The sequence below is a fragment of the Candoia aspera genome, chromosome 5 (genome assembly GCF_035149785.1).
Source record: "Candoia aspera isolate rCanAsp1 chromosome 5, rCanAsp1.hap2, whole genome shotgun sequence".
Classification (NCBI taxonomy): Eukaryota; Metazoa; Chordata; class Lepidosauria; order Squamata; family Boidae; genus Candoia; species Candoia aspera.
In genome coordinates this window covers 96305222-96377310 of record NC_086157.1, presented here as the reverse complement: position 1 = coordinate 96377310, position 72089 = coordinate 96305222, and the positions used below count along the sequence as shown (strand labels likewise).

The following is a 72089-nucleotide window of genomic DNA, read 5'->3' as shown; positions in this document are numbered from 1 at the left end:
TAACCAGGCTTTGTTAACCTTCAGACTTCCTTCTTTCTTGTTGAAACTGTTGGAATGTTTGTGGATCTCAATGGCCTCTCTGTGCAGGCGTACATAATAGTTTGCTGTTGTTGGCGGCACTCATGTATCCTTGAATTGAATTTCATGATCATTATGGCGCAGCACATGTTCCGCTACTGATGATTTTTCAGGCTGTCCTAGTCTGCAGTGCTTCTCGTGTTCCTTCAGTCAAGTGTGGAAACTGTTTTATGGTACCAATGTATACCTGTCCAAAAAGTACCAATCAGGAACCAACACCATCAAAACAACTTGCCAGGATCTGGCACAAACAAAGAACCAGTCAGAGATCAGCCCTCATCAACCTGCACCAATTGTAAGTCAGGTCACCTGGCTATAAAGACACGAGCCCAGACAGTCCCTGCTCAATTGCCCACAGTCTGCATAGCAGACCACCTTGCCTCGGAAGATGCCAACCACAGTTGCCAGTGAAATGTCAGGAAATCTGTTGTCTAGACCATGGTCACTAAACCCTGAAACTCAACACTGTCCAAAGTCCACTCATATTTTTTTTAAAATTAAATTAGTGTTATTGAATTAAGAAGTCCTTCCTTTTTATCAGTCCTGAAACTCTTCATATTTAGTTTTAATTGATGACCCTGAGGTTGAACTTCATGAGAGAGGAATAAAAATGTAATTTCTAGCCACATTTCCATATCAGCACCTACATTATCCTTTTTTCAGGAGTGGTGACCAACGCTGTACTAAGTATTCCAAGTACTATAGTCCATTCATAGATTTATATGAAAGCATAACTATATTAGTGGTTTTACTTTCAGTACCCTTCCTAATGATTCCAAGTATGGAATTTGCCCTTTCATGCCCATTTGTGGTAGCTGAACACTGGACTGACATTTTCATTGAGCTTCCCACCATGACGTCAACCTTCCTTTCCTGATCAGTCATTGATAGCTTAGATTTGGGTATATGCAGAGTTTGGATTTTTTGCGGGGTGAGGGACACCCTGACTCCTCTTTCTTCATCTGTTCAGTACTCATTATGTCTGCATACTAGGACCTACTTTCCTAATGGTAAGTGACATGTAAGTGAATTAATGCTTTCCACAGCCTAAATTACATCTCCAGAGTCATAACATTATCTTTACATCAAATTATATTACTTACATTATATTTTAAAGTTTCAGAGTCCCTAAGAGATAAAATTAGTCTCACTAATCTTCATATGTTTTATTATACAGTTTATCTCTTTCCCTTTACTTGAGGCAACATAGAGTAAATGGGCTTTTAAAAATACAGTTTGGATTTTTCTGTCATGAACTTTTCATTCCTTCCATGATATTTGTATAGTAGCAGTACTCACTAACCACAGGTTGAAAAAGGATCCCCATTCAGTTTTGGTACCTTTCCATGAGTACTTTTCCATGAGTACTTTTCCCCACTTGTTAAACAATTATTGAACAACTTGACTTTTAAACAGTATGGGAGTGATATAGCTATTAAAATACAAATATTGGAAAGGCCATATATTTCTGCAAACCTTTGTATTTTTCTGTGAATCCCCTTGCAAATTATGCTATTATAAATCAGTACGAAGATGAAGAACTAACTTTTTTCTTTTTTACCCCCTCTATTAAAATTATAATGGTTACTTACTAAGCTATATACCATTGATTTAATAAGACTTTAGTACCTTCACTGTCAATAATAAATTCATTAGTGTTATTAATAAATACTGTGAAGAGCAGTATTTATTAATAACAATGAAATAAACAAAAGTCACAAATAAATACTGTGCCCTTAGTATTCTTATTTATTTTTTAAAAATAATGTATTTCACCTCATTACCTGCCTCCAAAGATGGTAAGATGGAATATGTCTATTTTTTACAGCAGTTAAGTTCGCATAGTACTTAAAGTTGTAATGTGGTTTGTTTTGATTTGGCTTAATATCATGTAAACCCAGCCACTGTAGCTTGTAAATATAGATTATGGCTTGGTGTGATCTGTGAACCTAGTCACTGAGTAACTGAATCCTCTTCTCCTTTAAACAACGGAAACATCCCACCAGGTTTTTTTTTTCTGGATAAAAATACTTTGTTGAGGGTTAAATGAAAACTAATGCTTCCAAATAATCCTTGAAATGAGCTTTTTTGCAGCACTCAAAACTTCGACATGTTGATTAAGCAGAGCTTGGAACACAAGAAGGAAATTTTGCTGTATCATGGGTGACTTGTGAGCTGAGCCTCAGAAGCCACTGAAGAAGCAATTGCAAAATTGGATCTCACTGTCTTACCCATCTGCCTACAGTCCAGTCCTGGTGCACTGTGACTTCCATCTTTCCCAAGATTGGAGGAATACTGTACCTTCATGAGCATCTGTTGACTCAGATGAAAGGACTGTCAGGAGTGGAGTTCTTTCATGAGAGCTTTAAGAAGCTTGTCTATTGTTGGCAGCAGTATATGACAACAGGTGGTGATTATGGTGATTATGAGAAGTAAAGACAGATAACAAAAGAGCTCATTCCAAGAATTATTCTGTTTTATTTATTAAAATATCCCATATTAAAATAATGGAGCTGGAGACATTATTTTTCATTCAACCCTCATACGTATCTACTTACTTAACTTCACATTTTAGAAATAGACTTTTTAAGAGTGCAGGAAATTTTTACCTTTGACTATCTAGCCCAGTATATCTACTGGTAATAAGCAAGGGAAAGATAAAAACATACTGCTGTGAATGTAGCTTTCACAACTTGCCAGCTCAGTCAGTCACATTCCCATGATGAAGAACAGCCCTTCATTCCAGATTGTCAATACACATCCCCACCAGGGAAGGATACATGCTGTACATCATGTACTGAGCCAGTATCTGCTGGATATAGAAAAAAGGGTTGGTTCTTTAAAACTGGGAACAGACATTGTTAGACCAAGGCTAAAGAAAGAGTAGGGATTAAGATTGGTTGCTTCAGCATCTGATTAAGTTTGGAATTTCCAGGAAGAATGAGGCAGAGGAACAAATGGTTCAGGTAGTACTATTTTTAATGTATTAAGAAATACACTATATTAAACAATCTAGTGAGGAATCTGCATTAGGTTTTTCATTTTTGTTTTTCTGTGGTGTGCTAAAATCTCACTGACTCATTATCTCTCTGTATAAATTATAGAACTGGGGGGTTTGAACCTCAGTTCATCTTTCAGGCTGGGCATGAATATATTATATTTATTTGTAATCTTTTTTTGTGGTCTGCAAGAATATTTTAGAACCTTTTTACATAAACTCTTTTGAGATCTTGCCAGAAAGCATTCATTTGTAGCAAACCAGCACCATCTTGTGGTCTGCCTAGAACCTTATATTTTCTGCTAACCGATCTGCTTAGCTCTGCAATTTAACTCTTTCTACAGTGAATGATTGTATCTTAAAAAGGATTGTTACATTTTTTTTCCTTTTATTTATTCAATAAAATCTTGTCAATAAATAAATAAAGTTTGATTTTGTTTATCTCCTGTGAGATTGGTCTATCCCCAAAAGAAGGGCTGAATCCTCCATTCTCATGCCTCTATGCTATGTGAGCAGGAAGTGGCACTACTGAAATTATTTCACTTTTTGCATTTTTACCTTTTAATCAGCAGTAAGGTAGCACAGGTTATGAGGGCCCTATTTCTCTCACACAGCAATGTCAGGGGGCGAGCTACCCCCCAGGAGAGAGGTGGTGGCATTCACAACCTTAGCGTAGGAGGTGGGGCTAGAGTGTGAATATCAGAAAGCTTCTGGGAGGGTAGGTTTTTGATTACCAGTCCTGTACCTGGCAGGCCTCAGATATATACCTTATTTTATATGTCAGAAATGATTACTGCATGTCCCCCCCATCCATTGTATAAGTACCCAAGATCCCTGCAGCTAAACAATACTTACTGAGAACGGTGCCTTCTCCCCAACTCCCCACATCCATTACAGCTGATCTGCTTTAGTTGTTATAGGCATGTATGTTCAGAACTAAAATGGCTATATAGGGATACAGTTCAATTGGAGACTGCAGGTCCCATTTGCAGTCCATCATGGCCAATTTACCAATCTGACAGATTTGTAAAAATGAGGAACAGAGTAACTAAACTTGAGAGATTTGCCCATCCCTAAATAGAAAATACAAGAACTTTGACTGAATGTGTTCTACTGCATATATTTCGGTGCCTTCACCACATGAGGAATATAATTATCACTAGTTAATGCAAGATATGTGCTACCAATTAATGTTTATGCCTGATCATAGAAGAGAAATGTGTAGGAGCTACTTCAGGCATTTTTGGCATGTTTAACAAATGCTTTCTTCCTTCTTATCTTTCTTAGAATATACACCACAGATATAAATTACTTGAAACCACATTGGTACTTACAGCAAGGTACTGAGCTCAGACTGATTGATAATGGGATTTTTACCCCTGTACTTAAGATATGACACTTGAAATCATACAGTATAATCACTTTATTCCAAAAGACCAAAGTAATTCTCATTCTTACCATGAGGATGAGCCAGTTCTATGGGTTATGCCAATTTCTACAAGTAATAAAACATCATGATTCATAGTGTAGCCAGGCAGAGAAGGGAGCTGCAGCTGTAAATCAAGGATAATGCTAACAATGACAAGTTTGACTAGCACTCTTGTATTTTAACAGTGAACTAATGTGTTCTCTGAATGAATCCTTATGCAATTAAAATCACAGCATCCAGAAAAAAAATGGAGGTTTGCAAAAGGGGGGATCTAAATGGGGTAGAATGCACACAGCGCAGGAAGACCAAGCATGCTTAGTGAACATGGAATGCTGTTGTTTGGGCCGAGTGGGCAATTAAGATTTTTGAAAAAAGCACATGGCTGGCCAGCTGGCCCAAACATTATTTTAAGATGATTGTGGCACATCCATGCAGTCTTCTTGGTGTAACACAAAAGCAGTTTGCCACTGCTTTCTTCTGGAAAGCTTTCTAATTTTACAGTCTAGCCTACAACCATGGTCTTGCCAAGTATCCCCCCCCACCCCCGCCAACTAAATGTTAACCAGGGTCAACCCAGGGTTTGCAAACCAGCAGCTTTGCGGATCATTTTTATCTTGAAGATTGCCCTTGGGTAAGATATTTTAAAAAATGTATGCTAGATATATTTATATAAAAATGGGCCGCTGTAATTCAGTGCTTTCTTTGGAAAAGTATCCAGCTTTCCACTCTTAAAAGACAGATAAACTGGGATGGTAGAGAGCATCTTGAGGTCTAAAAGTGATAGTGGGTAGCTACTTCACCATTTGCCTTATAATAAACAGATGTTTTATCACTGACCTGCCTCCCACCCCCACTCCCCAAAACTATTTTGTGAATGTGCAATCTGATCTGGCATTATTTTACAAAATGCTTAGTAAGAACTAACAGTAACCCTCTAAAGAAGTCCTTCTAACAACTGAATGTCTTTTTAAGGTATTATACAGAAGGGCTGTGCACACATTGCAAATTATTCTGAAGTGCTTTGGACCTTGGATGAGCAAAGCACCTCTTCACTATTCATTAAGCAGCCATGTCTTTTTCCAGGCTTCTATGCAGAAATGATGTTGCTGCTTTAAGAGTCACTTTAATGAGTCGCGTTTCTAAAGCAGCTGCATCTTTTTTTCAGGCTCCTGCAGAAGCCTGAAAAAACATGCATTCTTTCATCAATAGTGGAGGGGGCTGCAGTAGCATAAGGTCAGAATCACTTATTCCAAATCATTTGTAATACAGACACAGCCCTGTAACATATCTTTATTTTAAAACATAAATACGTGTAACTGTGAAATCTAGAAATACATATTTAAAAAGCAGGTTTTATTTATTTATTTATTTATTTATTTATCTATCTATCAAATTTTATCACCACCCATCTTCCTCCCAAGGATGCACCTCCAGATGTTTTCTCAAGTCAGCATGGAAAGGATTTCCCAGATAGCTGCTAAGACATTGTTTTTATCTGTTACAGCAAAGAAATCTAGTTTTCATGTTTTTATTTGATTCACTTTTTTTTCTATTTTCTACTTGCAAAATTATGTAGAGATGGTTTTATTGCAAGTAATAGGTAAAACACTTTGGATCAAATTGCAAAGTGAAATACAATCCTGTACAGGTTTACTTAGAAATATGTCCCACAGCATTCAATGAGCACTCCCTAGCATGAGAGAGTACAATTTTGTGGAAGGAAGTACACAATTGGAATTCTGAAGAAATGTTATGACTAGCATAAAAAACACCTTCTGTAGGTTGACCTGAATAGTGAGGAGTCTGGAGGGACAATTGATAGAGCTGGGCTAAGCATGGAGAAGATTAAGAAGAGACATGACAGCAATCTTCAAATATCTGACAGGCCTCTCATGCAGAAGATGTTTCCTGCTGCTTTAAGAGTAGGACTGAAATCAACTGGTAGCAACTGAGGACCAAAAATCAAGATGTCCTTAAATAATAGGAGAATCTAACTGAAGGCACTGCTTAACAGTGGAACAGATTGCCTATGGAAAATCTGTCTTCTGCCAACTTAAAGAGTTTAAAAGTCCATTAAAGGGGAACTCCCTTTAATGCACATTCCTTACTTAACACTGCTAATTCCTCTTTCCCAATCTGAGATTACTCTATGAGTGCAAAGGAAGAATTCCCATAATCCCTTCTTCCATCTCATGTACCTTGGCTTGCTCCGAGAGCATTAGTTACTGATACGTTGCTGTGCCTTAGGCCTTTGGAAACAAGAAATTTTTTAAAGTTTTATTTTAAGACCTCTCTACTAAATAGGGTGTGCTGGACTATCTGTGTACCAATTTGGATCTTTCTGTGTGTTCTGGAAGAATATGAAGAATTTTGATACCCCTGTCAGGGAATGAGGCCCAAGTGTCTTTATATAGAAAGATTATGTTTACACGATAGCTATTATTGTCAGGCCAACCCCAGCTATTTTGGCATTGCTGGTAAAATTAGTTTTGCTGTCTTTCCTCCCAGAGGCACAACAGTATAGCATATGTGTTCAAATTTTCTGCTGAAAAATCAACTACCTGGATATTATTATTTTTTATTACTGTGTAGTTGAGATTTGCGGGTTGGAAAAAATGTAGGGGACTACCAGCCAATGTTAACCACTGACTTTGACTGAATTTTACCCAGAAAGAATAAGTGAATTGTCTGGATCCACAGGGTTTTGTCTTGGATATGATACAGAGATTGCTTTAGTTCAGGGTTTCTCAACCTTAGCGACTTTAAGATGTGTGGACTTCAACTCCCAGAATTCCCCAGCCAGCTATGCCACTTGCTAAGGTTGAGAAATGGTGCTTTAGTTACTTTGCTGAATGATCTATCACAGAAACTAGATGGGGAGAGTGCAACCCTGTAGGGTGTTTTGTTTTGTTTTGTTTTGAGGGTTTAAGTCCATCAACCATGGAACTCTCCTGGGCTGTCTGTGTGGAGTGGCTGTTGGTCCTTGTTGCTGTGCACTCAGAAGGCAATGCTGGGGAATTACTGTTACCTAGGTTGTTGCTGTATGGTACCCAACAGGGTTCAGCCTAGTTCCCTATGTATTTAAACATCTCTAGACTATTGGGGGATGTCATTTGGAGCCAGGCTATCATCAGTATGCTGATGACACCCAGTTCTCCTGCTCCCTAACATCCAACCCAAAGAAAGCCTACTCTCAGAAATTGGCCAAATGGAAGAAAGCAAGCTGAAATTAAATTTAGACAAGATGGAGGAGCTGTTGGTAAAGAGAAAGCTGGACTTGAGGACTGTAGTGAAGTCTGTTTTGGATGGGGTTGTGCTCCCTCCAACCCAAAAGAACATGTTTGTAAGTGCTCCTTGACCCCTGCAGGCAGTGGCTATAGGATGTGTGGGTTTGAAGAACTACAACTAGTATATCTCTATCTTCCCTGAGCCACTCAGATGATTTGGTAATGATTGTGGATAATGAATTTTACATGGGGCTATCATTGAGAAATGTCCTGATATGTCAGCTGGTGCAAAATGTGGTAGCCAGATAATAATTGGTACAAGGAACAGGGGTCACATGAGCCTATACCAAAAGATTTGCACTGCCTGGCAATTGTCTACCAGGCATACTTTAATATCTTGGTGTTGATCTCTAAACTTTACATAACTTAGAGCCTGGCCATCAGAGGGATCCCCTACTATGCCATGAGCCTGCTTGGTTACATAGATCATCAGGAGAGAGTGGGATTTACCATCTCCTGACAGCTTCTAATTAGAGTAGGAAATCCAAGGAAAAGGTGAAGTCCTGGTAAAAAAAAGCAGAGGTTCTTTGATTCAAATGGATTCTATCTACAGAAAAAGGTAGCATGTTTTAGTCACAAATTACATTGATTTTAATTTCTTTCTGTGTGATGACATTGTTTTCATTTTTCTGTACATGGTATTAAGTTTATTTATTATAAGCTTTTTTTAATTCATACCCCAGACTGTATACAGGATATTTTGTTTCTTTCAGATCTTTGCTGATGTATAATAATATTTGGAACCTTTTCTTGGGCTTCTTCTGGAAATTCTGAGATATTATTAGTAGAACAGCACTATCCTGTAGTCTGTCCAGAGCATTATACGTTCTATTGTTTTTTCTATTTTAATCGAACTGTTGTTTTCCCATAATCTGGGCAGCTTTGTAATTAATCAGCTACAGAGCTGATTTATGCATTTTAATATGAAAGATTGGGAGGGGATGTAATCTATATTTTATTTTTTAATAGAGCTTTAATATATTTATCTCTTGTGAGAGTGGTCTTTCTGTCAAAGAAGGGCTGAATCCTCTAGCCACATGCTTCTGTGCTAAAAGGCTAGGAAGAGGCATGATAGAAATTGTTTCAATTTTTCAATTTTTACCTTTTTAATCACCAGAAAGCTAATACAAGTTTTAAAAATCTGTAGAGAATAACGAAAATGACCTTGACAAAGATATGCATGTTCTGTTGCAGGGTGACGAGGAGTAAAACATATTTTAAATCCATAATAGGCAGGTAATATTTGGAAGAGGCTCAGATGGACACCTCCCTAATTCACTGAACTAAAAGTAGTAGGAAGAAACACAGTCAGACTTGCAAGATTCTGTTATTATAGCCAATCTCAATAAAAGTATGATTTCTTGACTTATAGTGGAGCTGATGTCAACCTTTCATGGATCTAGTATGAAGGAAACTGAACTAATGGCCATGAGAGCCTTGTCCACTTTCTCAAGCCCAACAGGATTTAACTCCCCACAGACAACAGAGCCAGCCCCAGCCCCTATAGCCTCTAAGGCTGGAGTCCAACTTAGAATGGATCCAGTCAACTTTATCCATCAGATGCTTGGTATATTCCTTACAATGACCTTTTAGATGAACCCCAGGGCTACTCCCTTCCTGGAGGGCTCTGGTCACCCAAAACAAGGCTGCTGGATGGCTGTCCATGGATGTAATAAAGGTGGACAAATACTGACATTTTGCCCCCTTTACCACCACGATGTAAGCTCTAATAGCAGTTCTAACTTGTGTTTGATTAGGTTTGCTCCTTCTCATCTGCCAGGGGTGCTCAATGCAACTCCATTCCTACTTCATCTCTCTTAGCTCAACCCTAAGCTCCCTCTGAAACCCAACTGGATGCATTAGTTGCCTGGGGTGGAACAATCTAATAATTTTCTGCGTTCTGATGACACACTGAATCAAAAGCTGACTGCATGAGTTTGATTCATATAACATATTAACTAAAATGTGGTTGTCCAGTTGGTGGTTCAGTATGTTGTAGAGGTGAATAAGCATAATCAATGAACACAGATGGAAGTTGTTCTCCTGAACAAGGAGCTTTGGATGTTCACCCTCTTGAAAGAATGAGGATGGTAATCTAATGAGTGTTAGGAGCATCTCATACCTTAGTGACTTTTGCAGGCCAAAAGTCACTAAGGTATGAGATGGATGTTTCAGATAAGGCACCTTTCTCCATAAGTCAAGGGCAGGATGAAATTAGCCACAAATCAGGAAATCTTCATGCTTGAATGTGAACAAGGGATTGAGTCAGTGTTCAATGTATTGTACAAATTCACAAGTAAAAATGTAAAGATTCTAGATTTTATTTATTTATTAAATTTGTATGCTGCCCAACACCCAACGATTCTGATTATTGCAGCCATGAAGTTTTCTTGGCAGCGCTATGGAGGTGTTTTGCTGTTGCCTTCTTTGAAATATTTTTTCAGCTTCATGGCCTAGCTGACAGGCCTACAATTCCCAGGCAGTTCTCTATACCAGTGTATCTACTTTTTGATTCATTACATGCTATCTTGAGTTGTACAAAATAAAGGTCGGATATTCCAACTGAAATTCATGTTGGGGAATGGGCGGAGATATATCCATAGGAAAGAGACTTCTACAAAGCTATGTGCATGTTTAGTACAGGTAGTCCTTACTTAACAACCATTTGTTTAGTCATGGTTCAGACTTACAATGGTCTAAAACCCAATTTACAACTGGTCCTCACACTTATGACCATTGCAGGGTCCCATGGTCACATGATTGCCATTTTCAACCTTCCTGACTGGCTTCTGGCAAGCAAAATAAATGAGAAACCGCGAGCATCACTTAAAAACTACATGGCTTGCTTAACGCCCGCAGTTATTCTCTTAATGACCGCCAAAAGGTCGTAAAATTGGGTTGAATTCACTTGATGACCGCTTCGCATACCAACTGAAATTCCAGTCCCAATTGTGGTTGTTAAGTGAGGACTACCTGTATGTTGCAAAGTTAATGCCATAAAAATTGTAAGATTGTTAGATGAGTCCGTTCTTCCTGTTACTTTACTGTCCATAGAGTAGATAAGCAATGCATTTTTTGTCTTTCTTGTATTGTTCTGGAATATCTCATTAAAAGTAATCCATCTGGCACCAAACCTGTATTAGTTATAGAATAATAGTCATGACAATATTGAAGCACCCTTCTCCCTGAGCCTAACGGAATAACATATACAAATCAATGGATCATCTGAAAATGATGGTTTTAAAATTTATTTATTAAATTTTTCCCCAAGCTGCCTTTTATTTTTATAAAACCTAAGAGTAGTACACAACTAATATGATCAGAACAAATTGTACAACAGTAGACAGTAAAATAGTAAAGCAAAATGAATGATTTACAATCCATTATTACATCTTCCTAGTCAAAAGTAACTCCTACAGTATTGATTTCAATAGGAGTTAATTCCAGGAAAGTAACTAGTAGGATATGCAATGTTGATTGGGAAATGGACCACTCCAGAGAACTCCAGAACATTCTATTTCCTTCCAGATGGACCTCCTCTGGACCATGCCATTCCAAGGGAGCAGATCCTAGAAGTAAATACTCTGAACTGGAAGCCATTTGAGAGGTTGTGAGCATAACATTCTTAATGAAACAAGCCTTTGAGACTCAGTCTATCACCCCCCACCCCCCAGAATAACTTGAACTACTTCTGTTTGAAGGATTTACTTCCAGAAACCACCAAACTGCCCCCTGCCCCCCTAGAATAGCATGGTCTGGAAGGAAACAGAATATTCAAGAGTTTATTTCTGGATCAATGAATTTTGCACATCCCAGGTAGAAACTGTAATTGTAGCATTAACTTGTCAAATGAATCAGTGTATTCTATAATATAGGGTTGTTTTTAATTATGTCTTTCTCTGTTTTTAAACATCTCCTTAGTTTGATATATTAAATGATTTAGATGTCTTCTGTGGGATGGAAAACAACCATACATTTTACCAAAAAAAAAAAAAGGAAAGTCAACATAAAGTGCCTTGCTTAACATGATTTTTGGAATCAGAATGGCAAAACCAGATCTCCTGTGCATAATGTTTTGTAACAAAGCAGAAAAAAGACTTGATTAATTCCTACAGAATTACCTGATACTCTGCCTTTGTTCAGGTGAATGCAACCATAGGAAATAACCACAGGAAGTATCACCAGTCCAACCCTCTGCCTACAGGCAGGAAAGTGAAGCAAAGTATCTTGACAGATGCCTATCTAGCCACTTCTTTCAAATTTCCAGTTATGGAGATTTCATTTGAAAGAGCCTGTTATTGTCATAGTTAAAGCAGAACAGAGAGACATTGAAGCATAGGATTAAAAAGAAGAATCTCCCACTTCCTGGATTTCTATGAAAAATGAAATGGACCATAATGGAACCTAGAGTTGTGGTTCCAAAGCACTGTATTCAAAAACATGATTAAAGATACTGAATACAGAATTTCCCAAAAAAGAATTTGTTTAGGCTGCTACCTAAGAGTCAGATTGTCACCCTAAAATATTTCTCTGGGGGTGATCCCCAAAGAGCTGTTTCTTCTGACCCTACATATACCTTCAACTGAGACATTTTCATAAATGAGGCTCAAAATCAGAATACGAAAATGATTTTAAGAATCTCATGTGACACCCAATCACCTCAGCTAAACTACATTAACAAAAAGCTTTTAAAGTCATTTAAAGCCAATGGTTTAAATGGCAAAGAAGTAGATTTTAGCTGCATATCAAGAAAAATGTCCTAATGGTAAGAGCTGTTCAACAGTGACATGGGCTCCTTTAGGAGGTGATGAATTCTCTTTTACTAGAGGTTTTTAACTGGACGCTGTGTGGCCATCTGTGGAGGATGCTGCAGCTGTGGATTTCTGCACTGGTCAGGAAGTTGTAATAGGTCATCTCCAAGATGCCTTCTGACCATTATCTTCTATGATTCTCTGATCTGAGTTTCACTCCTGTGACTACATGAATATCTTATAGGCAAGCATGGGAAAGCTATTTGCCACTGTCTACTTCCAGGACTTTTTGATTTCCCAGTCTAGCCAAAAGGTTTAGGACTTTCCAATGATTTCCTATCCCAGTTCTATCCTTGCTTAGCTTTTCGAGATCACCTAAGAATTAAATCAGAGTAACCTTACAACGTCTTGCAGTCCTCAAAAGGACTGTTGCAAGCTATTTTAGCTGAATTTCTGTCTCACAATCATATCATTGATGGGTTTTGCACATCATATTAAGTCATAATATGGGTTGGCTTTGGATATTGTGTGGGCACAACCATTGTGCTTTGTAGTTTGTGACTTAGAATGTGGTATGAATACACTACTGTAGGTTGGAACTCAATCAACCAACCATAGTTTAGTCTGAAAATGTCTTGTTGCATCTTAAGATGTATTATTTCACAAACTCAGAACGCATACTGCATCAGGCTGCAGCATGTGTTATCCCAGTTTAAGAGGATGAACAGCATATACAGATATGTGCATGGTGATGGTTATTTTGTTAGGTATTTGTGAGGAACTGACATACTGAATATACAGGCAATGCCCCTCACATTTCATATATTTCAAGTTAGTTTCAAGGCAACTTAAAAAATCTCTGACTTATTCATCCTGCCGTGGAATAAAAGGTGGTATTCTGCTAACACTTAGAGGAGCATCCCATGCTGGCTGCAAACTGTAGTCCTAGCAAAGTCTGGATTCTTACTTCACCTGGCTCGAAACTGTACCCTGACACAGAAAAGCAATCCTGTGACTGAACTTTGATGATATGGACACTTACCACCTGCGGGGATTTTCTTCCCGTCCGAGCCCCGGAACACTTTTAGAAGGGTCTCAGAGAAGAGAGATGACGCTCCAAGTGACTCTCATGTATTGGCCTTTTGCTAAAACCGCTTGGTTGCAATCACGCATTTAGCCAATCATTTCTAGAACACCCAGGTTCCAGATATCACGTGGAGAACGGACATCCCAGCCTCCGGCTGGCAGGAAGGGCTTTGGGCAGGGTTCCCTAGCCGGCTTTGCGCCCCGGTAATAGAAAGCGCAAGCACGTGGCGACCCATCCAGGCCACCCCACCTCGCACGGGTGCGGCTGGGCAACGGGGCTTTTCCCTTTCCTTCCGCCTGGTTCGCTCAGCAGCCTGCTGTATTGCTGCAGAAGCGAAGGGCACCCGCATGCATTTGGAGCTGCTGGAGCGGGATGGTTAAGGTGCGGCAAAAATGATCCTAAAACAGGGTTAGGCAAAAGAACTCAGTGCCTCTCAGGGCCAGCAGGGCGACCCAACCCGCCCGGCCTCAGAAGAAAGCTCCCTCCGAGTTCAGGGGAGCTGACTCACGAGCAAGCGTCCCTGCGTTTCGCAGCCCACTCCCTCACGACCCGAACCCCCTCACCCCGGGTCTTCTGGTGCTCGGACTTCCGGGCATCATAAAGCCTCCGGGCGTCGTTAGGTCCCTTTTGCGCCCCAACGGCTGTTCCGTGCGCGAATTCCGGGGACGCGTGGAGGCTCCTTCCCAGGGAAGTCGTGGCCGCGGACACAGTGCTTAAAAAGCGCGGGCATTTGTAGAGCACGGGTTCCTCTCGCAATAAAACTTCGTCCTGAGTAAGCGCGCTTAAGCTCGGGCTGCCAGCTTGCGGGGCGTTTTTTTTCTCTCCCACCAGTTAGCCTCCTGGGAGAACTGGAGTCGGGCTGAATAAGCGTGCGAAGCATCAAGCTTTGAAACCTGGGGTGGGTGGGAGGGGTGTCTGGGGTGTCTCCCTTTTTCATACCCAGCTCGGCGAATAATAATTCAGCGACCAAACACCTAACAAAAAGCAAAAAAATCCCAACCGGCTTTACTTTGATCTAACGCCGTGCTGCTCTTTCCCCCCTCCCTCTCTGTTCTTCCTCTCCCTGCCCCCCCTTTCTTCTTTTCTCTGAGCTCCTGAATCAATTGCGGCTTCAAAGTTTCTGGTCCGCACAGTTTTTTGTCTATCTGCATGCCAGGGACCCAGGAGTGTCGCAGACCAGTAAAAGCCGTATGTGCGCGTGTCGGTCCTGGTGAGAGAGCGGCGATTCAGTTGCCTGGAGCAAGCTGGGTGTGGGGTGGCTGTCTATTGCAGCAGGTAATGTTGAGCGCTAGGACCTGGGAGAGCCCCTTCGCCGCCCGCAAGCTGGACTACCTTAAACCCAGCCCAATGCCTCTTCCTGCGCCACTTTCCCCTGCGTGCTTGGATGGGAGAGCCACAGACGAGAGCCGCAGCAGCTCGGGGCTGGAGTACACATCGCCCGGCCAGCTCTGCCGAAGCTACACCTGTTCCAGGGCAACTCGGCGAAAAGATCCCCGCACTTGGACGGAGCTGCCTTCCCGCTTGCCACGGTGGTTCGGAGGTGGAACGTCGGCCGGGCTAAACCGAGGAGCATCCGCGGAGGATTCTGGATAATAGATCTGGACGTCAAAAAGTTTTTAAAATATTATTATTTTAAGAAATCCCGTTCTCCTTTCGGGGGGAGGATTTGCCTCGGCCGGCAAATGTGAAGGTTCCCCCCCATTCTTCTCCCCCCCCCTTTCCCCTCCTTTTTAGGATTCATGCTGATAGATGCAGTCTGGTGTAGACTAAAAAAGAGCGCATGTCTTTTGGGAAGCAGAACCCATAAAAAAGCCTGGCGTCGGCCGGGCACCTGAAATGCCATATATCGATAATGTATGTCCCCACCGCCCTCTGTAACGCCTAAGGCGCCGAAGTTGCTATGGTCATCCCGCTCCTAAGCCCAATGGAGAAACTACGGATTTTTATTTTTTTTTCGGCTGGACGGGCAGAAGACCTCCCCGCCTGCTAAGGGACTCGGGAACATAGACCTCGTCCGCTGCTTCTAGACCCACAACCCGAGGGGCTGAGAGCTATGTCCCGGTGCGGAGAGAGCGCGGTGCTTTTTTCAGACTGAGCGGCGATTTGACCTTGAACCTGAGGCCAGTCAAAACAGCGGGCTACTTTACTCCGGTGTCTTTTTTTTTTAGTCTGGAATCCGCGTGATTATTGATGGATTAAAACAGGAATCTTTTTTTCCCCCCCACCTTCCCTCAATATAACTCTAAGTGGGAGGGGAAGAACGGAGTGGAAACACATTCTTTAAAAAAAATTAAAGCAAGAAAAATCTTAGGCTGGGCACCAGTAGTTAACAGTCTACTGCCAAAAAAAAAAAAAGCGCGAACCTTACCCCCTCCCCCCTCCCCCGCTCCTGATGGCTCCCTTAGGTGAAGTTGGGAACTATCTCGGGGTCCAAGACGCGGGCCCCTTTGGGAACGTGCCCGTGTTGCCGGCGGACAGCCCGGTTTTGTTAAGCGACCACCTGGGGCAGTCCGAAGCAGGTGGACTCCCTCGGGGGCCTGCGGTGACGGACTTGGATCACTTAAAAGGCATCCTGAGGCGAAGACAGCTCTATTGCAGGACTGGATTTCATTTAGAGATTTTCCCCAATGGTACGATCCAAGGAACCAGGCAAGACCACAGCAGATTTGGTAGGTATGGGCGGTTAAGCCCCTGGTGGCCGTGGGAGGGCGATGCCTGACCCCTTTCCTGCGCAAGGGGGAGGGGCGGGGTGGAAAAGAAGTGGGCGCTGCTGGTGGATGGCCCTGTGGTGAAGCCTCAGGAATTTGCAGACCCCCTCAAGTGTCCTAATAAGACTGAAAAAATAGAGCAGTATAGCGTGGAAAAAAATCAGATGCGGCCCGCGCTCTCTCGCCTTCCTTTGCTTAAGAGTAAATGGAAGCGTTAATAACGAGAGGGAAGGTGCCCTCTTTCCGCAGAGGTGCAGCCCGTCTTCCAGTGAATCAGTTTCCAATCGGGGCTGGAATTCTCTGCCTGCTTACCTGGGCGTCTCTTCAACTCCAAGTAGGCGTCAAGCAGACGTGCAGAGAATTGGGCTTTTCACTTTCGTAATAAAGTGTTTTCACGACCGGTTCTCCTTACCCCCTTTCGCATCTGCTTCCAGCCACCTGCCAAAACCGCAGCAGAACGTTTTGAAGAACCCCTTTCGGCCATTCTTCCCTGCGCCCCCTCCCCGCCGCCGCTGAGGGACCCCCGCTTATAGGGAGAAGGACTGTCCGCACACCACCAACCCCGCTGACGGTCGGTGCTCGCATAATAACCGAGGTTTCTTGGTCGCGAAATAATCCTAGCACGACCTGTTCTGGAAAGGGAAGGAAGCACTCGCTTATCTTTTCATTTCTGTTGCATGGGTGGATGTCCGCATGCTTAGATATCCCGGTATCAAATGAAAGACCCGCGCCGGCTAGCAGCAGAACGCAGACTTCGCTTAAAGTTTTTTTTTTAAAAGACATTTCTCCAGAAATCCTTTCTGTGACTCAGCATAGACGGCCGGCGAACTAGTTCAGTCTTCCCCAACCCGACGCTCTCCAGAGGTCCTGGAATTGCAAATGCCATTGTCTCCAAACAGCATGATTTGGGAACTATGGGAGTTGTAGTACCTATCTCTTTTGGGGGCGGATGCCGTGCCACGCATTCAAAGGGGCTCTCCGCGCGTTTTGGAGACACTCTCATGTATTGCTGGGTTTCTTATAAGCCGCGGGTCTGATCTGATTGTGCCGACTGAACTTTGGAAGGTGGAGAGAATGAAGCAATCCCACGTAGGTAGCCGGGCTCCAAGTGCTGTTCGAAGGAGTTGACTTGCGGGGGAGCCAACCTGATCGCACTTAGCCCAGATCAGGAAACATAAAGTTCGGTGGCGATTTCCCTCCCCTTTACGCCGTCACGCTTTGAAGCCAGATGCTGAACAAAATCTCCCCTGCGTGTCTTTTACTGCTTTCCAGAGCTATTTGGAAATGCCGCAGTTGTGTAACGAAAGGATGCACTTCGAACGGGAAATTTGAACAGGTCTCGTTACAACCCTCCTCCTTCAGAAGAATTCTTGTCTGAATTGGGTTTCCTTGGCTCTGCGGACACGCATCCCCTTTTCAGCCCCCCCCCTCACGGTTTTCGAAGAGAATCAGACTTCTGAAGCTCCTAGGAACACCCTTCCTAATAAAGGGTGGTTGAAGCGGGGCCGGCTCCTAGACGTGGGGGCGCATGTGTGACATTCAAAGGAATCGGGCGATAGCAATGCCCGAGGGAGAAAAGTTGGGAGATGAAACAGGAATTGGTTTTGAGCCCGCTCTATCTTCCGCACGCCTCTTTTGCTCCGAAATGGCTTTGCATGCCCCTTATGCAGCGGTGGAGATCTGGTGCAGGGTGTGCGGGTGGGTACATATGCGCGCGCGCGTTCAAAGACGGGGCTGGAGGCGTTACGGTATATTTTCGGGTGCGAGACCGAAAGCCGGAAGCGATGGTACGTTAAGGGGCGAGATCTGCAGACGGGGCTAATGCTCAGCCCCACTCCGCGGGCTCACGCCGGTAGCAGGTGTACGGTGGCCGAGCTGATGCGCCTGCTCCCTCGCTCATTTGCGCGGCGGCAACAGCAGCAGCAGCCCGAAGACAACGCTGCAGGGTCCTAAACTCCGCCTACTTTTCCCTCCGCTCGCTTGAGGTGGCTCTGGATTGAATAGCCCCCGTTAGAGGAGGGCAGCTCTTTTTATTGAACAAGAAAAAAGAAATCTGAGGGGTTCAGAGCAATGCATCATTTGCAGTTAGATTCAAGACTCTGCCTTTTCATTTAAAAAAGGCTTATATGGCTATCCATCTTATGTGCCACAATTCTGGGCTCTTAAAGTGGAGAAGAAACTAGGTGTTAAGACCTTTGCTGATTTTGAAGGGTGGAAGGCCAAGGAAGGTCAGACCTAGTTAGTGCTTGGATGGGGAGCCCCAAAAAGATCCCACGATTGCAGACCAGATGCCTATAAAGACAGTGGCAAACCACTTCTGTACTGTTACCAGGAAAACACCATGGGCTGTCTATGTGGGGTCACCTGAAGTTGACTTTGACTCAAGGAAAACTTTACTTAGAGGGCTGTTTATTAGACAGAATAGGGAAATTATACCAGCTAATATTCTGATCTATGAATCAGAAATACTGCATTTTGCTCCTTTGAATGCCACCCAAGTTCAGTTGTTTTCTTCAATCACTTGGAAAGAATAGATTAGGTGTGGTGCACAAGAAAGTCTGAAAGATTAGTCGAGGTCATGGGGCTTGAAGCGGTGATATCCCCTCTTCGAGCAGGGTGTCTGCAGAGTTGTCAAAAAAGTCACGAAGGCATCCACAACTATGTGATCCAACCCCTCCCCTTTTAAATGCTCATCATGATGCACACTGAAAAAGGGTGGAGCTTGGATTGCATAGTTGTGGCCACCATCTTGAGGTTTTTTTACCCCCCTTGTGCCCTCGTTTTCTAGTTATGTTAGAATTCACATCCCATAACTTTTAGGCTTGGTAATTGTGGTTGCTGAAGTCCAAAATGCATAGAAAGTGCCAGGGTGGTCAAGCTCTATAAAGTGATAAATATGGCTCTTACTTCATCATAGTGGGATCAGTTCAGTAAATTATGCAGTGAAAATTATATGGCTGCAAACCCATGAGCACACATTTAGGGGCAGATTCCACTGAATTCAGTGGCTGTTTACATATAACTTGTTGCTCCATCGTTAACTAAATAAACCCCACTGATAGGCTGTATTTTCAGCATACATATTGTGTGAACCAAACCCACAGGTGCTCTTCCTGAAGCTGTACAGCCTGCAATCTGACTTATATCCAGCTGTTGTAAAGGAACCCTGACTGGAGTCATGTACTAGATTTAATAGAGTGATAAACGTGAAAGAAATAAAAGCTTCCTGCACAATCCAGGTAACTGGAATGGCACCTGCAGAGCACAGGTGACTCCAAAGGAATAAAAACCAGCTGTGGTACATATTATATCTCTTAGTTTGGGGGAAACCCAGGAAAGAGCTTCCCTGAGTATGCTTGGCAAGACATCAAGCTTTATATATCTTGGCCTCTTTTAAACCTAGTTTTTGTTTTCTAGATTCTACAGAGACCAGGGCAACCACGCAGTTATATAAAAGCTGGAGAGTATACTTTTTAAAAAGCTTGTCTTTTTATGAAGATCAGTAGCAGAAATTTATTCATGGCCTGAAAAATGGAAGGTGTCATCCCATCCCTATACTTGGGCCCACTCTCCTCCTCCTTAAATCAGCTATAGCCCACAAGGTCATTTCCATCCAATCTAGAGGAATACTGTTCTAGTCTGTTTGGGGACTGCAGTTAGTAGTACAACCAAGATATTCATAATGGCTTCTGAAACACCCTTCCCTGGCCAATGCCTTCCAGATGTGCAAATTCAAAATTCCCAGCACATCTGGAAGGCACTGGGTCTGGGAAGGCTGTTCTACAATCTCTCTCTCAATAATTATACCTGTATATAGTTTTCAGGATCTTTACCTATTTATTTAGGCTACATCCCAGATCCAGACTGCAAAAATTCAGGCCATTAGTGTTTAGCAGCCAAGAGATACAGAAAACTCTTTGCTGCCTTCATCCTGATTTCTGAATCTCAGATCTGAGAGCCCAAATGTACTGTCTGAGGGATAGGGGGGTTAAGAAGCTCTTAGAATGTGTGAATGGGATTTCCTCTCTAGTGGGTTATAACATTTTCCAGCAGCACCAACCATCATTGTGCTTAGGTAGTTTCAGCATTTAGAAAGAGATTCCTGGAGAAAGTTCTGATGTCTTGGCTAAGAATTCCTCCCTGGAAGCAGCATTCGATTTTAAGTCAGTCTGTAGCCACGTGGCTAGGATTACCTTAAGTCAAATGGCATGGATTCATCTGGTGTGAAGTTTATGCCCTTCCCACGTTAGTAAATTTGTTGCAGCGATGTAAAAACTATGCCACTTTCATCTGCTGGAAAGTTTACACCAGAATAAATCTGTTGGTCTTTAGCGTGGTAAAGAGCATTGCTTTTGCTGCAACGTATACCCTGTAACGCGATTCTGGATGACCGAGCCGTACTACACACATCCCCCGTCGCTTTTCTGTAACTAATGCCCCTCCCCTTCCCGCATTTAGCTGCTGGCAAAAGGAGGAGAGGGAGAGAAGAGTGACTGAACCGCAAAGTAACCAGCCACATTTAGCCAGATGAATCCAGCCCGAGCAGTGAGTTAAAGGCCGCGGGACCGCGACAGGACGCACGCGCCATTTGGAGCCGCGCGCTTGATCCAGTGAGCCCTACGCCATAGCAGGCAGGGAGAACCCGCAGCTGCACGGCAGGACAATTCACACCTCACTATAAGGTTGGCAGGGCCAATTCTGACGTAGGGAAACCGTGGCGCAGGGTTAGCCGAAGCCCAGTTCTGAGTGGGAGCGTGGGCGGGGCGCGCATCTCCGCGAGGTGCGGAATGTCCTCCAGCGAGGTCCTGCCGAGCTCCTTCAACCGCCCGGGAAACTGCAGTGCACCCAAAACTAGGGATCTGGGCCACAAAAATCCGGAAGACCTCTAGGTGGCGGCAAAGGAAGAAAGAAAGCGCCAACTCTTGGAGGCCCACTGGTCGTCCAGAATTGTGCAGCGCGGAGATGGGAGCCTTGTTCACGGCTCTAAACGGCTTTAAGTTTCAACTCACTTTCAGCAGAGTCTGTCCCGCGGGGCGTGAAATCCAACTACTGCAGGTGTGCGTTCCCCTCCCCGCCGTTCATTATTTACCCGGGCAGGGAAATTCTGCTGCAGATAATCGCTCGGAAAATGGAGACGAGACTTGCAGCAACACTTTCGGGGACATTATGCGGAGCAGAGGGAGGGCGCCCTTCTCTCTTTTGCCCAGGATTTCCGTCTCCCCCCCCCCCCCCCGGCTGAGGCTTTTGAAGGACGTGGTGGTGCCGAAGGCGGAGGAGAGAGGCCGACGCGCGAGCCCCTCCCTCGGGGAATGACCTCGCCTCGCGGTCCGCTTTTACTTCCCTCGCTGCCCGTGGCTGCTAAACAGAGCTTGCTGCTTTAGAATCTATTTTTGTCTTTTCTCGCCCTTTCTTTTCCTTTCCACCGTGCAGCCACAGAGCCGAAACTGAAATTCAGCCTACAGGCTTGATTTAGTTTGTCCTTCCATATAAACTGATGGTTAGATGTATATATGTTCCTTCAGCAATTCCTTCCTTCCCTGTTTATGGTTTCCCATCTTCTCCCTGCCCTCAAGGTCTTATACAAAAGCCGGTTTCAGATATCAAGGACTGCTACTTCAGAAGGAGAGCACCTTATTTTCTGTTGTTCAGAAAGCAGGATTAGAAAATGCGGAGGGGAATGACAGTGAAAGAGTTCAGGGTTTTTGTGGGGGAACATTCCATAGATAAAAACTGTTTGACATTGAAACAATTGGTTGGGAAGCTTTCCTTTACACAATTGGAGGGATTTAAGTGGAGGCTGGACACTCATCTACCAGGGATGAAATATCGGGGATCCCTGGGCAGATCATGCATTGAACGAGGGGTTGGTGTAGGTGACGGCTGAAGTCCTTCCCAACGTTATGGTTCTACAGTTGGGTTGTATAGCACGCTAGCTAGGCTAAGAAAGGAGTTGGACAGGATGCAGTTCTGTATGGAAGCCCCGTGACTGTCTCAGCATGTTGGGTGAATCAGAACATCAGGATGAGCTATAATGAGGCTTACTGTTTAGGCAGAGTATCTTATGTGATCTCTGGAGAAGGCTCTAATGCTGAGAAAGGTGGAAGGAAAGAAGAAGAGGAGGACCAGCAGCAGCAAGGTGGATAGACTTAGTTACAGTGGTGATGAGTGCACCTTTGGAAGAGCTGAAGGACCAGGTTAGGGACAGATTGTCATAGAGAAAAATCTATCTGTGGTCACTAAGAGTCAACAATGACTTGATGGTATGTAATCGATCAAATCTAATGTGAATACAGGAAATGTGTTTCTATTCAAATTTAGATTTTAGCATGTTGTGTAAATCCAACCTGTGGGGGAAGTTAAGCTAAGACCATCTAGTTATTTATTAAGGCAGTTTCCCAGGTAATGGAAGTCCAGATCTCCTATCCATTAAACTATACTCCATATAGGAAGAATTTAATTAAAGATGTAATGGATGTCTGACTGAATGACTCTCCAAACAGGAATTTAGTGGCTGAGGATGCAATTTATTCAAAGGAACAGAAGCAATAGAAAAGGAGGAGGAGTTATGTTAGAAGTATCCACACCTCCTCAAAAATCCAAGTGGATGAATATGGTGATACCATAGAGAGCACTTGGGTTTAAATAGGTGAAATAAAAGCACTGCTGTCATTGTTGGTGTTACTTCTACCTGTCCAACCAATGAGAAGTGTGAACGGTACTTTTCAAAAGCAAATTCCAAATCTTTCAAAGAGGCAATAAGATGGTAGTGATGGGGGATTTTAATTATTCAGCATCTGTTAAAAGAGAAAGTCTCTGCCAAGCAAAGTTTCTTATTCAGGAAGTTCCTGACCTGTGTTGCTGATAACTTTTTCTTTCAGAGGTTGGGAGGACACATAAGGAGGTCAGCTATCCTTTCTTGATCCTATCCAATAGGGAATATTAGGAAGTAGAACCAGAGGGGGAAAATAACCATATAATGTTAGAACTCCTGATTTTAAGTGATGAGTCAAACATGAAACATGGACTTCCAAAAATCATATCTTTAATAAACTCAGAGCAATAATAAGTAGGATCCCATAGCAAGAAAAGTTAATGAAAAAAGGAGCTCTGAATGGGTGGGACCTTCTAGAAAATGAGATAATAGGATGGAGAACAGCTGAAGAACTCAAATATGGCTGCACAAAAAGCTTAGAGAAAGCCTGAAAACAATGGCATGCAGTACAGGAGCTTCCAAACTCTGTTTTATGGTACCCTAGGATTCCATGAGAATGATGGGATTCTATGAGAGACTTAAGGGGGAAAAGGAAAACATTTAAATGCAGCCAATTTTCTATCACTAGAATTTTGCTTCTTCTTTGGGGGTTCTAGGATTACTTCTTTTTCACTGATAGATTCTGCAGCCTGAAAAAGTTGGAAAACTCCTGATGTAGAAGATGAAAAGAGGGCAGATCACCAAGGAACAGCCAGTTCAGGTAGCTTGGACCTGCAGATTTAATATTAGGAAACTGAAAGCTTAGCAAAATGGGCTTTCTCAGATATGTTCAAAATAAAAGGAAACAAATCAGCATACCAGCTGCCTATTGATAACAAAATGCTAAAGAGAGGAAAGAAAAGGCAGAGTTCCTCAACTTAATTTTGGCTCAATCTTCTCCATCAAGAGAGTATGTATTGTACCAGGTAATTACGAAGAGAGGATTATGAATTGAGTTGAAGCTTGAGAATGATAGGAACACGGGCAAGAAAAAGTTAGTACTTTGCATGATTTTAAATCTCCAAGGCCTGATGACTTGTATCTTGGAGTACTAAAGGAACTTGATGATTTGGCCACATCTTTAGATATTATATTTGAAAAATCAGAAAGGAAAGAAAAGACAGTCCAGAGAACTATAGACTCATTAATCTATCAACATACCAAAAAGATTGATCTTCAAGAATCTTGAGGGGAAAAAAAAGGTAGCCTTCCAAGTTGAGTTGAACTCCAGGAGGTGATATGACTGCATCCATGCAGGGGTTTGAGGGAGTGGTTTATCAGTTACTTCTCCGAAGGTGTTTTTCAGTACAGTCTAATTAATATCCCTGGAATTCTTAGTTGGTCTCTCACCCAAGCAAACCTTAAAACTTCCTTAGTAGTAGACTGTGGGAATGCTGTAGATATAATTTACCTTATTTATAACAAAGTGTTTGGCAAAGTATCTTCTGACATTCTGATTAGCAAGCTATTGAAGTGTGGGTTGGATGACTTGGCACTTAAGTAGATGTGACCATTGAATAGCTGACTGTCAGACCGGTCTCCGGTCTCCCCCCACCCCCCAAGATGGACTGTTTCATCACTGGAATAATGCCTATGGACATGGCCTTATTGAGTGGTATAACTTTTCTGTCCATGATCTGCCAGGTGGATTGACTAGATAGGCATGGCTAGCTGGCAAGATTGGCTTCTCCTGGGAAGAATTGCTGATCAGTGGCAGAACTCAGTTTTGTCAGAGTTGTGGTTTTCTGACAATACTGTATGTAAGTTAGAGACTAACTAATATAGCCTATGCTGATAAACATGAAATATTAAATAAGCAGGCTGAATAGAATGAAATTTAGCAGAGAAATGTAAAAGTACCTTAAGAAAAATAAAATCCACATGTATAAGAAAGGAGTGATCTGGCTTGGTAATGATACTGGTGAAAGAATTTGGAATAATTGCTGATTGAGAACTAAATATAAGTCAGCAGTATGATGTGGTTGCCAAAAAGACAAATGCAGTTTTAAGGTACAGAAGTATATTTTCTAAATTACACAAAACAATAGTTCCACTTTATTTTGCATTCTGGGCACCATACTTTAAGAAGGATTTAGACAAACTAGAACAGCAAGCAACAGGGAGGATTAGGAGCCTAGGAATTAAGTTCTCTGAAGAGAGGTGGAAGGAACTGGGCATGTTTAGCACTGAGAAAAGTGTGAGGGCATATGGTAGCACTCTGTAGATACCTGAAAGGATATTACATAGAAGATCATGACTTCTCATCTTATAGGACAGGACATGGAATAATGGATTTGAGTTATCGGAGGGCATATTCCAACTGAATGCTAGAAGTTCTTTTCCTTGCAGTTCAAAAGTGTGTGTGTCTGCCTTTGAGTCAGTGTTGACTCCTGGGACAAGTCCCTGCAGTTTTCTTGGCAAGATTTTTCGGAAGTGGTTTGCCATTGCCTCCTAGGGCAGAGAGAGAGTGACTGGTCCAAGGTCACTCAGCTGGCTTTGTGCCTAAAGTGGGAGTAGAATTGATGGTCTCCTGGTTTCTATCCTGGTGCCTTAACCACTACACCAAACAGGCTCTCTTAGTTCAAAAGTAGAATCAAGTAACTAGAGAAGTGATAAGCTCCCATTTACTGAATATATTCAAGTGGAGGTTGAGCTGTCATCTGTCAAGGGTGCTTTAATTGATTTCCTGAGCAGGTCATTAGAATCAGAGCCCCAAATGGCCCTTCCTGTTCTGTTAGTTGACTTTTCTATATATGAGTGGTCTGCTGTCTTTAGGCCCAATAGTCCATTTGGAATTTTGGGAGTTCTCAAATGGCTTGAATATGGGGCAGTTTATTTCTTAACAAAATGCCTGCCATGGTGTCCTGGCTATTGACAAAATTTCCATTTACCTGTTGGGTTGTTCTGCCTTGCCTACTTAAATCCCTCAAACACTCTCTACTATTCAAGTTGACTTTTATTTATTTATTTATTTATTTATTCAAATTTTGTTACCGCCCATTTCCCCCAAAAGAGGGACTCTGGGCGGTTTACGATAAAATTAATACTATAACAATTAAAATCCCATAAAAAGTAAATATAAGTTACAGATATAAAATACAATATAAATAAATATAGCATCCAAGTGGCTATAAAAATTCCAATCTGATGGGAGGGGCTCTAAGGCGTGAGCCACCCCCAGGAATGACTCCACCTTCCTGCCCCAAATGAGATGGCAGAACCAGGTCTTCAGGGCCTTCCAGAAGGTCAGGACTGAAGGGGCCTGCCTCACCTCCGGGGACAAGATGTTCCACAGGGCGGGGGCCACTGCAGAGAATGCCCGCTTCCTGGACCCCGCCAGATGAAATTCTCTTACAGATGGGGTCCACAACATGCCCTCTCTGCATGATTGGGTGGGATGGGTCGATGTCATGTCTTTTGTCTTTTTTCCCCCCTGGGCAAGTGGGCATACATACAACTAAGCAGTGGGCTGTGGCAAATTACTATTTTTAATTTTCCAAGGATATCTCACAAAGACCCCAAGGAAGTGGCATATATAAGTTTTTACCACACATCATCACTGCTTTGGCATCCATGACATCTATCAACGGACTGTATGTGTCAAACTGTAGAGGTAGGGTATTCCCTGTGTATTGTGGATGAATTTTTTTCCTAATTTACTTCTCAGGACAACTGTATTAAACAGTAAACACTACATATGCTGTCTTGAGTTTGGTGAAGGAAAAATGAAATGGAAATTAAATCACAGATGTCTTGGTGCTTAGGGATTCCTGCAATATATAAGCCTTCCTGTCACATACACACCTGCCTGTTTTAATGACGGGCATTTAAAAAAATGAAACACTTGGCAGGTGTGTGGGTTTTCCCTTTTCTGTAGAGTTATTGATTCCTTCAATAAAAAGATGCCTGTTAACTTTCATTATTTATACTGTTCTGGAAGCAGAGCCAACACTTTGAAATGGGGAGGCATTTGGCAAATATATCTCCCATTACCTTCAGGGAGTTTTCTTTACCTTCTCCAGGTGAAAACAATTTCTGAATGGGAGATAATTAATCCCCTTTGATGGAAGGACAGGAAATTAAAAAAAGCAACAACTCATACATGTTTCTGGAGAGGGTATGAAGAATGTTTTTCATTCTTTTGCAATCTGTGACCTTCCATGCATAGCTTGTGACTCCAGTTCACACTGGTGATGATGCAGCAGTCAGATCCTTGCAAAGACTGGAGAAAAAGCTGCAGCTAAAACACATTTAGGATTTTCAGAAAGACTGCAGATGAAATGCAGTAGCTGCATTTTCCATATTCAACTCTATTGCCAGCTGTTTTATAGAAACCGGTGAGACAATTGCAGTTGGCAGGATATTTTCAGTTCAGCAGATTGAAGATACCTGTCTCAATAAGCTTGTCCTAAAACCAGATAGTCCTAGTGGCCTGCTGTATTAATAACCTTGAAACTGGGCCTCTTCATTGGTTCTGTGGGTGCATCCGGCTGATGCAAATATTGCTTTTGAACAAGTGATGCAAAATGAATGGGTTAGATTAAAGGGAAGCTAATTATGAATTAATCTAATTTACATCAATACCTTCGGATACTTTTATACACAATATAGCGATGGTAATAAGATGGCTTAGAGGTCCCCCCAGGACACTGTTTCCCATCATGGCTGCATGGGTGTACAGGAGGATAGTAACAATTTATCTTACTTCCTTTTTTGTGTGGAGTTGTGGAGAGGACCTTATTTTTCAGCTTTTCTAGCATCTGCAGCTGCTAAAGTGGGGTTGGGCTTGGCTTGGCATTGTGTTTTTTGCACTTCCTTATTGGTCAGTTGCAGGGAACACAGATCAGATTAGAATGATTTTGGTGCATTCGCTCTGTTTTCAGGCTGCAGCAGGTCAGACTGCTTTGGAAGTATTGCAGATTGAAGATAGTGCTGGTGTGAAAGTACCTTCCCTCTTAAGGGTTCAGCTATGTAGCAAGCCATAATGTGGTTTGTTTGGTATTGGCTTAGTGTGATATGTGCTCTTCAGATTTTTAAAGCATTATTTATGACTTCGTGTTATACAGGTCTCCCATTATTAAGCTGATAAGAGGATCCAGCATATGTGTCTTCCAAGCCAACATCTGTAAAATTCTGGTGTTCATAATTTAGTGATTTAAACATTGACAGTCTCTGTTGTCTCTGTTACAGAAACTATAGTGCCACAGTTCTACCCTAGATATCTCTCATTGCCATGTCCAACTTCTGTTCAATCAAATCAGTGTTCTTTCTCAAGCCATCAAGTAGATCAGGAAAAAAGCCTTGGGTTTCTCATTTAGTTTCCCATTAGAATTGTTGGAGTGTTATCTTTGAGACATTTAAAGATTGATTGATTATATGCCATCAAGACAGTGTCATTCATTCATTCATTCATTCATTTTCCAAATTGTGTTACTGCCCATCTCCCCCAAAAGAGGGACTCTGGGCGACTCTCTTAATGACCACATAGATAGATTTTTATCCATGATAATCTGTCCCTAACATGGTCCTTCAGGTCTTCCAATAGTACAGTCATTGCCACTGTAACTGAGTCCATGCACCTTGCTGCTACTCATTCTCTTCTCTTTCCTCCCACCTTTTGCAGCATTGGAGCCTTCTCCTTCTCCAGTCTTTGCCTAATGTATCTGAAGTATGATAATTTGAGCCTGGTCATTTGTGCCTCTAGTGAGAACTCTGGGTTGATTTGTCTGATGATCCATTTGTTTGTTTTCTTGGCTGCCCGTGGTATTCTCAGGAGTCTTCTCCAACACCAGAGCTCAAAAGCATCAATACTCTATCTGGCTTCTTCAAAGTTCAGCTTCCACTTCCATAGAGTATCACAGGAAATACCATTGCCTGCACTATTCTGATCTATGTAGGTATAGACACATCACAGCATTTGTTTACTGTTGATAGTTGATCCCAAAAGGCAGAAGCTCTCTGCCACTTCAGTATCTTCACTGTCAGTTCTAAGGCTGATTCTTGTACCTGTTGTTATTCATTTGGCCTTCTTTATATTTAATCTTAGTCCCATTTTTTTCCACAGTGCTCCTTGACTTTTATTTCTAGAGCTTGGAGATCCTTTGCATTTTTGGCTATCAGAGTAGTGTCATCAGCATAGCATAGATTATTTATGTTTTTTTTCCTCCAGTTTTAAAACCATATTCATCATCTTTCAATCCATTTTCCCTTAATGTATATTCAGCATATAGGCTGAATAAATAAGGGGAGAATATACAGGTTTGTCTCACTCGTTTGCCAATTTGTAGCCAGTTTGTTTCACCATGTTTTGTCTGTACTGTGGCTTCATTTCTGTATATAGGTTCCACATGAGGACAATGAGATGTTCTGGGATTCCCACTGTTCTGGGCACATTCCATAGTTTCTCATGTTCGACACAATCAAAGACTTTTCTATAATCAATGACTTCTTTTTGGTATTCTTTGGCTTCTCAATTATTCATTGTACATCAACAATAATGTCTTGTGTTCTTCAGCCTTTTCTAAAGCTGGCTTGAACATCTGACATCTCCTTTTCCATGTAGGGCTCTAATCTGCATTGGATGATCCCAAGCATTATTTTGTTAGCATGTGAAATTAAGGATATTGTAATTAAGGATATTTGTTAAGTCTTTTTTTTTTGGTATTGGAATGTAAATTGACCTCTTCCCATGTTTTGGCCACTGTGTCATTCTCTTTATTTGCTGGTGTAGCTTAGAACCTTTTCAAATTTTTCTTCCATAGCTTGCCATATTTCAGTGGATATTTCATTAGTTCCTGTAGCTTCCAACTTGGTAATGACCGGAATCCTGATTTAACTTCATCTTTAGTACTAGAGGTTCTTGTAAGTAGGGAATATTTTCGAAGGTGTCTTGGATGTTGACATGTCTACTGTGCAGTATTTCAGCATGCTCCTTCCATCTTTGTTTGATCTTCCTTGAATTGGTTACTATCTATCCATTGGCATTGTTTAGCATACTAATTTGAGTTTGGAACCTCTTTCTGTTTTTGGAAGACTTTCTTTGTCTGTTCCCATCTTCAGTGTCTTTATAGATGTTGTAATACTGCTTCTTGTTCTCTGAAACTCTTTGTTAAGCCCCTTCTTGAGATTATTTTTTCTTGACTATGGCTTTTCTTGTCTTCTTGGCAATTTCCACAGGTTGTTCCAACAACCAGTTTGTTTTCTTCTGTTTCTTCATCTTTTGTAGTCTCATTCATCCTTAACAACTTATTTAAGTACATTTCATAGTTCTTTTGGTTCTCTATCAAAGAAATTCAGGAATTTAAAGTGAGTCCTGATGTTCTTCTTGAAAATAGTAGGCATATTGTAGAAAATGGTTGGCTTTCTTCTTTAATTTCAAATTTGCACATTAGCAGTTCATGATCTGTTTCACAGTCAGCACCTGACCATATCTTTGATGCTATGAGCTCCTTCCACTCCTTTTAGCAATCATGTATTCAGTTTGATTTCTGTGTATTCCATTTGGTGATGTCCACATATACAGCTGTTGTTTTGATTTTTTTGAAGATAGTATTAGCAAATCATTGGATTGGCAGAAATCAATAAATAATTTTCCTACTTGATTTTGGTTTCCTAAACTACACAATGTAATCTAACTACATTTTCTTCCTTAATGTTTCCAACTTTGGCATTCTAGCACATCTTGCTTGCATATTCTGTTGATTTCAGATTGAACTGGATCATAAAATTCATCAATCACTTCTTCTGCATTGGTGATTGGAGCATAAAATTGGATGATTGTCATATTAAAAGGTTGTCCATGAAGTATAGTTTGATCCTATTTAGTGACTGATTACATTGTAGCCGAGTACTGTTCTGATTATACTCTTCCTAACTATAAAAACAATGCTGTTCCTTCTTTGTTTTTCATGTCCTGAGTAGCAAATAGTGCGATCTTCTTACTGAAAGTATCTAGTTCCAGTCAATCTCAATTCATTGATGCCTAAGATGTCAATGGGTAGTGGTTTAATTTCATCTTGCGCTGTGTTGCGCTTTCTCGTGTTCATTTTTCATGCATTCCATGTCCCTACCGTAATTCCATCTTTGCAGCTTCAGATTTTCTTTTCCTGCATGGCAATATCAGTAACTAGACATCTTAAAGGCTTTCTTGTAGCCATGTCATAAATATCATTAGTACTCAGAAAGCTCTTCCTCAATAGCTTGTTGAGTGTCATCCAACCTGAGGGGCCCATCATCCATCTATATATTGTCAATCATTGTATATTTTCTGTTCATGTGGTTTACTTGGTAAAAATCCAGGAGTGGTTTACCATTACCTTCTCTCGCACGGTATGAATTGATACCTTTGCCATTGTCACTAAAGAGATCATCAGCCTTCAGCATCTTCCTATAGGGAGCCAAAAGGTTTATTCCAATATCTGAAGGACTGCTAGAAGAAATATCCTCCTACAGTGCTTAATAATAAGGATAACTTAATAATGGGATAGATTGCATTGGAAAGTGCTCAGTTCTGCTGTTGTGGAGAGCACAACAGAGGCACAACAGTTTTATCTCAAGGAAGCTGCAGTTCAGGCTTCAATTACAGATTCTGGATTGAGGAGAAGCTTGGATTAAATCTTACTTCCAATTCTGCAGCTGTGTAGAGCTGGGTAAAACATCACAAATCAGAATGTTGACTTGCTTGATTTTTGGCTTAGTATTTTATGTAGACCCACCCATTATGGCTTGTAAATAATGATTTATGGCTTAGCATATCATATGAACCCAGCTATTCTGGTTATATTCAATAAACGATGATTAAGCAGATTATGGCTTAATATGTTTTGTAAATATAGGTGAGCTTTTTGCTCATGAAAAGTATGTTTGGTCACCTACCTTTTAAATGTCTTAAGGAAAATTGCAATAAATTGCTTACATTCAACAGCAGTTGAATGCAGCTTTGAAAAAATGTTGCATTATATCCAAAAGGAAACAGCCATATGCAGCTGGCATGATGATTCATAAATAAATGTCTTACATACTGATGTACAGATTGTGTGGGTAATCAGTAACTCAGGGCTACTCTTCCTGACCAAGCTGAAGTGGTATCCAGCACTTTAGTGCTATACTTGAGCCAGCAGAAAATTATAATGGTATAACTTTTACTACCCCATTGGTGATCCCTAGCTTGTCATGGGTACAATGCTGGCAAATGTTGCTGTCTGTATACTGTAGAGGGCATAGTAAGGATAGGGATGAGGATTCCCTTGGCTTTATTTCCCTCCCACTCCACCTAATATCACCAACTGGGAGGAAAACATTCTTTAATCATTCTCCTTAACATGGGATAGGGCTGGGCAAGAGGTAAATTCTGACAGACAGCTAAACTAGCAAATTTAGTTATTTGTCAAAACTTGTTGTGGTTTTGTGCAAGTGTTTTGCATGAGTATGTTCACAGGGAAGAGTGCTCTCCTGGAATAGTTCAAAAGTAGCCCAATCAACAGTAGCCCAATCAACAGTGTAGGGAGAGTTATATCTTGAAGCATCAGGAAGAGAGCTTGATCTCCTGCTTCCCTGCCTAGCCCTTTCTGCCATCTCTGAGGGTGAGCTGCTGTTCAGATCCATCCATGCAAAATTGTGCAAAAAATATGCAAAGAGCAAGGATAGGGAAACTGCCCAGATGAAAGTGCCATCTGCTTGTTCTGAATGTCCAGTTGGTGTTCTAATGCTAGAGTTATGAGGCCTTGACTGTAATGACCAAAGTTGTGAGACTGATGTTTGTGAATAGTGGCATCTTTGAAACATTATCCAAGATTTAGTACTGGATTTTGGGAGATAGACAGGCTTCAAAATGCAGTGACCCTTGAATTTAAGATACAGTTCATTTCAACATGTATGTATACATTGTTGTTTGTGAAATACTTTATATTGGGAAAGGGCTTTGCATTAAATAATGCAATATTGGGGAAGACCCATATTATAGGTAATATTATAAACTGGATCCAAATCATTTTGTACTTTGATTATGGGAGGACTCAGATGCGTCTAATGTACCCTAGATTGTCACATTAAGTAAGCAGTATTATAGCAAGCATACATAGTTGCAGTATATAAAAGCAGAAGTCAGTGATTTCATAGTCCTCTCAAAGATAAGAGTTCATCAGTTTGGAAAAATCTGCTATAAAGCCTATAATGTTACCTTCAGAAATTATCCATGTGTGAACCATACCCTGAAATCAACATGGCAACTGCATTTCCAGTGTTCTTTTTACATTAGTAAGGAAGATACCAGATTTATGAACGCAGAACCCCCAACCAAGGGGTGATTCCAGATAAGGCCTTTATTGCACAATCACCCCGCTTCACTCACAGAATTTCCAATTTCAGTTTTTAATTTCTATCAAAAATCAGTTAAGAAGAAACATCCAGAGTAGCCTTTTGATTAGAAGTGCATGAAGTCTTTGGAGTGAAAAAACCCAAGATGAAAGCTTAATTTTTTCTAACAGACCATGGTAATCATTGCTCCTGGTAGAATATTGATTATTTTGTTTTGTTTACTAGTTGATAAAAATGTTATTCTAGTAATTTTAGATGTATAGACAGCACTATGCCACAGTCGTCCAAGCTGTAAATAGGTTGTCTTTGCAGTGATGAATAATATATAAAACAAAGCTCAATAATAGTTCCAGAGAACTGTACTATTCACCATTGCAGGTTATAAACTGTTACCTGTTGATTTCTTCCTTGTTGCTGAATTTATGTTGCTGAGCTAGGTTATTGCATCCAGCCATAACTATTTTATGAAAGATGCACTATTGTTCCTGTTGTTGTTGTTTTACAAAATCTAGTGTGTGCTTCTCTGTCAGTCACATTGACCTTATGCATTAGTAGAGATTATGACTTTATTTATTCCTTTCCATTAAAATTCCCTCTGCCTTCATGTTGCTGCCTGATAATTTCTCTTTCTGTTTAAACAGTGCCTCGTGCACTTTCTTCATTCTCTTTCCACTCATCCCTTGCCTGTTCCCATGTACATTTTAAACCTATACCTTTACAATAACCATTTTTTAAAGTTTTCAACATTTCAGCAATATTAAGAAATGTTGGTTCAGGAAATACTTTGCTTAGAGTTTGAGTTGAGCTCTGCTCAGTTTTTTCCCAGATTCAGAATAATCTTCCATAGCTTGTCACATAAAGATTGTGGTATTTTTGCTCTTTAAAGTGGCCCTCAAGTGTTGTTTCCAACCTTTCTGCATGTTCCGGCATGTGAACAATCTGCTGGAACATTGGATCTACTGAGGCACTTGATTAGAAAGAAAAAATAGCTTTGAACAAGTAACTTTCTCTGAAGGACTCAGCTGTTGGCTTGGCTTTCATATGTAGTCCGAGTTGCGTAATTTCAGAAAATCAGAATGAGTCAGGTAGCACCTTTTCTGACTAGCAGATTTTATTAACAGGCATCAGCTTTCATGAGCTGCAGCTCAGTTCATCAGATGCATAGGGTGGCTAGACGGATGCAGAATTTAAATTGGGATGAGGAGGGGGGAAGGGAGAGGAAGACAGGTTGGTTGTACAGTTGCAGGTTACGTATCAGACAGATTACAAGTACCTTTTCAATTAACAGTTTTAATGTGTTAAAACCCATTGTGTTTATTCTTCTATAATAATTTGTTCTTATTCCACAATAATTTCAGGAAAAAGCTCAACACGTCTTTTATGTATTAAGAGTGCCTGAAGCCCTAATAACTGCTCATCTGTTGGCATCCTTCTTTTTAGCATAAAACAGCTGCAATTTTAACAATACATCTGAGTCAATTAAAAGTCAATACCGGTACTAAAACAGGTGAATGAAAACCATCTTATATATGTTTACTTTATATATTTTTCAGGCATCCTGGAATTTATCAGTATAGCAGTAGGCCTGGTCAGCATTCGAGGGGTAGACAGTGGACTTTATCTGGGAATGAATGAAAAAGGAGAACTATATGGCTCGGTAAGTACTTTATAATTAAAAATGTGTACATTACCTTGTCAGTTATTATTATCATGTCTAAAGAGGTTTCAAGTTCATGGGCTTCTGTTAAAATACATTATTCAGACATACCATCAATGATTCTTCATTAGGGAGATAGCCAAATCTATCTATACTTATTTCTCATTTTTCCAATTTTATTTAATTCGATTTTGGTGAATCTTATATTTGATTTAAAGAAAGATGCACATTTTTCTATGCATTTCTCCTGTGTACTCAGAATTTGATTTTTGAGCAATATTAATATAGTCTGCTTTATTATTATAGTCTGAAACTATACATTTTGGATGGGAGAACTATATTGTAAAAGTGCAGCTTTAAAGGAGTAACTGAGTTTTGGTTAAAATCTTTATTCAGGCATAAAACATACTAGCTGACTTTGGCTATTTCTCTCTTTCAGTATTTCCTATGTCATGAATATTTTGTACGGATAAAAGTTAGGCTGCTTTTTGCTCTGGAGGAAAAGCAGTATATAAATGTAATGGACACATTAATAAATAAGATCCTACTAGTAACTGTTGCTATTACTAATAGGCTATCATTAGGGAGGAATGATTTAACAGGTTAAACCTAGGATTTATGTAATCATCAGATAAATATGATAACTAGGATGTATTTCACTATCAGCAGATGCATAATTCCTGTGCTGTTGGCAAAGCCTTTATATGGCATAGAAATAAACAGAGGTAGGACGTGATGTAGCAGAATATTTAGAATCTCCAAGGCATTCCAGTCCCTATGGAACCATATATGGCTGCAATCGTATTAATAAGTTGAGTGGCATCTGGCATCTGATAGTTATATTGGGGCATGTTGTACTTGTGTCCAAGTAGTTTCCCCCACGAGGGGGAAAACTGCAGAATTCTATGGGGACCACACTCTAACTTCAAAAGCCTTATATAAGCAGTTATTTAATTATTTTGTTAGAGTTATCTGTCTTCTTTCGAACTTCTTGGGTAGAGGGTGAGGGGAGAGAAAGTGGTTTCACTGGCATGCAGCCACAACAAATGATCCTTGGAGGAATGTTTTCTCATTCAGAAAAAAGGCTTCTATTCCATCTTGTATCTTTTTATTCCTCAGCTTTAGAAAGTTAGTAAATATTTATTTATAGTTGAAGATGAACTGTCAGTGCCTATTACATATCAGAAAGGCATAATGGGAAGAAAAAGAAGGGAGAAAGCTGAAGTGAATTACCTTATTTTTTCATGTGGGTGAAACACCCCCCCCCCACACAATTGGAGGGCTTAAACCAATAGCCCCAGAATAGCAATGGCTACACCACAAAACCTAGCTATATGCCATGAGATCTCTGAAGATAAATGGGCCTGTAAAAGAACTTTATCCTCATCCTACCAAAGCAACTAAGCAGCTAGGGAGTTACTAAGTATATGCACCAGGCCATGTAAAAAGGGCAGGACATACAGGACGATCTCAGTTTCCCACACTGGGCAAGGGCATAATTGATCATGCTCTAGAATGGTGTTTCTCAAACTGAGAAGCACTGCTGTAGAGTGTTATATCTCCCTTCCACTAACATAGATGGCAGGGTACAGAATGTAACTCAGGAGAAGGCTCTCTGGTGTGGCATGCAAGGGCATTGGAAAAATAGCTGGCTGGAATGAAGGGTCTTCCATACAGACCAACTGTTTAATAGTGTGGATTGTACTCCAGTCATTCTGGAGACCAGTGTGAAAGATGTATTGTTTCAGCTCCAAATTGGCGCTTTCATGTCCAATTGAGGCCAAATATTGGGCTGAAAGATCTTGATACCTGAGGTCGGAATCAGTGCCTTTCTTCCATGATAAGAACCTCACCAAACATCTGTTATTTGTGGCAACAAAGCCTTATTTGAACCTCTAAAGAAGCTAATCCAGATTCTAAGTATAGCAGAAGGTTAGGTAAACTCTGAGCAACTTAGATCTGCAACCCATAAAGCAAAAGGTCTAGCCCCCTTAGCTTTATAAATGATTATGGCAACAGACATATGATAGTTGCTTCTACTACTGGTAAAAATAGAATTGCATTAACAATCTCGTGGGTCCGTGAAAGTGTTTATTTGTTTCCCTCCAAGGAGGAGGAGATTGAAAAAGAAGTCCCAGATATTTAAAGGACTTGATTTGTTCTGTGCAGGTGTCACTGATTATTATGCCAAGCATACCTTTCAATAATTATCACTGTTTTTGTCTTGGAATGATGATTGTTAAGTTGTGATGTCTACGTTATGGGCCAAAGGCTTGGATTCTCTGCTTAATTCTACTTGTGTTATAGAGAAGATGGTCGTGTCATCACATAAAGAAGGATTGCTAGTCTGGGGGGTGTAGTTTATTGTTAAAGCTTGGATCGTGGAATTAACATTAAAATGGAAAAAATGGGGCTAGGATGCATGTTTGCTTCATCCCTTTCTGAATAGGGATTAGATCAGACAGGCAGCCTCAGGGACAACTGCCTTGCACTGTCATGATGTTATGGGATTGCATTATCAAAAGTAGTAGTTTTCAGTCAGTCAAGGAGAACTAAATCAACTGAAGACCACTCTCACTGTCTGTCTTCTTTCCTCGACTTAATTTAGTCTTTCCTATCCTAGAGTTATTCAAATGAGTGCAATTCAGTTCGCAAAGATTCTAGCCAGCACAGGAGCATTCTATAGGCAGGAACAAAAGGCAATAAATTTGTAAGGCCTGGATTCTGCATTCTTCTACATTTGTTCATATACTAGTGTACCCCCATGAATTTCTGAATTTGCAAATTTTGCCAGTACATCTGAATTCTATGGCTGTTCAGAATTTTCTCTGCAACCCTGGGAAAAAATCAAGGAGGACTTCCCAGCTGTTCAAATGCTTTAAGAAAAGGTATAATTTGGATGAGTGAAGTAAAATATAAGTTAATGGCAGAAATGTTAAATAGTACCAGATCTCCCTTCCTCTTTTTGTAGGACCATTTATCCCTTCCAAATATTTGGTGATTTGAAGGGGAGAATTTTAAGAATTTGCAGAGTAGAGCTAAGGATAGGTGGTTGAATATCTTTCTTTTTAAAAAGAATTAAAAAGCCTAGATCTGTGGAAAAAAATACCAGAGCTAGGTTATATTGCAGCATTGTTCCAAGAGTCCTTCTAAGACAAGGCAATCATATGGAGAAATGAAACTATACGTATGTAATATATTTATTTTTGCACATTAGAAATTGCCTTGCAATATAACAAATATATGAAAAATATGTCAACTAGCAATATAATCTACAAATGGTGTAACAAGATTGAAAACAACTATTACATTAAATCAAATTTTAAAAAAAGAGAATTTTACTTAATAGCTACTGCAGTGTAAACCAGATCTTTAAATGTATCAAAACCGAAGAGATGAAACTGGGTTATTTTGCTAATGAAATGGATTTGGAAAGTAACTGACTTTGAATCTGAGCTGGTATCCTTCCTTGATGGGTTAATTTTGCAGTAGGTACTTATGGACATTTAACGTTATGCTGAAGTACAGAAGATTTTTGTTGTTGTTGAATATGGCATATACATGAAGCTTAATGAAATACCTGGCAGTGGTGTGTCTGGGCCATAAGCTGTGGAAATTCCTACTTCCACTGGTAGGGCTTACATAGGAGAAATGCCTGGTGCGTTGTCCCCCAAGGCTGGCAGAATTGGCTTGAAATGCCGTCGACAGAAGATGGGCTTTACCATCAAACTGCAAAGTGATGAAAAGCGGCTGTGATCTAATTCCATTAGTTTCAGTGAAATGTAGCATCTAATATTCATGATCCTTTAGGGTCTTGTTGACACTGGCATAATTAATACCTATATTTCAACAGCTGCCAACAGTAGCACAAATACTGTTGTGGTCTGGAGTCAGTGCATATTTTCCTATCCTCCTGGGGTCTTGAGGCATATGCCAACAAATAGTGCTCAAGGTACTGGCTTGTGTCAAGTAGCATACTGGTGTAGGGTTAAAAAGCTTGGGGCTGTGGCGTTCTGGGTGCCAAAGCTGTAGAAATGTGGCTGGATGCTGACACTGCAGTACTGATGCTTGCCAAATGACACATGTATCCATTAGCAAATATAGCCAGTGCTGAAATAGTTTATTGTTGTAAATTCACTCTTCCAGAGCGACAGCCACGTTAGACTTTCAAAGAGCTACAGACACTCAGAGAATGTGGTTACTAGAGTCATGTAAAATGTAGGGAGCCATGGAGATGACCTTGGGGAAAAGAGTCAGAAACCATTGCAGAAAGAAAATGTGCAGAAGCATGCCATGAGCCCTGAGAAGAGAGAAGGTATTAGGGAGAGACTCAGATGAGTTCCTCCCTGACTCCCTGGGGTATAAGAGGGAGGGAAGGAAAAATATAGCCAGACTTGCAAGATTCTGTTAATATTGCCTAATTCAGTAAAGTAGAGTTTTATGATTCATGAATCAGATTCATGAATGAAATATTTTTTGATATTGGGCAAAAATGTTGCAGTGTATTTGGATGACATACTGATTTTTTTGGAAGATCCTTCCTTACTTGCAAGATTTTTGCTAAATTGGAGGAACATCTGTTTGATCTACCCCGAATGGACAATTTGGATTACAGGATTTCTACTAACTGCATACAAATGGATCCTACAGAAGTACAGTCCATACTTTCACAGCAACCACCTCAAAATGTGAAGGATCTACAGCCTTTCTTGGTTTTCCAAATTTCTATAGAAAGTTCGTTCCTAATACTGCAGACTGCATAAGACCATTGTCCCAACTACTAAGGGCAGAATGTACATTCATATGATCTACTCAAAAGCAAACAGCATTTCAGAAATTGAAAGACCTTTTCTCATTGCATCTCCTACTCAGACGTCCAGATACCACCTGCCAATTCAGGGTGCAAGCTAATGCTTTAGCGATGGTGGTTGGAGTAGTTCTCTAGACACAGAAGGAGGGGAGGATGGATCTCTTGTCATATGCATTTTATTCCAGATTGCTTTTACCAGCTGAATGGAATTGTGACATTTTCAGTAAGGAGTTGCCTGTGGTACAGGCAGCATTCCAGCAATGGAGACACTTCCTGGAAGGGGCAGCCCACCAAGTACAAGCATGCATAGACCACATGAATTCTGCAGAAAGTAGAACTTGGCAGATCAGGTGGGCACAATTTTTCTCCCAATTCAATATCTATATCTTATTTATTCCTGGCTCACAAAACAAGCTATTAGATGCCCTGTCACATAAACCAGAATATGATCATCTCCCCCCGCTGCAACTTTCCCATTGCCCAGGGGTTAGACCCTCCTGAAAGACTGGGGCAGGGAAGCAGAAAGTTGATCTGCTAGATCAAATTAAAGTGCAGCAACAACAGGATGCTTACGCCAGACTTTGGATGGATAACATCCAGGGAGCCCCGCAGTATGGTTCTTCACCTTTCATGTCCAATTACGGGCAGTGTTTCACAATGGCCATTTATATGTTCCCCTTTCTTTAAGGGAAGAAGTGTTATTACTGTGCCATGACAATAGAATTGCTGGACACTGGGATGCGTTTAAAACTCTACACTGGGTGCTGAGACAGTTCTGGTGGCCCAGGGTGAGAGTGGATGGACTACATTTCATCTTGTCATGTTTGACGCTGAGCAGAGTCTGTTCATGGAAAACTAGCTGGCCTGCTTCTCCCTCTGAGTTCCCCTCTGTGATCTGGGATTACACATCAATGGATTTTATTTCCCCCTTCCCCCCACTTTTTACAGGAGTATACTGGCATTCTTGGGGTTGTGGACTTGTTTACGAAAATGGTTCATTTCATTCCTTGCAAGGGCCTCCCAATGGGTTAGGAAAAGGAACAACTTTTTTAGACCATGTTTTTAGGTACAGAGACCTAGTCAGTCATGATCTCAGATTGCAGATCTCAGTTTATCTTGGAAGACCCTCTTCTAGTTATTAGACATTAAAATCCATTTGTCATCTTCTTGGCATCCAACCTTTAATGGTCAAACTGAATGTTACAACCAGATTCTGGAATAATATCTATGGTGCTATGTCTCTTATCAACAAGACAATTGGACTGAACTGCAGAATTTGCCTACAACAACTCAGTACCTCCTTTTCAGGCAACTTATGGTTTCCACCCCCGTATTTTGTTCTCCAGAACTCCAGCATCTGCAGTTCCTCACACCTTGGGCTTTCTGCAGGAGAGGCAGGCTGATCAGCGCCTCTTAAAGGAAAAGCTGGATTTGGCAAAAGCTGCACACAAACAAGCTGCAGACACACACAGGCAAGAAGGTACCAAAAGTGCAGAGAGGATTTGATGTGGCTTTCAACTAAGATTTTGTATGACCCTCCAAAAAGTTTATTAGCCCTTTCTTAGTAGTTCAGTAAATTAACCCAGTGGCCTTTTATCTGCAGTTGCCTGCATCAATGAAGGTTCATCCTATCTTCCATCAATCACAGCTTATGCTCTGAGACAGCTTACTCTTCCCATTCTGATGGATGGGGAGAAAATGTATGAAGTGAAAACTATTCTGGACTCTAGTTGCAAGGGGAAATGATTGGAATATCTATCCAGAACTGGAGAGATCATGGGAGAGTTTAAGAGATATTCACGCCCCTGCCTTGTACACCAATTTCATCTAAAATTCCCAGGAAACCCCCATCCCCATGATCTGCCAATGCTACAAGGTGACTGTGGGTCCCAGGATGAAGAAGGCTCTGGGTATGTGGCTGAGAGGAAGGAAGGCTCCCACATTCCATCTACTTCTGGGCTGCAGGACTTGCTGGGTAGGCTGGGGAAGCCAACAGATGGAGACAAGGAGAGGCAGTCCAGACAACAGCAAGAAGAGGAAAGGAAAGTGCCCAGTTCTTCTACCTCTGCATTTGTTTTACATAATTAAAAGAACCTAAAAAATAAAATCAAGAGATGTTGGCATCTATAGTCCCCATGTCAGGGACAAGGCATTGAAGAATAACATAAAGCAGTGAGAAGCTTCAGCCACAAGTAGAATACAATGTAAACTTCAGTCACAATAGAGGAAGGGGAATACAAGCATGGTTACAAAGGGAAAAGAGTGAGTATCTGTATTTAATTCTGTGCAAAGCAGGGTGAGGGAGTAACCTTTTCTTTGAGGCTTTGTTTATGAAAGCATTCCCTCCTTGGAAGCTTATTTGCATTTACAAGCAATTCTCCCTTGGTATCCATGAGCAGACTTTCTGAAATTCCTGAAGTAAATAACAGCTTCAGAAGAAGGATTTTCTTCAGAACTGCAACAGAAAGGAAAACAGTTAAATCTCTCCAGTGGTCTCCCATTCCAGTTATATAACTACATTAAAAAAAAAAGATAGATGTAAAGATGTATTTGAATCTAATTTGACTTTTAGGCTGGAGATTACAGATGCCACTAATTGTATTTTAAAAATATTGAATGACATGTTCAGATGCCAAAACATTACATCTGATTTGGCTCCCTGATTCCAAGCATAGCTGTGTTCAAAGCCACTAGGTTTCCAGTTGAATTTCTTCATGCCTGGACAGGACTGAAGGATTAAGATTAACTCTCACAAACAAACAAACAAACAAACAACTGTTTATCATTGATCCTTCCTTGCTATTCTTTTCCTTGATTAGCTCTGAATATACAGGTAGTCCTTGTTTAGCAACCATAATTGGGACCGGCAACTTGGTTGTTAAGTGAAGAGGTTGCTAAGTGAAACTGTGGCTGTGGTTATGACCTTACTTCAGCTTCCCTTTGCTTTATGGATTTGCAAAGGTCGTAAATGTGATGACTGGACTTTTTCATCGCTGTTGTAACTGCGAACGGTTGCTAAATGAGGCAGTCACTCAACAAGGACTACCTGTAGAGTCATAGAATCATGTGGCTGAAAGGGACCTTGATGTTTTTAGTACAACCCCCTTGCCTACGGTAGGAATCCTCCGATCATCCCAGGCAGAGGATTAGCCAACCTTTGCTTGAAAGCCTCCAGTGGTGGAACATCTGTGACCCAGGAGGCAGGCTGTTCCACTGCTTAACATGTAACACATTCAGGAAGAAACTCATTTATAAGGAAAGAATAATTTTCCCATCCTCTGTTCTCCATTTTAAATATAACATTCCTATTGAGTCCTCTTTTTTTGGTATGTAGACATCATATGCTATGTGATAATATGTAGTGTGTATATTATCTGTGCAAAATGCATCTAACCACAGTGGCCTTGAACTGCATGAAAACTAGTATAATCCAGTGTTCATAAAAGCTTACTATGGAAGGAATCTTTTAAAAAAAATATTATTTCAAAATCTCTTTGGTCAGTATGGTCTGGTATAGTGTTGAAAAATGAAAAATAAATGATCTTGAAAATTCTTATTGGCTAAATTGTTTATATTTTCAAGCAAAAATACTGTATTTGTATATTTTATGCTATAATTTTAATACTCAGACTCAAAAGTGATGTACCATTAAAAGCAATAAAGTGTGAGACCGGTGAAAGGACACAAAATACAGTTTTTTTCTTAAGCAGCACTCTGGACTTTGAACATTTCCTCAAACTATATTCTGTTCTCTTGTCCTTTAGAAAACAAAGCTTAATGCCAAATTTGAATCACTATTGCAACTTTTTTTTAGTGATCCCTTATTGCTTTGTATCTATCAACTGAGCTGATCTGTAGCTTTGCATTTTATTGCTTTTAATGGTACATCACTTTTGAGTCTCACTGAGTGGTGCTTAAGAAAAAGCTGTATTTTGTGTGCCTTCACCGGTCTCACACTTTTAATAAGGCAAGACATACAATAGGGCCTCAGATGACTGAAGATTATTGGCAGGTTTATAAAAGAGAAAAGAGGCCTTTCAAAAAATACCGGCCTCAAACCAGAATATTATGCAGGATGACAATGTTCTATGGACTGAAGTTGGCTAAACTTCAGCCTCCTGAAATTATATTTAAGGACAGTTTTGATGAAATGAATAACAAGTTCAAAAACAGAAATGAAAATATATGATTTACCGTAGCAGAGGAGGGTGGACTACAGGAGGGTTCCTATAATAATACATTTTAGCATAGTTTAGCAATAGCCACAAGGTAACTGATTGTGCTGAATCTGCTGGATACATGGAAAAGTCAAAGGAATACCCAGAATGGTAGAAAGTCAAATCTCTTTTTCACAGGCCAGTTGTATTCATTTTGATTAAGTTCAACAGTGTCCATTGGGTTTATTTCCTAGTAAGCATGCACATATTTGGAAACAGGAGTGGCTAGGAGACTTTTTGTATAATTAGGACTTAATTAATCTTTTTACTGTCTATTTTAAGAGCAGAGTAGTCAGTCCTACAGAATTCCAAATTCTTGGCCTTAGATTGTCTTTGGGAGGCTTTCCCGCATGTGTTTGACAGGTTTCATTTCTTCAGGATATTATGAAACCTTAGCGGGACAGATAAGTGATGATCAGGTCATTAACCCTGACAATGTTTTTAAGCCTGCCTTGAAGAGTTTCAGTAGCACCATATTTTAGCAGATCCAGTTCATAATAACTTGCAATGTGTTTACACATTTTACCAAATAATATAGCTTGCAGTGCTGCATTTACAGGTAATACCCACGGGGTTTTCTTGCAAGGGTCTGAGGTCCAGAAGTCAAGCTGTCAACCCAAACAAGTTACCAAGAAATCACTGTCTCTGTGAGCTCAGAGCATCAACTTCTGTTACCAGATATTTGTCCAATTCACCTTTTGGCTCCTACATAATAAGATGATATTAAAGGCCATACGAGATGAAATGGTTGGATCCCCCTGCTATCTCACCTCCCCACCTCCCTGGTGATAATCTAGTTTTGTTAACCCTAAGCCATTTGGTCTTAGCAGGACCAAGAAATCAAAGGCCCTGAATATATATTTTTAAATGCTGCCTTATCTTGACCTGAATTAAGTTGCTCATGTATTCTGTTGAAGTCAATGCACTTTCACTGGTGCCTAATAAGCTGTTGACAAGATTTTACTTTTGAGGTGATACAGTGACTGAGAAACTGAACTCTGAAAGGGCCACCTGTTGTTCAAATCACTCTTTTGCTACTAACTTAAGGATTACTTAGATGAACTGTCCCTCATACGTCCACAGAAAGTATGACAGGGATTGGAATTAGACATAATATCCACATCATTGGTAGCTGCACACGTGTAGAATTTTTGAGAAAAGGCTCTACTCGTGCTTGACTTACTTTTGCTTGTAAGTTACAGCCTTAACCATTCTGGAATACCAACAGTGTGGCAGTCAGAGAGTACCTTGATGTTGGAGGGTATAAGTAGGGGCAGAACATCACTTCCTCACCATGCATTTTGGATAAGTGAGGAAAATTAGAATAGCACTAGATTTATTTTTATTTGATTGATCTACCCCACCTTTCTAATCCTTTTCCTGCATTTCATATGATTGTTATATAGGATTTTCCATTTGACTCAGACTGTATTTATAAACATTGGATCTATGTTGAAGTGCTTGCTCTGGACTTAGAGAACAATTCTTATTTAGAAAGTAAAAAGTTGAGAAAATCTTGAAGGCTTTTTAATGAGTAATTGCAGTGTGAGACAAAATAAATTCCTCTTTCACCTATCTGCCATTCTGGCTTTGAGAAATAGTCCAGTAACTGCAAAATATGTTTGCTATTCAGAGCTTGAGCACTAAATATTTGTGGTCTCAGGAAAGCTTCACATGATATCTAGCAAGATGGCTGCCTATTCTCTGATGTCTTCACTTATCAGTTCATTTGAAATTGTAAACGCATACAAAATTATTAAGTAATTGACATAAAATATCCAAGTTGAAATTAACTGTACAGGTAGGCTGACTAGTTATAAATGGATTTGCGTGTGAGAGAGACATGCAGCAAAATGTTGGTGTCTTTGGGTTTAGTTATTCTTGAATTGAAAAGTAAGACAGGTAGTTGTTTCTAGCCTGTTTTTGAGTTATATGGATATTGCTTTTTCATGTTGTTGAATGAATAGAGATGATTGCTAAACTGAAGCTTGCAGAAACCAACTCCAGCCCACTGTAACAATGGTTTAAAAACAGCATTTCCCTCCCTGGTATTCAGAAATGTTGGGAATCCTATTATCAGAATACCTAACTCCTCATGGGAGTTACAGCTATTGTAGTCCAACACATCTGAAGAATGGTGTCAGACTCCACAATCAAATGATTGATGAATTGTCTGATCGTGTTCGTCTGCCATAATGAGCCAATGCATGTCAAGAACCAGATGGGAGGGGAAACACCAAGGAGTGTGAAACTATTCTGTTTGGGTTAAGGGGGGGAGTCAAGGTTGTACTGCCAGAGACGTCTGTGCTTAGTATGGCTGACCATTGGAATTAGGTGGGAAGGGATGTAAGAGGGGAGCAGGGTGTTGGGTATGTTTTAATTAGGTAGTTTAGGTGGGAATCTTTAATTGCAGCTTTTCTCTTGATCTGTACACTACTCTCATTAAATTTGAATTCTGCATATTTCAGTTGTGCGTGAGTCAGGTCATTATGGTGTCAGTTCTTACATAAGGTGTCAGTTCTTACATAAAGCTGCAATTGTACCAACTTTTAACTTTACCTGGAGAAGTTACTTTCTCTGAAGAAAGTTAAGCTACAGCTCTCCACAGTTATACCTTGATGGAATGGAGGGCTCCGAACAAACCAAGCCAGAGGTGGCAGCAGAGGAAGAAAGGTCCCAGGAACTTCTGCAGGGACTTCGGTGACCACGAGAAGTCAAGGTGTGAAAGCTCAAGGGGGGGAAGGCAAAAGAGAACGGCGCTAAGCCAAAAGTCAAAAAGCAGCAGTTGAGTCGACCCCCTTCCCTGGAATCAGATAACCTGTTGGAGAAGGAACTGCTTTGGAAACCCAAACCTGGCTGGACTTTTGGGGTTGGAGACAGGACGGAGAGAACTCCGGAGAGGTGGTGCTCCTTTCAGCAAGAAGCCAGAAGCCAGGAGCTGATGATCAATAGACGCTTATCCCGTCTGGAGTGAGAGATGCAAGGGGTGGCTGATACGGTGTCCAGCCTGAAAGAGCTGATGGTGTCATGAGTAAGGATGGCGAGCAGGGGGCTCCCACCCAGACTGTCAAGCGCATGCATAGCACTGAGGAACTGTTCAGCCATTCAAAGAGACACAGATCGGGACCGCCTTAACCTTTGGGGTTTATATGGCTGGGTTTTCCCCACGTTTCCTCAGTTTGTTAGGATTCTTGTTAAGTACTACTAATAAATATTAGAGACCAAGTCATTGTCTCAGTGTGTTTCCTGGTAATCAGGACAGATGGTGTCCTAACAGCCAGGAACCACACTGAGACAAGGAATAGGTCTCTAGTGTTTTATTACTGCTACATAACAGAGAATCCTAACAAACTGAAGAAGCGTGGGAAAACCCAGACATATAAACCCTAAGGACTAAGGCGGGCCTGATCTGTGTCTCTTTGAATGGCCACCTAATTCCTCAGTACTACGCATGCGCTTTACAGCCTGGATGGGAGCCCCCTGCTCGCCATCCTCACTCATGACAGATGGACAGACTGGTCAGTCACCTAACCAGGAAAGTGCCTTAGCCTGGAGAGCACTCAATCGGTGTCGGTATCGGGAGAAGACTCGGGAACATCGGATCAGACCCGATCAAGCAACGATGAAGCTGCAGTAGCAGAGGCAGCAAGAAATCAGCCAGCTGGGAGGCGAGTCTGAATTCAGCCTACCCCAAGACAAACAAGAAGGACCGAGAGCCCAAAGCAGTTCTGTGACCTGAAGGAGAAGTTCAGAGGGAATCTGAAGAAACTGGCCTCATGTGAGTGAATTTATGGATGAATTTGGGAACACTTTCCCTACTGATGAAGCTAGGGTGAGGTATGTGTCAACTCACCTGGTGGCAGAAGCTTCCAAGTGGATGGTGGCGATGCACAAAGCTAGAGCTCTGGAGCTCCAGAACTTTGATGACTTCATGACAGCACTGAGGGATCAGTTCAAAGACCCATTAGCCAAGATGAAAGCCAAAACTAATTTGCAGTGTATCAGACAAGGGAACCGATCCGTGACTGAATATGCAATGGAATTCAAAAGCCTGTCGGGAAGCTTGATGATTAGCCTGAATTGCTCAAAGTGGAATTTCTCCAGGTGGGACTGCAACCTGACATTCTAGATTGGTGTCCGGCGAGGGGTGACCCGGAAACCCTGAAATAGTGGATATGCTTAGCAGGCATGGTGGAGAATACCAAAATCTGCCTGAAGAAGCAATGCCAACTGCAACCAGCTATCAAGAAGCCAACCTCGCATGGGAGCGAAGTCCTCAGCGCGGCTGTCTTGGGATGAAGAGAAGGATCATTGCCGAAGAGAGGGGTTATGTTTTAAGTGAGGCAAGGAAGGTCATCGGGCAATGGACTGCCCACATAGCACCACGGCTCCTTCTCCAAAACTGAAGTCTAAACCTATTAAATCTCCGACTGCCAAAAGCAAGGCAGCTGTGGCCAGTGAACATGTGCAGCTGGTTGCAGAACCTGACACCTTGGACATGGACTCATCAAATGAGCCTCAGTTGCTGGCGGGAAATGGGCAGAGCCTGCCTTAAAAGGCGCTGACAGGCAGGTTGAACTGAAAGGGTGCAAGGACTTAGTGGTGAGTGGAGATGGCCCCATGGTAATGGTGGGGGTGCAGTTGCAGACTTTGGGGAGAGAAAAAAGAGTGGATCTAATCACTCTGTTGGACTCTGGGTGTGCTAAGTGCTTAATTCACCCAGCTATAGTGAATGGCTTGGGGTTGAAAGTAAGAGACTAAAAGAACCCATTATCTTTACCCAACTGGATGGGTCAGAGCCATGGGGGGCCCAGCAAAGTTCTGCACTGAGGAGGTGAGAAAAAAGGTGGGTACCCATAAGGAGACTTTAAAATTTATAGTGGCTTCCATAGCAAATCATTCACTGATTTTGGGGCTGCCTTGGTTGAGGGCTAACAACCCTCAAGTGGACTGGGTAACCGGGTGAATACAATTTAAAGATGGATTGTACTTAGGATCCAAGGGAGAAGGGGAAGAAAAAAAGATCAAAAACCTAGCTGCAGTCTCTATGGAGGAGGGGACGAGTGGAGCCTCTGAGGACGATTTGATTCCAAAGCCATACTGGGACCTAAGAGAGGTGTTTGGGGAAGCGGAATGTGATCAATTACCACCTCATCGTAAAACAGACTGCCCTATTGAAATTGAACCAGGGGTGAAGCTCCCTAAACTGAAACTGTATTCTGTGTAATTGAAGGAGCAGGAAGTGCTACAGGAGAGGTTACCGAAACCCAGCACAGGTGGCATGTGTGGGAAAAGGAGGCGTTTGCCATGTGGTGGGCTTTGCTGACATGGAGGCATTTGCTGGAAGGGGCTCCAGAACCTTTTGAGGTTTGGACTGATTGTAAGAACTTGGAGGCATTGAAAACTCAGAGAAAATTGAATGCGAAGCAGATTTGCTGGGCTCAGTTCTTTAGCCATTTCAATTTCACTTTGAAGTATTTGCCTGGGAGAAAGAACTTCTTAGCTGATGCTTTGTCATGCTTACCGCAACATAATAGCCAGAAAGATGAGGTAGTGGATATAGTGTTTCCAAAGCAACAATGAGGTCTGGCCATTGTTACCTGAAGTCACAGAAAGTTAGAAAAAGCGGAAGCTCTGGCTGATTTGAGACAAGCGCTGAGCCAAGAGCTACAGAACGATAGTTGGCTGCAGGAAAATAAAACCTCCTGGAAGGAGAGTGATGGACTGTGGTGGTCAGAAGGAAAAATCTATGTTCCAGAGGCTTTATGCAAGGAGATCTTAAAATGCAGCCAACCATTGGCTGGCCATTTCAGATTGGTAAAGACTTTGCATTTACTGCTTAGGCAGTTCTGGTGGCCGAGCCTCAGAAAGGATGTAAAGGAGTATGTGGCTAGCTGTCCAATTTGTGCCACAGCAAAAAAAAAAAAAAAAGGGAAAACCTCAAGGGTTGCTCCAACCAGTAGCCAACCCAACCCAACCCTGGAAGGAAATTGCCATGGATTTTACAGGAGAATTACCTGAAAGCAAAAAGAAAATGGTGATTTGGGTGGTGACAGATTTATTCTCTAAGCAAGTCCATTTTATCCCATGCGCTGGGGTGCCCATGGACAGCCAGCCAGTCAGCCAAATTATTTATCCATCATATCTATAAATTACATGGGGTCCCTGATAGGGTGATAAGTGATTGTGGTGTCCAGTATACTTCTAAATTCTGGAAATCTTTTTTAAAATTAATTGGAACCTCTCAAGCCCTAAGTTTGTTGAACCATCCACAGATGGACGGGGGATGGAATGACTGTATGCAACCCTTGAGCAGGTTCTAAGATGCTATATAAATTACCATCAAGATGACTGAGTAGACCTCTTGCACTTTGCCGAAGTCACATACAACAATTCAGTTCACCAGAGCACAGGGCTATCTCCTTTTCAAATAGTGTACGGCCAGGAGTTTGTGCCAATTCCCGAGCTGCCACAGGGAACATCAGAATCTTGTTCAGCAAGTGAATGGATGAATCAAATTCGTTTCAATTGGCCAGTAATACAAAAAGCACTAGCTGAGGCTAAGGAAAGTTACAAATGTATGCAGATCACAAAAGGTCTCCAGAATGGGAATTCAAGGGGGAGAGAGAGTATATTTGTTCATGAAATTCTTAAGGTCACTGCAACTGTCAAAAAAGTTCGGGTTGAAATTTGTGAGGCCTATTGAAATTGAGAAAATTATAAATCCTGTCACTGTGCAACTAAAGCTTCCCAAGAACTTGAAATGAATCTACCATGTTTTCCATTGCAACCTATTGAAACGTGTGCGAGAATCGTCTCACTGGTACCCAGAACAGCCTCCTCCTGCACCCACAATGATCGAAGGAGAACAACATTTTGAAGTGAAAGAGATCTTAGATGCTCGCAGAACCAGAGGAAAATTACAGTACCTATTAAGCTGGAAGCATTTTCCGGAGCATGACTCAGTGGACAGTAAACATGTTCATGCCCCAGAGCTACTAAGAAAATTTTATGTTAAATATCCTGAAAAACCTAAAGACTAACATCTCTCTTTTCTTGCTCTTTAAATTTTTAAATTTCCTTTTGCTCCATTAATCATGTAACAAATGATTAATTTGAGTTATTAATGGTTGTGCAGATTTTTTTTTTCAGGGGAGGCAGTCTGTCAGACTCCACAGTCAAATGATTGATGAATCGTCTGATCGTGTCTGTCTGCCATAATGAGCCAATGCATGTCAAGAACCAGTTGGGAGGGAGAACACCAAGAAGTGTGAAACTATTTTGTTTGGGTTAAGGGGGGGAGTCAAGGTTGTACTGCCAGAGACGTCTGTGCTTAGTGTGGCTGACGGTTGGAATTAGGTGGGAAGAGATGTAAGGGGGGAGCGGGGTGTTGGGTAAGTTTTAGTAGTTTGGTAGTTTAGGTGGAAATCTTTAATCTCTGCTTTTCTCTTGATCTGTACGCTACTCTCATTAAATCTGAATTCTGCATATTTCAATTGTGCATGAGTCAGGTCATTATTGGGACCCAAGGTGTCAGTTCTTAGAGATGGTGAATGAGGAATATTGCTTTAAAATGATTTCAGAAAGATAAATAAATTATGGAAAATTATGTATAAAATTGGCACATGGGAAACCAGGGACCTGTACTAGTAGAAGCAGAGTTATTGCTGATGGTAGTGATGGCATAGCATAGTCCTTTTTTTCTGCACTGCTGCTGCTCCTTTCCTTCTCTTTCTTTGCATCCAATGAGGACCATGTGAAATCAGACCAGGTCACCCTGTTACTTAGATTGGTTGATGCCAAAAGTTTTTCAGAAAGGAGCTCATAACTTCTTTTTTATGAGGCTTGTTTATAGTTGGAAAACAATCCTTGTCTCCTAAAATAAAGTAAGTTCTTCAAAATATAGACTTGTTAAGTATTAGTTCTTGGTATTTATTAAATCAGCAATTTATCCTGTGCTGCTATCTAAATCTTTTACATATATATAATTTTACTAAAAAATTTAAACACAAGAATAAGACTAATAGAAACTAACTAAAATAGAGCGAAGAAAGAAAGAAAAAAAGGGGAAAAAATGAAAGAAAAAAAAACTAAAAGTGCAAAAAGAAAAAGAATAGCAGAAAAATCTGCCCTGCCATGCTGCATATTCAGCAGGATGCAATGTGTGGCTACTTGTCCTGCCCACAGCTGATGCTGGATGAGAGGGGCAGGATGGTAAGCAGTCACTGCCCTGAAACTACCCCGACTTAAACTGTGTGAGGGCGGCAACATTAACTGGCCTCATTGCTGATCAATGTAGGCTGTGGGGCAGTTCTTTTTATATACAGACATGCTTTCCTGCTGAGTCAAGGATGGGAGGAAAGCAAATGAACAGGGCTGTAAGGATGTGCCCTCTGTGAACTCCAGACTTGAAAATGTAGAGATATGACAGTGTCTAAACCAATTTAATATAAGAACAAAGCTGCAAATAAGGAAGACAATCCAGATTAGTCCTGGGTGAGTTTTAAACTCAGTTGACAAGAAGTGGAAAACTGAAAGCCTGGGGGTCTGCAAGAGTTCTTAGTATATTGTCTCTTTAAATATGGGAGATGATGGAGGAAAAACTAGAACGCTGCACATGGATCCTTCGCTTGCTTTGTCTTTGCACCATGGTCTTAAAAGGCATTAGGAGAATCCACTGGCCAGAAGAAGGTGCTATGGGTCAAAGCCAACATAGCATCACTAGATAGTAAACAGTACCTTATTAGAAGAAGTAGCTATTTTAAGTATAGCTGTGGGAAATACTCAACTATAAAAACAGTTCAGATGTCTTTCCCAGAACCTTATTTTTGCTTCCAGGCAGTGCATCAACGGTCATTCTTAAATTGGAGATGACTTTCAGTTTGATGATATCTAAAATTAGGTTTATAGTCTTGATTTACTGGCTGAGATTAAAATTTGTAGAGGATGTGAGGCTACCAAAATTGTTAGCCTGTGTTATCTATCCAAATTCCTGCTTAGCTCATGTGTATAAATTACTAAATAGGTATGGATTTTTCTTAGAGCAAGGCAGTTCTGGAAATAAATCGTTGACAGTTACTAGATTAGCCAGCATTAAATTTCAAGAAGCTTTAAACAAATCACAAATCTAAGATCTTTTCATACTGTCATGTTTTTGGAGAAGGCAAAGCTTTGTCTCAGGCTGACAATTGTAGTGCTCTCTGCATAAAACTGATTTTAAAAGATAATTCGGTACAAAATGAAGCTGAAAGGATACTGATCACAGGCAATTTTAGGGACTACATTATTCCATTCTGTACTGGCTTCACTGCCTGCCTGTTTGTTTCCGGACATATCCAAGTGGAAAAATGCCACTTACACTCTTGCTTAATTTTCTGGTTTGGGATGTTTGATCAGAGTGTGTATAAAAAGCCAGTATAAATGTTTTTAACATACATATTTCTGGGTGGTAAAGCATCTTTTGCATGCAATTTTTGGAAAATTAATATGCACATTATTTTTACAAATACAGGTGGTCCTTATTTAACTACCACTTGTTCAGTGACTGATAAAAGTTACAACGGTGCTCGACATCATACTTAATGGCCGTTGCTGCATCCCGTGGTCATGTGATTGCAATTTGTGATTTGCGACCTTCCCTGCTGACTTCCCACAAGCAAAGTCAATGGGGAATACGGCAGGAAGTCGGAAGTTGCGGTCACGTAAAGTCCTCATTTGACAACCTGCACGGTCCTTCCTTAATGATGGCAACCAGGACTTCTGGAACTGCTGTCGCTAAGTGGAACGGTCATGTGTTTTTTTGACTTAATGACTGTGTTGCTTAAGAACAAAGTTTCCAGTTAGTGTAGTTAAATGAGGACTACCTGCATACATCTTTTTGTGTGCACTTCCCCACTACATGAAGCTTTTCATTTGAAAATTGCATTAACATTTTTGGAGAACTGTAAATACCAAATTGTGTTTCACTTCGTATAATGATTGAAAAGTTAAATACTTTAATACAGTTTTCTTGGCAAGATTTTGGAAGTGGTTTGCCAATACCTCCTTCTTCCTATGGCTAAGCGAGAGTGACTGGCTCAAAGTCACCCACCTGGCTTTGTGCCTAAGGTGGGACTAGAAGTCACAGTCTCCCAATTTTTAGCCTGATTCCTTTAACCACTACACCAGAGTTATCCTCTTATTAAAATGTAAAACAGATTAATTTATCTTCCACATATATGTGCTGATTTTTTTCACTTAAAATTTAATAATTAAACAAGAATAATATAAACCTTTTAAAAGTCATTTATTTTAGTAGATATTTAAGAACACAGTTAAGGAAAAGAAACAAAACAAAATAAAAAACAAAGAAATAGAAAAAGATTTTTAAGCAGAGACTTGTAAGAATAAATAAAAATGTCAAAGTAATGTTAGGTTAGTGCTACATGTTTAAAGTTATCTTCTGTCAATTTAGAACTTCAAAATATTATTAAAATTAAGTTGATATGCATTAATTAACAATAGCCCATATAATATGAATTATATATCAAGACAAGAAATTGCAAACATTTCTGTCTAATATGAAATTCTATCTTTACTTAGTAAATCAAACAAGGTAATTCTATACAAATCTTGTCTTTTCTCCCTTGGATAGCTAGGGAGGTCTTATCATTCTGTTTTAGTAGCAGAGGTAGAGTTGATGGGAATAAGATAAAAAGCCTTCTCTGCGTTAGTACCAGATTTTAGAAGATGGCCCTCTCTTCTTTTCTTATGACCTTTCATGGCCAAGTTAAAAAAAAAGTATTTTGTATACAGTCTATTGGAGAGGCTTAAGTCTCTGTATAATTTTATTGTATTTTTGAAATTGTACAACTTCAGTGTAACTTGGCCTCAACTTGCATGTTCCAGTAAGTGGAAAAGACTAGATAGATATCTTGCAAATAAATACATTAAAATATTAAAATAGTTGCCAGATTGATGTAATTACTCTAAGGCTTTATGACTGTATCCTGTAGAATCTGCAATTCTATGATGTCTGTTGTGAAGTAAGTCTTTCAAGCAAAGCTTTTGTAATATGATTGAGAAATTACTACTTTCATCCCTCACTTTCTTCCATAGATATAGGACTTCAGCCTCCAGAATTCCCAACTAGTGGCCCTAATGACTGAGCTTTCTGGGAGTTGATAATTTTTGTCCAGTCTCCCACCTCCCCTTTATGGGGAAGGTGGTTGAGAAGGTGGTGGCATTGCAACTCCAGAGGATCTTGGATGAAGCGGATTATCTGGACCCCTTTCAGTCAGGTGTCAGGCTTGGATATGGAACAGAAACAGCATTGGTCGCACTTATGGATGATCTCTGGTGGGAGCGGGATGGAGGCAGTGCATCCATCCTGGCTCTCCTTGACCTCTCAGCAGCTTTTGATACCATCGACCATGGTATCCTTTTGGGGTCGGCTTAGGGAATTGCGGGTGGGCGGTGTAGTTTTGGGCTGGTTCACCTCCTTCATCCAGGGCCGATCCCACTTGGTGTTAATAGGGGAGGAGAGATTGGGCTCACAGCCCCTCCTTTGTGGGGTGCTGTAGGGTTCAGTACTCTCTCCGCTCCTTTTTAATATCTACATGAAACCACTGGGTGAGATCATCTGTCTCCACGGGATGAGGTATCATCAATATGCTGCTGATACTCAGCTATACACTTCCATCCCGGGGGGAAGTAAGTGATGCTGTGGCTGCCTTTTCCAGGTGCCTGGGGGCTGTTGAGGTCTGGATGGGGAACAACAGGCTTCAGCTGAACCCTGGTAAGATGGAGTAGCTGTGGGTTAATGGCCCCTCGGTTCCCAGGAATTTGCCATCTTTAGTTCTGGATGGGGTTGCACTGCCCCAGACAGACCCGGTGCATAACTTGGGGGTCCTCGTGGACTTACAACTCCTGCTCGAAGAGCAGGTGGCAGTTGTGGCCAGAAGGGCCTTTGTGCAACTTCGTGTTGTACGCCAGTTATGCCCCTTCCTGGAGCAAGAGGCCCTTCGAACGGTCACTCATGCCCTGGTCATCTCCCATATAGACTACTGTAATGCGCTCTACATGGGGCTACCCTTGAAGTGTATCTGGAAGCTACAGCTGGTCCAAAATGCGGCTGCGCAGATGATTTTAGGTGCTTCAAGATCAGCACATATAACTCCGCTTCTCCGTGAGCTGCATTGGGTGCCAGTTTGCCTCCGGGTCCAATTCAAGGTGTTGGTTATCACCTTTAAAGCCCTACATGGCCTGGGTCCAGGTTACCTAAGGGACCGTCTCATCCCCGTCACATCAACCTGTCCCACCGGGTCATGCAGAGAGGGCATGCTACGGACCCCGTCTGTAAGAGAATTCCATCTGGCGGGGTCCAGGAGGCTGGCCTTCTCTGCAGCAGCTCCCGCCCTTTGGAATATCCTTCCCCTGGAAGTGAGGTTGGCTTCTTCTCTTCTGGACTTCAGAAAACAGCTGAAAACCTGGTTTTGTCACCATGCTTGGAGTGGGGAGAGGAAGAGCCATTCCTGGGGCTGGTTAGTTCCCTAGCCCTGCAGGGACCAGCCTTATCCCTTATGGGCTGAATTTGATCTCCCCTTATTTGGATTTTATTGTATTTTATATTTATTGAAATATTAGTATTATTTATAATTTTATTTAATTTTAAATTGTTTTTACTGTGAACCACCCAGGGTCCCCCATGTGGGGGAGATGGGTGGTGATAAAAATATGATAAATAAAAATAAAAATAAATAAATAATTGGAGAGTTTCTGTTTGGAGAAAGTTAGGGTACTGGGTTTCTTCTTTCACAGCCTTTTCAAAGGAATTGCTGAATTGTTCCTGGGTCAGAATAGAACTATTTCAGTAAATATATGACCTTAAAAGTAGGACATTTTAATATTCCAGTGACTACACTTAAATATGACAGGAAGCTGACAGAGTGATTTGCAGATGACACAGAGCTGGAAGAGAGTTAATACTTTTGAGGAGAGAAAAATCTAAAAGATCTAGATAAGCTTCAACAGTGCACTGATACGAACAGGATGGAATTTAACAAGCAGAAATGTAAAATTCTGCATCATAGCAGAAAAATGGGGGAGACCTGGCTTGGCAGGATGCCATGTAAAAAAGATCTGGGTTCCTTGTTGACCACAAGTTAAATAAGAGCCAGTAGTATGATGTGGCTGCTAAAAAGGCAAATGCTATCTTGGGGGCCATTAACAGGAGCACAGACTCTAGATCATAAAAAGTAATTGATCATGAAAAGTAATTATTTTGCCCTGGTCAGACCTTATGTAGTGTACTATCCAACAGTTCTTGAGCTGGCAGAAAAGAATCCTGACATAAAATTATACTCCTCTTATTACTGATCCCAATTCTGGTACACTAGCAAGGCCTGCAAGTGGTGCTGTCCTTACTTACTTATTATAGAACAAGCTAAGAAAAAAGATTGGTGGACCCCACCCCCCGCCCCCCTGCTTCATTTTCCCTTCCACCAAGCATCTCCTCCTGATGGGAAAACAACCACCAGTCATGCTTCTTAATGTGGAGTGGGGTGAGTTCACCTGTCAAGTTAGTCATCAGACTAACAGGAGGCTGTCTCTAAAGGGAAGAGCAGGAGGGAGGAATTGATCACAAGTGGCCCATGTCCCCAACTGCAGGGGAATGGTAGTGCTACCAGTAAATGACCAAGGAATCCAGTTTGTATCTCATGGCTGGCAGCATGGAAGTAGCCAAGGAATGGGCATGGAGAAGATGTACTAGAGCAGACTTTGGAATCACACAATTGTGATTGGTCCACCTGTAATAACAAAGTGGGCAGAATGGTTGCTGCCAGATTTCAGCAGCTGGAGGGGGATTTTGAGGTCCCAGCAAAGGTGCTCACGGGGGGGCGGGGAGGGATCCATAGGGGGATCAGAAAAGTCAAGGTGGCGTCTACAACCATGTGATCAAAGCCTTGCCCCTTTAAAAATATGTGTCACCTGTGCAATGCCCATGAAAAAGGTTTTGGGCTTCAGCTGCACAGTTGCAGGCACCATCTTGACCATTTCTGCAGATGCCCCTTTCTTCAGGTGCAAGAGGACCACAGCGTGCCCATCCCTCTACTAGGACATGCTTTTTGATATATACCTGATGCATATATACATATACTTAGTAACTAACTGTACTTGACTTTTTCTTTTATTCCTAATCAAAGACAATTTCCAAAGATAACTCTGATTGACATACTTTCAATGGGAGATATTAGTTATTGAAATGGGGTATGCATTTTTGTTTTTCATCCAGCTGGAATTGATTCATATGGAATGAAGTATATTATTGCTTATTTAGAAATGAAGTAAATTGCAAACTACTGCCAATTTGGAATTATTGTGTCTATATTGTATGTACACCTCTGAATGTATTTGTGCCATGGCAATGCAGATATATATAAGAATTTTTTAATGTAGTAAAATATACAAAACAAACAAGAAGAAAATAAGAAATAGAAAAAAAAAGAGAGAAAAAAGTGAAAAAAGTGAAAAAACATACAATTATGCTTTCCACCCTTCTTTCTGTTGAGTAATTATCATCTTAAATTTTCCCCCAATCTCTTCATCCCTTTTTAATCCCCAAACCTCCAAATCATTAGTTTGTTTTTTCTTCTTTCAACAAAAAGTCCGTACCGTATAAGGTTTCCAGTCTTTTAAAAAAGTCTTTATTGCTTTTTTCTCTGACCAAACTGGTCAGCTTCGCCATTTATGTTCAGTTATAATCCAGTCTTTCACTGTAGGCATTGAACTGCTTTTCCAACTTTTTACATATAATAATCTTGCTGCAATCAAAGTGTTCCTTGTGATGCTCTACTTTGGTATTAGTATATGAAAACATTGTAATACAGGTAGTCCTCACTTAACAACTGTTTGTTTAACAACCATTTGGAGTTATAACAGTGCTGAAAAAACTGACTTACGGCTGTTCCTTGCACATACGACCATTGCAGCATCCTTGTGGTCACATGCTTGCCATCTGGGTGCTTAGCAACCGGTCCACACTTACGACCAGTTGCAGTGCCCTGTGGTCACGTGATTGTCATTTTTGACTTTCCCAGCTGGCTTCCAATAAGCAAAATTAGTAGGGAACCATGTAATTTACTTAATGACCATGTGGTTCATTTAATGGCCATGTGATTCACTTAATGACCACTACAAAAATGGTCGTGAATCAGGTCCAGATTCATTTAACAACTGCATCACTTAGTGACCTAAATTCCAGTCCCAATGGTGGTTGTTAAGCAAGGACTACCTGTAGTGAGATTGACTATGATGCTGTTGTAATGATGGTTTTTAAAACAGGAAGATCTTTAAAAGAGAAATGTTTCTTGTGACAGATTTTCTTTTTCAGATTTTATTCCAGTTTTGATGCTAATGGCATTAATGGGGTGAATGGTTTCCTTAGATTGCAGTCTTTATTAGTTCATTTAATTAAAAATAGGATAAGCTATTCTTAGGCTATTTATTCTGCTGAGTGATTCTATATGATAGTTTAGATCATAAAATCCAGAGACTATCATCTGTCTCTAAAGAAAGTAGTGCTGTCTTTCTGCATAATTTAAATATAATGCATAATTTCTATTATATGGTATATTGATTAATGCATCTTTAGGAATATCCACATCTTAACCATTCATAGCATTTGTGTTCGTCTGATGGATGCTCTCATAAGGTTTCTTTATAATAAATGAATGAGTTATCTCATGTCCTGTAATAGGCGCTAAAAATTATCAGGTAAGTTGATCTAAAACAGTAAAAGATTATATAATTATATATGGGGATGTTTAATTAGATTTTAAAAGTTTGAATTAAATTATCAACATGTGGGGGATGTTGTAGCTGGACTGACTAGTAGCAAAACCTTATGGCCATGAATGGAGAAACAGCAGTCATCCAATGTCTACAATCCAATTTCCCACCAGTGCTTCTGTGGTACAGGGAGGAATAGGGATGCAGTGGTGCAGCTCATAGGTAAGAGTGCAAGTGGGGGTGCTCTGGAACAAAAGCTTTGGCTGGAAATATTTATTTTAATATTGTATCCTGTGTGATTATTGCATAATTTTAATATTGTCTGGGAAGTGAGAGCAAGTGTTAAAAACATGGAAAGTCAGATATGGAATTCAATATTATTTTTCTCTTAAACTTTAATTCTGTAAACCTTTATTATGGTTATCCCATGTTTATTACAACATACATAACCTAACCTCTTTCATACGATATTGTGCCTTATCATAGACCACCCTACTCTGTATTCCGTTATAATTATTTATGCAAATAATTCAATTCCATTTTGCATGAAATGGCAGCCTGATAGTATCCTATGGTGTTGTTTGTAATTAACTTAAGCTTTCCAGAAAAGAAAATAAATTTTCTTACAGACGCAACTCAGTTTCAAATAATGGCATGCAAATATTTATGGAAAGGTGAATAACTGAATCAAGAATAGACTGAGAGACATTTAATATAATGCTTCTTTTTAATATCAGGGAGGGTTCTGCAGTATTCTCTATATGATCTGGTTTGCCTGAAGAAAATAAAAATAACCCCCCCCCCATTAATTTAAATAAGTTTCTTGCCAGTTTCTCTGACAGCGCATAGTGCACTTGACTTCTATACAACATCTGGATTTGCAATTGAAAGAACTCAAAGTAATTTTAAAAATTGTTCAAAGAAATGTTAAGACAACAAATGTTGTATTTAAAGACTATTCAACAAATAAAAAGAAGAGATTGATTACAAAGCTGTCTGCATTCTTCTTCTTAGTTAAGCTATGGGAGGCTATTAGAACACATTCAACTCTTACCTATTGTAGAATTCAGTAAAATTGTTTCAGCCTCAATGTGCAAAATCACCAGAGTTGGTTCTGTTTCTGTATTAAAAATGTTGGTTGAAATAGATGGCAATAATTGCTATGGGTAAAATGCTTATCCACCTAAGAATTTGTAAGGGTCTTCCTCCTCCCCACTGATATATATGTATATTTGTTTATAAAATATGGTATTAAGGTGGTTTTGAGAAATGTATGGTGCGGGTTACAATGATTATTTAAGTGATTATATGAACAACTACTTTTTAGTTGAAACTGAATGAACAAAGGAAATCATTTACAGTATTTGTAAATTTTAACATAAAGATAAACTCCCTCAAGTCAAACTCAATGAATGGTGATTACATGGACATCACCATGTAGTTTTTTTGGCAGGATACAGAAATGGTTTACCATGGTCTTTGTCTGCATTTTTTAAAAAAACTTTCCAGTTGAGCCTACAGCGCTGTGGTTTCCTTGTGGTTTTCAGTCCAGGTAGTAACCAAGCCTATCCCTCCGTAGCTTCTTTCAAGGTCACCCAAGCTTGCTAGGAAGTCAGAGGGGAAAAAAAATGGAAAAAGACATGGGATGGCAAATCCCCCCTAAGAAAACTACTGTAAACTTAAGAGCAGAACAAAAATCAGAGGGTAAAAAGTCTTGTGTAAACAAAAAGGCCATATCTGGAGCTGAGAGGATATATAGTTTGGCTTTCATTGGGCCTTTTAAGGACATTTACCACCACTGAAAGGTGGCAGTTTAAGACCACCAAAAAAATAATAATAAAAATAGCACTGGATCAGGCCAAATACTGTTCAACAAACTGCTGTTCCCTCACTGGGAAACCTTCAGGAAATTCATATGCAGGTACAAGAAGTATGACATCTCCTACCTGGTACTGAAAGTTGTACTACCGCTTGATACGTAATCTCTGTGTGTGGGGGGAATGGGATAGTCATTCTCACTAAATACCAGTTCAGCTAGTAACTATCATTGCCTAAATTGCTCTTGAAGTCATTATGGGAAATGTAAGTGGATGTTTCTCTTTCTGATAAGTCATATGTTCACCATCTGCAATGCAGTATAAACATTTTTTTATTCATCGTTTTTATGTATAAAACTTCTATCCTGCTTTGCCTTCATTCAACATTTCAAAGCAGAGATTTCTTGAGCAGCTTGAATGGGTATATTCAGATATTGAAATAATTACAATTATCAGACATTACCTTGAAAGCAGTAAGTTTTTGTAAATGGAATTGACCTGAAAAGAAAATATATGGATTAGAATTGTGTTGCACCATACACTTCATACAGAATATATTGGAAATCACCTGACATTTTTTTGTTGGGAAGTAGTATAGCAATGCTGTAAATAAATAAGAAAGAAATGCTCAGTCCATGGGTACAGTCATATCTCCTTCAGCATTTCTAATATTTCCATTAACAATATTAGATCAAATCCTGTGATATCTGGGAGCTGAGTTTTATTTAAAAAATCTTTTCTTCTTTGTATGCTGCTAATGTAGTGTCAAAGAATGTCTTATGAAAAATCTGTTAGGCAGATCAGGTTTCTCCAGTGAATTTATCTGCCAAAGCATGGTCTTGCATTTAAGAAGTTATCCATGGAACATTTAAGTTACAGAGTAACTTGAATTTTGTTTTCTTCTTTTCACTACATTAACTTTTCTTCCCATTCCATTCTTAATTCCTTGATAGTAGAGGTTTCTTTTAGTTGCTACATGTTGTTCTTAAGAGCTAACACTTAATGAATGTAAAAGTGTTTTCTTATTTTCTTGTTTCATTGTCATTCAGTGGATTTTTAAAATGACTATTTTAAGCCAATTTTGGGGAGCAAGAATCTTGATGAAATTTTCTCCCCCTCTTAAAGGGCATATCTCAATAAATGTGTTAGTCTAAGGACCCTGCTCTGTTGGGTCCTTAGTTGCTGTTTTACAACTACTAAAAGGAGTGCCAAGAAATCTAGATTTCCTCTGCTCATACGCTACATGTAAATAGAGAAACCCACCCCATTACAATATTGCATCATAACATCATGCTGCTATTTCATTCCAGAGAGGTACAGAACATATATTCTGAGCATTTTTTTAAATATATGCCTTTATAACTGTAGCAACACTGTTCACATGGGACAATCCCATTTTTAAATTAACAAATATTTTAATTTGTGCTTGGGATTTAGAAATTTATGAAGATCTATTTAATTATTTATCATAATAGTTCAGTCTTCCCACTCAGGTGCTTTTTAGATGAGGCTACTCCTGGGAGGTTGTTGGATGGGAAATCTAGCAGATCTGAAGGGCAGTAGGTTTGTTTGTTTGTTTATTTATTTATGTATTAAACAAATGTATAAGGCCGCCCAACTCACATATGGTGATTCCGGGTGGCTTACAGAATTAAAAACCATAAAAACACAATAGACACCCCCTGGCAGCAGCAAACACCTTCATATCAGCCACTTGTTTGGCTTTGAAGCAGCCTGGGGTCCCCAGGCCCATTGACAAAACCTTGTCTTCAGGGCCTTCTGGAAAAGGAGCAAGGAGGGGGCCAATTTTATATCTGGGGGAATGATGTTCCAAAGGGAGGGAGCCACCATGGAGAAGGCCCTTTTCTTTGGCCCCCTGAGGTTGAGAAGGTTTATAGTAATAGGAATATAGAGCTGTGAGCTGGTCAAAAATGCAGATGCTTAAGAAATAAACAATTTCTTAATTGAAATTGGAAACTCATGGGAGGAAGAAAATACTATTACTTATCTCTATCCCTCTATCTCTATCCTATGTAACATCTTGTTTAATAATATATGGGAAAATAACCAATTAATTTCTTACTTTTTTTTTCTGCTTATATTTACAGGAAAAATTAACCCAGGAGTGTGTGTTCAGAGAGCAATTTGAAGAGAACTGGTATAACACATACTCATCAAACCTATATAAGCATGTGGACACTGGAAGACGATATTATGTTGCATTAAATAGAGATGGAACCCCCAGAGAAGGGACCAGGACTAAACGGCATCAGAAATTCACGCATTTTTTACCTAGGCCAGTGGACCCTGAGAAAGTCCCTGAACTATATAAGGATATTTTAAGCCAAAGTTGACAAAGACATTTCCTTCACTTGAGCCCTTAAAAACCAACAACCACTATAAAGGTTTCATGCGGTGGGTTCTTAATTGATTAGCTGTGTCATCACATCAGCTCCACTGTTGCCAAACTATGTCGCATGCATAATATATGATGGAGGCTTGGATGGAACATGCTGATGGTGTTCTGCACTTAAAAGGTTTGTCTTCTGGAGGAGAGCCTGTGCCCATCGCTTGATTTATTGAGAGAGAAAGAAAGAAAGAGAATGTGCGAGAGTGAAAGACAGAAGCTGAAGAACAAAGGAAGGGGGGAAAGGCCTGATGCATGCTGGGAAATAGACACGCTTTTAAATTTTTTGGTCTGTTGTATACTTCATCCTAGATCAGCATAACTGCCATACTTTGACTCATGAAGAATTTTGGCTGGTGGCCTGCTCAAGTGTACGCTGCATTTTTTTTTTTAAAGCAAAGGCATGGAGGGTATGGTCTGTCTAAATTCCAAACAGGAAAAAAGACTTATTTTCAGTTTGACTGCTCAATTGGGAGTCACCCCTTGATGAGTTTCAAGTAAAGACCTCTTAGTAAAACAGGATTTTTAAAAAAAAGTTAAATTTATTTATAGAAATTCCAAAGGCAACATTTTATTTATTTTATATATTTATTTATTATATAGAGTTTATTTTTAATGACATATGTACAGGCCAGATAGGCGGTTTGGAAGCTATAGGCTCTGGAAAACATTTCAACAGCAAAGGCCGCTATGACCGTGTGATTAAATTCATACAAGTCAAACATAAAGGTGCATGGAGGCAAGGAGAAATCTAGGGATCCTAATGTACTAAAGGCAACAATATTTTTTGTGCCCATATTATTGTAAAATTATGCACACCACTCATGACTCTTGAGTGCTTACTCTTCTGACTGCTTGTTTCATAGCTTAAATTTTCCCCCTTTCCCTCTCTTACTGAGGATTAAAGATAAAACTGGGTCTTCAAAACTTTAATTCTGTGTCTGTAGTATTTCCTCTTTGATAAGCAACTTATCAAACTTGTTTCTACAAACTTCCCAACTGTGGAATAAAAAAACACAAGGAAATAAAAGAAGGGTTGGTATATGATATATTCTACTTGCTAAACCTACTGCAGATAAATACCAAAGCTACATCATAAATATGTGTGGGGTGTTTTTTTTACTTAAGCAGAATGTCAGAAATACCCTAATGTTGATTAGGATATTTTTGTACCAATTAAAGTTCTCACAAGTAGTAACAAAGGCCAGGGACAAGGCTCTCACTCTTGTAAACCTGTTTAATTGTGCACTTGATTATCTACTCTGAAATTACATGAAGTTCCATGGGGGTTGCTATTATCTTTCATGGGAAAAATGCTTTCAGTATGAACTGTCATAATACATATTTAGCACCCTTCTTAAAATGGGACTTGCAGATGAAACTATTACATTTCTATTGAGAATTACAATGTGGGGGAAAGTACTATACTTAAATTACATTTCGAATGTTCTTGAAGCATATTGTGCTGGCTGCACTGCATAATGGATATCAGTGAGGATTGTGTAACATAATAAGTGCAAGCATACCTTTTGTTAGTAGCTATAATTTTGGCTTACCCATAGAGGAGAGGCTTTGTCATAAAGCCCTAAGATCAACAGAGGCCGCAGAAACCTTGACAATGACTGCAGTTCATGCACTTACATGTACGTACCATTTAAATAAAAGTTGGCAGAGGATATGTACAGAGTTTGGACTACAGTAATACAGTCAGCTCAACATGGCTCTGGTTATTGCCGGGATTCTATTTAATATGGAGTGCTCTAGTATTTTCTGTAGCACATAACACTATGCCATAGAATAAAGATTAGTAAATAACATGCATAATGCATAATATGCAAAGCAACCCTAGTAAAGAAACTTTGTCTTATTTGAGGGCAGCAAACCTCAGTTTGAAATTAATGTTGTTGCTGAGTCACAAAACCTGGCTTGTTTTCATTATACTTTCATATACCAAAATCCTGCCTTTTTCTTGGTTTCTTTTGGTTTTTTACTTTTTTCTAGTTATTAGAAAAAAAAATGGAGAAAACAAACCAGGAATTGGACGATAAACCATTATTATATTTTTCACCTGCAAGACTGACTGATGTTTAATAAACCATGGTAAAAAATTCTGGCTTAGAATTAGATGCAAAAGTGCACATAAGAAATATGTGCTTTGCGTTATAGCCAAGTCTAAAGCAACTGTAGGGGGATTCTGGGATATGCATTGATCATGTGCAATGCAAAAACAATTTGCTAGGAAGTAGAGTTCCTCATTGTAGACTCAAAATCCAGCTCAATCTCTTGAAAGCAGGAGAGTTCTTATACTGGAAGCAATCCCAGAACTATATATTCTACCATGACTTTCCACAAGAAGGTCTTATCAAACAACAAGCAGTTTCAGGTCTGAAGTAGCATTCAAATAGGAGTAAATCTTGATATACTGCTTATGAACATATTGAACAAAATAATATATTCAAAATGAATTAAGTATTCTTTTAATTGGTTGTGTAGTTGTCCTTTGGAAAGAAATATGACAAGGAAATGCAGCGAATCCACATGATCAGTTTTAGGTCAGAACACTATTTTATGATCTACTTGTTCTGCTGTAGTATTCCTCTACCCTTGCTAGGAAGTCATTGAGTCGAGCATTTTCCTGCCATTTCTAAAAACAATCAGTGGTACAAAACAAGGAAATGTAGTTACGAAGACACAGACATGCTTACATATCATGGGAGATGGAAAACAAATATGGGGCTGTTATTTTAGGAACAGCCCTGTGTCAAATGTATCCATAATGTAGCCAATCTACAGCTCCCAGTCTTGGGTAATTTCTAGATGCGATAAGATGCAGCTATTCATGTTTAGTTTGTCGGAAAGCTGCCCCATATACACTTATTTTTGCTGGTTTAGTCCAAAAAGTGTTCATTGTATTAGGATCAATGAGAGCTCTATCATAGTAAAATAAAAAAGCTATTATCAATCTGTTTTCAGTTCATATTATAACCGAATATAAGACTTTTCAAATTTATTATAAATAGCTAAGAAAATTAGACCAGGATCAAACCTTTCAAACTGATACCTACAGTAGATTGACTCCAAGGAACATCAAACATCTAATAACTGTACAGAACAATTCCACCTACAAACAATATACATTTATTTAGAGTGGAATATTAAATACTCAGCTCAGATCAACCCTATGAAATCCAGCATGACTTATTCCTTAATAAATATGACCAGGATTGAACTGTTAATTTCTGCTCAGAGCTAATTCTTTAAGAATTTTATCCCATTTTACTATATGCCTTTTTTATCACCACTTGATGTTTATCTTTTTTAACGTTTACTTCACATTGAAATAAGTGAATAGGTTGCATCTTAATCTATAAAGTAGGCACATGCAATGCAATATTAAGTAACAAGATCAAAGCTCACTGACAATGCCTGACAATCCATCTAGAACTTTATGCAATTGCCTGCCTGAGACTGCAGACATAGGTGGGCATGCCAAGCACCTAATAAGCCTTAATGCTGGTCGGTGTTCAACTTGGTGTTTCACAAGTTGCACTAGACTCATGTTTTAATGGTCAAATGACTTTCATGGGAAAAATGCCAGAGTTTTTAAGATGGCTTTTTAATTATACATTACTTTTCAACTATATCCTTAAAATTTGGACCATAAATTGATCATCCTACGAAGAAATGGGATAAAGGACAGCATGTTCAACATCAAGTAGCAGAAAGATGTACGCATGTATATCTATATGGATAAAAAGTATGTATATGTATATCTATCTATAGGTACGGATAGATATAGGTATGTGTGTATGTATGTATGTCTACCTGTGTAGTTGCATAATGGTGGATTCAAGGAGCAATAAGCATCCAGATTTGCACTATGTCCACAAAAACGTTAAGGACACCCATAACCAAGGTCAGCTTTGCCACAACTGACCAGAATAAAGAAGACCATCTTTTTAGCCTTAATGTGGAATTTGCTGGGGTTTTATTTGATCACAGACAGATCATTAATATTACTTAATGTGTTTTAATTTATTTTTTGTATTTTTTAAAGAAAGGACAAAAAATAAGAAAAAAATGTTACGACTTTGTGGCAGTTGATACAATAAACTATAACCAATATATTCAAATAACCCATAGTGGTGTGTTGGATATTTGAATATTTACAGATATGGAATCATCACAGATATTGTCTTGGACATCGATTTTCCAGCTCATAGCAGCAGACTTCAGAGCCTTTTGTACCAGTGTGAAAAACAGAAGTAAAACCACTGACTGATCATTTGTATTCAACAAAACACCATTTCTAATATCTCATTCTTATTCCATGCATTCCCCTAAACAGGATACAATAATTCCAAAATAGGGTTTAAGACAAATTTTGTCTTCCTCTACTGTAAGGCATCAGCAGTTAAATATTAAGGACTGCTGCCTTAATATACCCTTAGTGTAAAGACTTTTGCTTTTATATTAATTGTGTGGCCTTACAGATGATGGCTTATTCCAATCAGGACTTACAGACAAGGCTACATCTAACATTTTTGCATTTGGAAAAGGCAAAGAGAGTGTCTTCTATCAGGGACAGGGGTATCTGCAGATGTGGTAGAAAAAGTCAACCGGCAGCTGTGACAATGTGATTGAAGCTCCATCTGGTTTTTATGTGGGATTTTGGGGGGTACCTTCAAGTCAGCGTTGACTCCTGGGGACTACCTGGACTGGTTCCTGCAATTTTCTTGGCAAGGTTTTCAGAAGTGGTTTGCCATTTCCTCCTTCCTAGGGCTGAGAGTGAGTGACCGGCCCAAGGTCACCCGGCTGGCTTCGTGCCTCACAGTCTTCTGGTTTCTAGCCTGGTGCCTTATTGTGCATAAAAATCAGGCAGAGCTTCAATCACACCATCACAGCCACCATCTTGATTTTCTTTTTTACTATATCCTGCTGAATTTAGGGAGATATTAGTAATATCAGAAGGTCTTTATTGTTGCTATTCAGTTCTATATACAAGTAAGCAGGTAACACTGTTTTCCTGGCAGTTCTCTAAAATTCACACAGCAAAAATGAGTATAAATCAATGAATGTTACATTATAAGAAACTATAAGGACAAAAAAAAAGATATATACTTTGTATACATTTATATTACAGAATATTAAGGGGTATTCTTGCAGTTCCAGCAGTCAAGATGTTGACTTAAGATGCAACAACAAAATAGCACTTCTAAGACTATTGTTCCTCTTAATTATGAGATAATTAAAGCTATAATGAAGCAAAAGAATTTATTTCTATTCTAAGTGTCTCAGAGGAGTAGTGTGTGTGTGTGTGTGTGTGTGTGTGTGTGCATTGAAAGAGCAACAGAGAGAGACCTCTTGACTGGCTTACTACATCAGCAGCAAAAAGTCAGGGTTTAAGATTGCTGTCATTTCAAGGTGGCAGACAAGAAGCAAAGCCAAGAGAGATATCCCAGAATACTTAATAAAGTGGAAGAGCACAATCCAAGAGGAGGAATTTTGTATTGTCTCCCATTTTGTAAGGGAGAAACTGTACTGGACAGAAGAACAGCCTGATTTTAGAGCAGTGTTTTTCAAACTTGGCAAATCTAAGATGTGTGGACTTCAACTCTGGAACTCCCCAGGCAGCACAGGAATTCTGAGAGTTGAAGTCCACATATCTTAAACTTGCCAAGTTTGAAAACAGTCTTGAGGAAAAGACTGTTTTTCCTACTGCCTGACTTGATCCCACCAATACTGTCTGCCAGCTTGCTGCCTCTTCTTTTCTCCTTCCCATCTCTCTTTCCTAGATGTCTCTTCTCTGCAACCCCTTCTCTCCCACTATTGTACTCCTGCAAACATGCTTCCCTTAACCCATAGATAACATTAAGTTTTCAGCACTAATAGGCCTTGATAGACCTGCCTCTATGAATGTATTTGATTCCATTGAAAGCCAATCACAACAGTATCACTATCACATTATTCTCTCATGCCTTCCTCTTCCAACATCATGCACAGAGAATATACAGAATTTGGAAAATAGTTTGTTGATATATATTTCTATCTATCCATCCATCCATCCATCCATCCATCCATCCATCCATCCATCTACATATGAGGATTGAATGAAAGATAATGCCTGTACCCCTATAACTTTAAATAGGGATATTTTAATAAAAGAAACAGGAAAATAATCCTTGAAGTGAGCTCTTTTGTTGTCGGTATTTACTTTTCCACATAATCACCAACATTCACTACACATGTCTACCAATGATAGGCAGGCTTCTTAAAGTCATCTCTTGAACTAGATCCCAACAGTGCTTCCCATCTTTTGAGTCAAACAAATGACCATGAAAACATTGGTTAAATTTTGGGGAAACGGGGGAAGTTGAATGGTGCCAAATCTGCACTATATGACAGATGGGGTAGATGGTGAGATCCAATTTTGCAGCTGCCACTTGGGTGACTTATGGGGTACGAGACCTAGCATTCTCTTGTTGCAGCACAACTTCCTTCTTGTGTTTCTGAACTCATCTTAATCATTGTTTCAAAGTTCCAAGAGTTGCCACGTAGCACCCAGAGTTGATAGTGGTTCCAGGTTCGAGCAAGTCCATGTAAATAATACTATCTTCATTCCAGAAAACAGTAACCATGACTTTTCCTGCCAAAGCCTGGGTTTTGAATTTTTTTCCTGCAGTTGAAGCTTGGCGATGATATTCCATAGATTTACACTTCATTTCTGGGTCATAATGATGAGCCCGTATTTCACTGGCTATAACAATGCTGTGAAGAAATTCCTCATCTTCTTGTATCATGACAACAATTCCTGGCAAATTTCGACTCTTAAAGCTTTCATCTCTGCCATCAGCATGTAAGGAACCCATCTAGCACAAATCTTCTGATATTGAAAAAGATCAGTCATGTGGCCCACACATTCCTATGAAAAGCCAGACTTGACAACAATTTCCGTTTGAGTAATTCTCCAACTATTGTCCTTAATCAGTTCATCAACCTTTCTCACGTGAAACTCGCCAGTGGCTGTCACAGGCCATCCGCTTCGTTCTTGATCACACAAATCAGCTCTTCCCAGTTCCTCATTTTTATATATATTTTTGGCCCAGCAATGCAAAGTATTCATGTCAACAGTCATTACCATAAGCAATCTGCATTTGTCAGTGAATTTAAACTGGGGGGAATTCTTCAGCAGTCAAAAATTCAATCATGGTACATTACCTAAGGTACACCGATAAGTTCTCACTGCTGGCTTCCATTTCACAAATAATAACAAGACAACTTTTTCTCAGAGCAACTTTTCACCAACTGAAGGGAAAAAAAGCCAGATGCTAAATAATATGTCAGATCTTCCAGCACATCCGTATTGCCTTCTGTTGGTGAGCTATAACAGGCATTACTTTTCATTCAACCCTTGGATGGATGGATGGATGGATGGTAGATACATGGAGAAAGAAATTTCACAGATGTTTTCTGAACATGCACAGAGGAAAGGTGTGGCCACAGCTAAGGCCATTCAGCTATATACATTTTGGAATATACTCCTATATATATGATATATATATATATACACACACACATACATTTTTCGAGGCCCTTTGAACAGTCACTTGCCCTTGTTATCTCCCATATAGACTACTGCAATGCGCTCTACATGGGGCTACCCTTGAAGAGTATCTGGAAGCTTCAGCTGGTCCAGAATGCAGCTGCACAGGCTATTTTTGGCGCCCCTAGAAGGACCATGTAACACCTTTGCTATGCGAGCTGCATTGGATACCAGTCTGCTTCCAGGTCCAATTCAAGGTGTTGGTTATCACCTATAAAGCCCTACATGGCATGGGACCAGGTTACCTAAGGGACTGCCTCTTCCCCGTTTCATCAGCCTGCCCCACGTGATCATGCAGAGAGGGCATGCTAGGATCCCGTCGATAAGAGAATTCCATCTGGCGGGGTCCAGGAGGCGGGCCTTCTGTGCAGTAGCACCCGCCGTCTGGAACATCTTGCCCCCAGAAG

General features: G+C 40.4%; 1 protein-coding gene across 1 annotated transcript; it reads left to right on the top strand.

The window, feature by feature from the left end:
* The first annotated feature begins 15935 nt into the window (after window positions 1–15935).
* Window positions 15936–64991, top strand: FGF9 (fibroblast growth factor 9). Its single transcript, XM_063304465.1, has 3 exons — window positions 15936–16299; window positions 34957–35060; window positions 63781–64991. Exons 1-3 carry the CDS (start codon window positions 16023–16025, stop codon window positions 64024–64026), a joined length of 627 nt encoding a protein of 208 aa, XP_063160535.1. The 5' UTR covers window positions 15936–16022; the 3' UTR covers window positions 64027–64991.
* The last annotated feature ends 7098 nt before the right edge of the window (window positions 64992–72089 follow it).

What these genes read in the sequence shown, in the direction of transcription:
- FGF9 (XM_063304465.1), top strand. Translation starts at nt 16,023, where the DNA reads ATGGCTCCCTTAGGTGAAGTTGGGAACTATCTCGGGGTCCAAGACGCG. An exon ending in GCAAGACCACAGCAGATTTG is followed by an intron (nt 16,300 to 34,956) that starts GTAGGTATGGGC and finishes TATATTTTTCAG; the next exon opens with GCATCCTGGAATTTATCAGT. An exon ending in AAGGAGAACTATATGGCTCG is followed by an intron (nt 35,061 to 63,780) that starts GTAAGTACTTTA and finishes TTATATTTACAG; the next exon opens with GAAAAATTAACCCAGGAGTG.